The sequence below is a fragment of the Castor canadensis genome, chromosome 12 (assembly GCF_047511655.1).
Source record: "Castor canadensis chromosome 12, mCasCan1.hap1v2, whole genome shotgun sequence".
In the NCBI taxonomy this organism is placed as follows: Eukaryota; Metazoa; Chordata; class Mammalia; order Rodentia; family Castoridae; genus Castor; species Castor canadensis.
Window position 1 is genome coordinate 56344133 of NC_133397.1, and position 71876 is coordinate 56416008.

The 71876-nt window shown below is 41.9% G+C and overlaps 2 protein-coding genes across 2 annotated transcripts; one reads left to right on the forward strand and one right to left on the reverse strand.

The window, feature by feature from the left end:
* Positions 1 to 1631: 1631 nt before the first annotated feature.
* On the forward strand, positions 1632 to 32339 carry Cep68 (centrosomal protein 68). The gene is made up of 7 exons (XM_020161684.2): positions 1632 to 1787; positions 13336 to 13732; positions 15309 to 16832; positions 18075 to 18197; positions 20439 to 20535; positions 26860 to 27030; positions 27846 to 32339. The coding sequence occupies exons 2-6, from the start codon at positions 13379 to 13381 to the stop codon at positions 27024 to 27026; spliced, it is 2265 nt and encodes a 754-aa protein (XP_020017273.2). The 5' UTR covers positions 1632 to 1787; positions 13336 to 13378; the 3' UTR covers positions 27027 to 27030; positions 27846 to 32339.
* Rab1a (RAB1A, member RAS oncogene family) lies at positions 31540 to 59808 on the reverse strand. Its single transcript, XM_020161685.2, has 6 exons — positions 59555 to 59808; positions 46901 to 46973; positions 40224 to 40319; positions 34954 to 35049; positions 32599 to 32730; positions 31540 to 32350 (listed from the first exon to the last, which is right to left on the reverse strand). The coding sequence occupies exons 1-6, from the start codon at positions 59575 to 59577 to the stop codon at positions 32153 to 32155; spliced, it is 618 nt and encodes a 205-aa protein (XP_020017274.1). The 5' UTR covers positions 59578 to 59808; the 3' UTR covers positions 31540 to 32152.
* Positions 59809 to 71876: the final 12068 nt, after the last annotated feature.

Here is a 71876-nt window from a genome sequence, read left to right on the forward strand (position 1 = left end):
AATTCTTCAAATGTTGCAGCTAAACAGAGCAAACACTACTAGGAGTGTAGCTCAGTGGTAGAGTGTGTGCTTAGTATGTCTAAGGCCCTGGGTTCAATCCTCTACACCTAAGTAAATAACTTTACAGTTAACTTTAAATTTTAGTCTACACATTCTATTTTATTTATTTTGGTGGGACTGGGGTTTGAACTTAGGGCTTCACTCTTGCAAAGCAAACACTCCAGTCCATTTTTCTCTGGTTACTTTGAAGATGGCTTACTTTGCCTGGGCTGGCCTCAAACCTTGAGCCTCCCAATCTCGGCCTCTTAAGTAGCTAGGATTACAGGTGTGAGCTCCCAGCGCTGGGCTCCAAGTCTACACATTCTAACACTGAGAGGAGATAGTTACTGCAGGGCTGAGGGGGTTTCCACAGATTCCCAGTTTCCATGCAAAAATCATTAGGTACCTGAGAGCCACACACAAAAAACATTTCAAGATGTCTCACAAGGTGGAAGTTTTAGCAAGGATTTATTTAACAGGATAAAGTAGGGAGAAGTGGATGGGTGGGGGGGAAGGGAGAAACCTTTTCTGCTTCCCACACAGGAAATAGGAGTGAAAACTTTATACTTCCGGAGGTGGGGGTAGCTCATTAACATCTCAAGGAGAAAGGCAGATTGCAGATAGCCCCTTTTAAGTCTCTCCGTTCTTACAACTTAACCTCCAAAAGGATCTGTCAAGATACCTGGCAAATTAATGCTGCCGCAATTGGTGTAACCTTTGAATTTATAGTTATTCAATAAATTCTGACACTGGAAAGACACAGCGTGACCCTGTGTTTCTGATACAGCTTGCTCACAACACTAGCCCACAGCCAGGGTCCTGACATCAAGACTGCTTTGTGAACTAGTGGGACACCCTCTGGAAGGGAGAGAGCTGGACGACCTGCAGAGAAAAAATCCTAAGGGAGGGTCTGGGCAAGGATTAGCTATGACCGCTTCCCCACGCCGCAGGGCACTGCTTCCTCTAACAGGGTTAGGCTCCCAGGCTTGCTGCTGGCTGGGGAGGTGTGCGTCATGGCTCCCACCTCCCATCGCAACCGGCTGCTCAGAGAACGGCCACAGCGCTATGATTCATTTACCCACACCCCTGCCTTCTTTTCCGAGCCTGTCCCCAACCGCCCGCCTGGGGAGCTCACCTCGCCCACCCACAGCACCTGCTGGGGCCTTAGTCGGTCACGCCGCAGGGCTGTTCAGACGCGAGTATAAACAAACGCAGGACAAGATGGGGACCGCCTCCCTCACCATGGTTCGCCAAACGCAACACCTGCGCAAACCCAAGGAATGCATGACTCACTCGCCATGAGGAGCGCGCGCCCCACAAACCCAGCCACCCCGCGCTGTCCCTCCTCGCCAGCCGCAGGACAACGCACCCTCCTACGAACCAGCTCCCCGAAAAAAGGAAAACTCCACTCGCGAGTGCCGGAGGCAAAGAAGGCCGGCTGCGAAAAAGCTCCAGCTCCCATAGGCCCGGACGACGCAAAGGGCGGGACCTACTCGCAGAAGTTGGCTATGTATTGGCGGAGCCTCTTCACTGAGGGCTGTAATTGGCTACTCTGTTCGCAGGCGCGCTCCGTGCGGAGAGAGAGGGCGGGCTAAAGGGCGTGGCCGGCGCTCGGTCCCGCCCCAAGCGTTCTATACGCCGGAGGGAGGGCCACGGTCACGGCTTGGGACCCCCTCCCCACCTCGCTTGGGCCACCGCATGGGGTTCTTGTGGCCGCTGCGGACGTGCGAAGGCTCGAAATGCGATAGGTAAGCAGGGACTAGCACACATATGTCGGGGCGCTGGGGCTCTGATAGCCGCTTCCCGACTCCCCGCGCGCGCGGCTCGTTCCCCTCCTCCCCACTGTTTCTCCCGAGAGGTCTGCGAGGCCCGGGTCCATGCTTGCGGTGAGGGCACAAAGGCCTCCTGTGGGTGGGGGCGCATCGTGCCTTCGCCTCCATCTTGCTGGCAGAATGGGGCCGAGGCGCGGAGCGGGAGGCGGGCCGGGAACCTCCGGTGCGGATCCGCGGAGCGAGCGCGTGGCCACGCAGCTGGTGACCGCGCAGCTGCGGCGCGCGTCGGGTCGGCTCTGCTGCGGGGAACTCAGTCCGCCCACGGCTTCTCCTGGGCGTGTGCCGTTAGCCTGCTGTCCGATCTGGGTGCAGGCTGCCCAGGGTCGTTCCCACCGAAGGGATCGCGGCGAGCGATCTTCCTAGCTTCGCGAACGGCGGAGAGGCAAAGCAAGATGTCTTACTTTTTTTGCTTGGAAAAGCTGCCGTTTCCAACTGTCATCGCCAGAACCCTCAGCAGCTCAGGGGCGCGTGCCCAAAACCTGTCCGAGGCCCTTTCTAATTATTAGGTTGGGTTCATTGTATTGTTTGTAATAAAATGAGCGGAAACCTGCTAGTGGCCGGGCTCATTGGATCTCACTGGGAATTCATGGGGTCGGGGCACCTCCACAGTTCTCACATCTAGACTTTGAAGGGTGGTGTTAAAGTGCGTGACAACAGGTGTTGGGGTCAGTTTGCCTTGGGCTTGGTTAAAAGAAATAGAAGTCTCCATTTCTCACCTTGTACCCTCCATCCCTTTTCTCACCATCTGGCTAAAATTCTGAGCCACTCATTACAGAAAAAAGCAAGGAACTCGGTTTTACCGCTCTGGAAAGCTTTTTAGTGTTTCCGCACCCTACAGTCCCTGATTTCATTGGCCTTTGGACTGCTTTCTATGGCCTCTTGTCTTTACTCATGTTTGGTGGTTTCCCCAGTTCCTAGCAGGATGAAGACTCAGTGAGGGAAGGAAACCAAAATTAAAAACAGCATTGTAGCCAAAAGTTGACAAAACAGGAACTTTTATGCTTTCAACTTGTTGGGCCAGTTATTCTTACAGGTTAGGAAGTTAGCTGAGGCTCAGGCTCCTTAAATCAGACTTGAGCTCTGCTGTGTTACTAACTCTGGTTAAGTAACTTCTTTGTGCCTTAGTTTCCTCATTTGTAAAATGGCGTGGTTCAATCCCACCACTGCAAATAAAAGGGGGAAGGAGTTCCCGGCGCCAATGGCTCCCGCCTGTAATCCTAGTTACTTGGGAAGCTGAGATTGGGAGGATTGGAGTTTCAGGCCAGCTTGACAAATAGTTCTCCAGACCCCATCTCCAAAATAACCAGAGCAAAAGTTCTGGAGGAGTGGCTCAAGCTGTAGAGCACTTACTTGGTAGTGCCTGCTTTGCAAGGGTGAAGCCCTGAGTTCAAACCCCAGTTCTACCAAAAATAAAGGTGGGGGGAACACTACCTACACCAGGGGTTATGAGGATTATATAAGATACTGATACAAAATGTCCAGGATAAAAATAGTGAAAAGGCTCCCCAAATACTACATACCTGTGTAGCATGTGACTCTTCAGGGTCTCTGCTCTTTGGACCTTACATGATACCTTAATCCTTTCCTGATTTTCTGCCCACAGTAAGAAGATTCATAGATCATCTGTTCATCCTTCTAGAATCTTACCACTCCTTTAGAAGTTAGATGCCAAATAACAATTTGGCCAAGTTTTTCACTATTAGTATGGTTTTTTGTTGGTGGTGGTTGGTTGGGTTTTGTTGTTTGCTTTTGAGACAGGGTCTCCCTGTGTAGCACATTCTGGCCTCAATCTCACAGTCTTTCTGTCTCAGCCTCCCAAGTTGCTGGTATGCACTACTCACCCCTTTCTTGAGCTCTCAATGTGATCTGTCACTCGAATGGTCATGTAACAGCAAAGGAGTGAAATAGATGGGGCCTGTCAAGACTGACAGAAGTCTTTATATGAGAGGCAGAAAAAAATCTGTAGAGTGAGGTTACAGCTTGTGGGGGTGGGGGTGAGCTTTGCCTGGCTCCCCTTTCTGGAGAAACTGTCTCCTACCTTTAAAGTTCCTCACAGATATTGTGAAAGTGGAAGAGGTCTTCTTCATGTTGGCTTTAGACCTGCTTGCTAGACCTACAGGTGTGAGATACCTGCTGGCCCTCCCTCTCCAGAGGGGGGTTGCCTCACTTGTTTTCTGGTGCCACTTTCTGGTCACAGGAAACAGACTGAAGTGTGTATTTCCTTCCAGCTGTAAGTCCCCTTGGCGTGTCACTTTCTCTTTAAATTATTTGGAGTCTCCAAAACAAATACCTTTTCTCCTCCTCACGTGTAATTCACAGGAGAAACTCAGCTATTCCATTATCTTTGTTAGCATTTCCACAATTAGACTCCCTGGAATCTTTTTCTAGGGAATACTGTTCTTCTGGGGACTTCCTTTCAAATGTGATAGGCTGTAATTAGCCATTAGAAACCTGCTGCCAACAAAAAAAAACTGTCACAAGATGTGAGTTTTTTCAGGCTTTTGTTTGTTTTTGTGGTACTAGGGGGTTGAACTTGGGGCCTTGACCTTGCTAGGCAGGCCTCTACCATTTGGGTAAAGCCTCTACCACTGGAGCCTTACCCTCAGACTTCTGAGTTAGTATTTTTGAGTTAGGGTCTTGTTTATGCCTAGCCTGGCCTGGACCAGATCCTGCTTTGAGCTTTCCTGTGTTGTGGGGATGATGCCCAGCCATTAGTTGAGATGGGGATCTCTTAAACTTTCCCCCCAGGATTATTTGCCCAGGTTGGCCTTAAACCACCATCCTCTCTTTTTCTGCCTCTCAAGTAGTTAGAATTATAGATTTGAGCCGCTGTGTCTGGCTTCAGGTGTCTTTTGCAAAGGACATGAGTTTCATTCTGTGTACATAGTGTGTGATAGGAGCTCAGTGAATGGTTGTAAAGCCATATAATCATTCATTATTAGAATGAAACAGTAGAACTGTGTCAGCAACCTAATTAAAAAAAAGGGTTTTTTTTTTGTTGTAGTGGTGTTGGGATTTGAACTCAGGGCCTCATACTTGATGCACAGACCCTCTACCACTTGACTGATGCTCCTAGCCCTCAAGCCAGGTGTTTTTGAAACATTCATGGACTTATTAGCATGACATCTGGACATACTGCTGAAATGCAAATTCTGGTTCCAAGGCTCTGAGTGGGCCTGAGAATCTGCATTCCCAAGAAGCTCTGCATGCTGTGGATGTTGCTGCTCCTAGATCACACTTTCTTTGTTTTTGCTTTTGGTGGTCCTGGGGTTTGCCAGGCACCTGCTCTGTTGCTTGAGTCACACCTCCAGCCCTTTTTTCGTTTTCTGAGACAGGGTCTTAACATGTAGCTTGCTGGTCTAGAACTCAGTATGTAATCCAGGCTGGCCTTGAACTTGCAGTCCTCCTGCCTCAGCTTCTTGAGTGCTAGAATTATGGGTGTGGGGTATGCACCATCCCGCCAAGCTTAGAGCACACTTTTGAACATTAAAGTACTAACCTAAGTGTCTGCTTTTGCTTTTGTTTAAAGGCATTGATTGACTTTGTTTTGCAGTTCTAAAATGGAGCCACACTTGACTCCATAACAGCATGTGTTCTTTCTGTTTACTGTTTAGAAGTACTGGTAAATGGGTTTTATCATCATCATTTTTGGTGCTGGAGATTAAACCCAGAGCCTGTGTATGCTACCACTGAGTTGTATCTCTAACCGGTAAAGTTTTATTTTCTTATAGAATTGAAATAAAATCTTAAGCTTAGGAAATTTTTTCCACTTATTTTAGTCTATTTTTAGCAAGTCCTTTATCTTGTTCCTAAAAATGATGAAAAATAGAAAGGACTTTTTTTTGAGACATTCTGGCTTCAACATCCCAAATGCTGGGGTTACAGGTATGGACTACCACACCTGCCTGGCTTCTGTAAGATACATTTATTGTAACAAGATTTTTGATAAAAAGCAATTGAGGCAGGTAGTTTGAAAGTAAGAGGAAGTCAAGGAAGAGATTAGCACCAAAATGGAATGCCTCTCTGTCCTACACATTTTCTTTAGGTGGTTCTGCATATTTAACTCTGAGCTTCCTAGCAGTGAAAGCAAATAGGAAAGTTTTTTTTTTTAAATTGGTTTTGCTAATATCTATAAAGTAAGAACAAATTTGCTGCTTAGTAGAAACAGCTGTTTCTGTTATTGAAACAAAATTCATCTCCCATGGGTTCTCCAAAAAGGATGCTGTGGTATAGTAAGTGCAATTTTTAATCTCTTAAGAAAATTGATGATTCTTATGTGTGTAGCCTGATGGCTTCCCAGGAAACTGTTAATCCAATGAGGCAGTGACCTGTGGAACTGTATGTAACCCTGTGGTCGGTACAGCTTCCTCTGACAGAAGGAACCACTTGGGTTACAGGAGACCTGTATTCTGCTTTTGCTGTTGATTGTGGGAATAATCACCAGCAAGATGTTCATTCCTCAGCATCCTTATTCTTAGAACTTTGTTAGGCATGGACGGACAGTCTGTTGGCTGCTGAGGAGGCCGGAGATCTTAGGGCTGAGGGAAGGGGTGACTGGGAACTCAGTCCAGCTCCTTTTTTAGATGTGACATTTGCATGTCCTAAAGCCTACTACAGACTACTAACAGCAAGGTAGAAGATTGTCTTTGCAGCTAAGCCATTTGATTGTTCTAATCAAGTAGCCAACAGGTCAGTAGATGAAAAGGGAACAGACAAGGAACTGTACAAGCCTGGCCCATGGCCCTCCCCACCAAAGATCTACACAGACCTCCTGGCTTCTCTCAGGGCCCTGGGGACTCCTCTGTCCTGTGGACTGTAAGCAAAACTTAAGCATAGGACTGCATCAAACTAAAGAGCTTCTGCACAGCAAAGGAAACAGTCACCAGACTCAAGAGACAGCCCACAAAACAGGAGAAAATCTTTGCCTCTGCTAATATCCAGAACCTAAAGGGAACTCAAAAAACTCAGCCCCCAAAGAATCAACACCCCAGTGAAGAAATGGGTACATGAATTAAACAGGAAATTCTCAAAAGAAAAGGTACACATGGCCAGTAAATACATGAAAAAACATTCAACTTCCCTGGTTATAAAAGAGATGCAAATCAAAACAACACTTAGATTTCATACCACCCCAATTTAAATGACCGTAATTAAGGGTAATAACAATAACAAATGCTGGCAAGGGTGTGGTGAAACAGGAACCATTATAAGCTGCTAGTGGGAATGCAAGTTAGTACAAACACTGTGGAAAGCAGTGTGGAGATTCCTCAAAAAACTAGAGAGAAAACTGCCATATGATCCAGGGATACTGCTCCTGGCCATCTACCCAAAGGAACGTAAGACAGGATCTACAGCAGAGACACCTGTACACTGATGTTCATCACAGCACTATTCACAATAGCCAAGCTCTGGAAACAACCCAGGTACCCTACAACTGATAAATAAATCAAGAAATGGTGGTATATTTGCACAATGGAATATTACTCAGCCATAAGGAATAATGACATGGGGTTTGAAGGTAAATGGATGCAATTGGAGGACATCATGTTAAGTGAAGTAAGCCAGGATCAGAAACACAAAAGCTGCGTGTTTTCTCTCATACGTGGAAGATAGAGCCAAAGACAAACATACACACAAAAGCAAGCATGATCACATATAAACTTAGATGTAGAACGTGTTTGTAACAGTGGAACTACTCTATGAAACTTGGGGAAAAAGGGAAAAGAAAAGAGAATGGTAAAGCATCAGTAATATTACATAACATAAGATATGAAGGTAGAGGATACAGGGATGTGTATTGAAAGATGTTGGAAAATGGGGGTTGGGAAGTAAAGGGTTAAAGGAGAGTAACGGAAAGTGTTGAATGGACCAAGTAAAGCACACCCACAGTGGGCATACATTGAGACACCCCTTTGAACATCAACTTAAATATTAATAACGAAAACCAGGACTGTCAAATAGGTACAGTAAAAAAAAAAAATAAATAAAAACTTAAAAGAAGTAGCCCAAGGGAGGAAAGGATGGGGACACTGGTGTCTGAGGGTCCTGGGGAGGCCTTGGCCCACTGCTGAGCTATGTAGCTTTGAGTGTGCCTTCCTTTTTACTGTGCTTTGATTTCACCTGCAGAGAGGGTGGTGGGCCCCACAGGGAAAGGTGGTTAGTCTGGATGCCTGAGAGGCTTCAAGGTCCTTTTGCAGCCAGGGAAGAAGCAGGGGAAAGTAGTTCCTGTTAGCCATTGAACTCCAGTCTCAAATCTGGGGCCACAGTTTTCCTGGCACCCACCCTGCTCTGAGACCAACCTTAGAGTCTCTTGTGCCTGCCCCTGTGTTGGCATCCCCCACGTGTATCTTTACCCACTGGCCTGGCCTCTGCTTTAACACTCCTTTCTCCCATAAATCTAGTTTCTCCAGAAACTTTACAGCCACCTACCCTGCTGCATCCCACCTGTCCCCTTGCCTGGCCACCAGGTTTGTGCTTTTAGAGGATGAGCAGTATGCAAAGCCACTTTGTCTGGGTTGGTCACATTTTGCTGCTGTGTGTTCATGGCATTTATATACCTGTGCTTCCTGTGAGGGCAGTTTTCATGGTTTGGGCCCCAAACTGTTAGGGCTTGCACTGTGTAGTAATACCTGACCTCATCAACACCCCCACATAGCCATCCATGGCCTGGGGTATAGGGGCAGCCCATGCCAGAATTGAACCTCTAGAGCACGGTTGGGATAAATAAGATAATTTCATCATTTAAAGAATCCTGGGGAAAATCCTTTATTGTGCTAAGAATTGCTCCCTAGTTGATATTTGAATGATTTGAAGGGAGCACCACCCTTCCCCAATTCTCAGTTCTCTTATCTTCCCCCTGGACAGGAGTGAGTGGGAAGAAGCTGAGCTGTGGTGACAGGACTGGGTGAGGATGATGCAGCAGATACCAAGAAGGGACATACGTTCAGTGGTGCTACCACATGGGTGGTACTGAGCATATTTTTACTGTGGGTCAAGATCAGTCTCTACAGGTCCTGGAAACTAGTGGAGGAGTTCACTAGCAAAGTCCAGTTGGTCCCTAAAGTATGCTGAAATGCATGTGGCTTGTCTCTTGGTTTAGACAAGGACAGGGCATTTTTGGTGTCTGCAGACCTTTCTTCCAGGGGAAGGTGGGCTTATTGTTCGTTGTTTGTGCTCTGATGTCTCCTGTCACTCCATCCAGCCTCTTGGTATTCTTATGAGGCCTCTGCCCTGTCACGATGCTGCTGGCATCCAGGAACACTGGAAGGTGTGACCTGAGTGAGTGCACAGAACCCCACATTGCCAGCTGGGTTAAAGCAGGTGCCCTGGAGATGGCACTGGTCTGGCCCAGTAGGTCGTGCTCATCAGTGTGGGCAGTCTGTTGGGCTGTTCTGAGAGGGGCCTGCTATCTCTCATAGAAGGGTCCAGGCAGAACCCCAACTCACCCTGCCCCCCACAGGGTTTGAGGAGTAAGATCTAGAACCCATAGAAAGGACCAAATGCCCGCGTAGCAATTGCAGAGTTGAGCCCCAGAAACCCAAAACATGCATTTACCATAGCCGGGGGCAGTACATTTCTCAACACAGTTGATGTTTTAAGTCTGCCACAGTTGTTACTTCAAGGACTTTTCCAATTATCTCTAGTCCCATTGTTTTCTTCCTTTCTTTGCATTTGGTAGCATTTTACATACAGTGTGAAAGGCATTAGCACAGACTTTTCTTTACCTATGTCTCTCTTAGTTCTCATAAATAAATTGTGCTGTGGGGGTGGGCATGAGTTATCAGGCAGATTAGTAAGATTGTGAAGGGCCTGCTTATCCAGACTGGGACAATAACCATCTGTACTCTGTCTTACCGGAAGTGCCATTCCCCCAAAGCTCACTGAATTTCAGACCCTACCTGGATGTTGAAGGGCCTCTGACCCCACAGTTAACCTAGCTTAGGTTTATGTGTGACCTTGTGACTTAGGAGTGTCTCCTGAGCAGCTTACCGTAGCTGCTCTTCACACCCCCTCTGTAGGATAAGTAGATAAGCTTTTTAAAACAAGGAGGTCCAGACAGAAAAAAAAAAAAAAAAAGTGTCATCAAAACAAAGTGTTTGCTCCCTTGTATTGCCCTAGCTTCATCTTATTCCAGCACCATGACTAAAGACCCTAGCAGTAGTGATTGGGAATTGGGGCTAGATTCAGCCGGCTCATGGACCCAACTTATTGCCATGTTGTGAAAACACAACTTGCTAGTAAATGTCTTTGTGTGCAGTTTCTTAAAGAGCCACAAGGTGTGGATGTGGCTCCGTGAAAATCCCTCTTTCAGTAGGACATCATCACTCTTCTCTTTACCCCTCCACCAATCTTCTCCCTCTTTTACTTCATGTGCTTTTTCTCTTTTGTCACTTGGTCCCTGTTTGATTAGTAAAGAGCTTGGCTTCTGGAGTTACCCAGCTCTGGACTTGACCAGGGTGATGGTTTTCCCATCACTGATGTGAGGATGAGAGACTCTGCCTCTGGTAGGATGCTGGTCCTTGCAAGTGCTGGTGGGAGTGCAGACTGATACCACCCAGAGGCTACTGGCTGTGTATGTCAAAAGCACGTGCAGGTCCCCTTCACCTCAGCAATTGTGCTTCTGACTGGTTATGCTGTGGGTGTGCCAGCACACTTGCAAATGACATGCTGGTCATCACAACAGTAGCAAAAGATTAGGAATCACCCAAATATCCATTAGTAAGTGACTGATGAAATAAACTAGAGTACTTCCTTACTTCACTGGGCAGTGATGAGAAAGAAAGTGGATGCTTAGCCTGGTAGGTGGTGCACTTTATACTCCCAGCACTTGGGAGGATGAGGCAAAAGATTGCAAATTTGAGGTCAGCCTGGGCTGACTCTCATAAAGAAGCAAAAAAGAAAGAAGACATTCTCTGTGTTCGCTAAGGAATGATTTCCAAGATATTTTGTTTTAAAAAAAGAAAAAGGGGGCTGTAGGCCTGGCTCAGAAGTAGAGTGCCTGCCTAGCAAGGTCATAGGCTCTGAGTTCAAACCCCAGTACTGCCCCCAAATAAATAAATAAAGGGTTTGAACAGTGTGTCCTGTTCTGTTTGCCACCTTTAAGTAAAAGGAGGGAAGGATAAAAACAGATACTTGTTTTCATGTCCCTCATGAGACAAGAGTCATCCACAAAAATTAGTAAGCCTACTTACCTATGTGTGTGGGGTATCTACTAGTAAATCTTTTGATTTATGTGAGAGCTTGGGTCCTGCGTCCCCTTCTTTGTGGCTCCTTTCTTCCTTCCTGGTAGGATGATGACCTGTTAACATTGATCCTGTCAGTGCCCCCATGACACTAATGATAACAGCTATTATGTACTGTACCAAGCACTGTCGTAAATGCTCTGCATACACCAGCTCATTTTAATAGAGAAAGGGAACAAGGACAAAGGGAGACTTGGTTCTGTAGTGTGTTTTATATTTGAGCCATATACTTATCAATAAAATTGTTTTTCTAAACAGGCACCGGTGGCTTCCACCTGTAAGCCTAACTTTTTGGGAGGCTGAGACCAAGAGGATTACAGTTTGAGGCCAGACTGGGCAAATAGTTCACAAGACCCCATCTCCAAAATAACCCGAGCAAAATGGACTGGAGGTGTGGCTCAAGTGGCAGAGTGCCTATTTTACATCTGTGAAGCCCTGAGTTCAAGCCCCAGTTTTACTGAGTAGTTCCTGCCCTCCTGTAGTTTTGAGGTAAAGTGGGGGTACAAGTAAAGTGAATGCTCTTCTCTAGAGCCATCTCAGAAGCAGCTAGTAGGGGAGGACTGACATGGGGTTGTCCCTGTATATGCAGGCCCCACCCAGGTGGAATTTCCTGGCATTGGTGCCAAACAGGAAGCAGGATGAGTCTGCAGCTGCTGCCTCCTTCCCCTTGGCAGATTCCCCCACTGCCATCAGCACCTCCTCTTCCATGCCTGGCCTCTGGTCTCTGAGGAAACAAGGCTATTTCTGTCCGAGTTTGAGGTTTAAGGTTGGGCAGAGTGCACTTAAGGTGGCTGCTGACATCCTGGGTGCTCATGGCTCCCTCACCTCCCCTTCTAAGTCCTCTTGCAGCTGGTCATCCTACTGTCAGCTTGTTGGCTCAGCCTCCACCTGCCAGTGTCCCTGCAGCAGCCCTAGCTGGCCTGCTTAAGCTGAGAGTGAGCTCCTCTGTTGCCCTGGAACTCTTCATTTGTAGACCAGCTCCAGTTTTTTTCCTGAGTGTTCACCCTGTGCTCCCTGCCTGCCTGCCTGCCCACTCAGTTCACTCTCTCCTATGGACTCACTCTGTGGAACTCACCTGGCTTTCCATGGCTTCCCTCAGCTACTAAGGGCAACATAAATGAAACTAGCCTGAGGAAGGGGACTGATCTTTTTGGTCACTGGCCATCTCTGAAATGAGAACCCCATCTGGTCCACAGCCTGAGTGTGGTTCCATGCTCTGGGTCCTGCCTCCTCCTCTAGGCAAAATTAAGCATAATGAGAAGCATCCTTTCTGGGCCCAGTGGAGGACCAGGCATGACCTGACTTGCAGTCTTCTAGAGTAGAGAAGGATCAGAGCCAGCCATCAGGCTATTGCCACAACAGAACCACTGCAGGTGTGCTTCACAGGGATGGCCCAGATGGACCCTCTTACACAGTGGAGTTGGGCCCACGGTAAGAGGTTACTTAGGTAGGATCCAAGCCTTGACTCTGAATTGGAACTGACCTGTGAAGTGGGCATTGAGGCTGCAGACTTGCCAACTTCCTATTTCACCTCTTCTAATTTTTGTCTTCACAATAATCACATGAAATGTGTTTTCTCTCTTTAACATGATTTTGATCAGCAAGAGGGCCCCTCCAGCCTTTGCATTGGGCAGTGTCAGGAGCTGCATCTGCAAATGGGCAAACACATCAGTGACAAGAAGAGCCTGAGGAAACAGTGATCTTAGTTCCTGCAGAACTAACTGAACAGCACCCAGTAACTAGGTGATGAGGATCATCAGTGTGTATCAGTTAGCCACAGATCTTCACCTGTGAGAAGGCGCCCACAGTCTGCAATCACTGTCTTATATATATACTGCCTCGAAGCCAGCCTCCCAGAGAGATAGCCCTTTAGATCAGCTAGCTTATAAAAATAGTTGTCTACCACTCCCTTGCTTCTAGACCAGTTGCTTCTGTTGTGCGGCAGGCTGGCCAAGCCTTTTGGGTGGTAACACTTCTACTGACCCTACTGTGGGACCACGCAGCCAGTAGAAAAGCAGAGGACAAAATAAATAATTCCCGTCCTCCTTAGAAGGGCCTGGGGCTGAGGAGAAGCTAGACCTGAAAACTTCTTCAAGGAAGTAGACACACACACACACACACACCTCGGCCCCAAATTATTTGTCTTCATCATTAAAAAAACAAGGTTTCCTGGGCATACATGTAGAAAATCTGTTTTTCCCTCCCCTTTGCCTATTCTACAGGGAGCTGAAGACTTCAGGGAAGCTCTGACTTAAGGACAACTCGATGGCCCTAGGTGAGGAAGAGGCAGAGGTGGAAGCATCTGTGAGCACAAAGGCCCAATCCTGCAGGAGGCAGAGCTGCCAGGATCGAGAGCTGCCTCCCCAGGGCCCTGAGCCAGAGCAGCCCCCATGTCTGGAAGCTAAAAGAAGCACTGTCTCTTCTGAATGGGAGGCAGAGGGGCTACCCGCCCCTGCCTGCTGGCCTGAGGCTGACCCTGGAAGTGCCTCTGGAGCTTACCTGGCATGTGCCATTACTTCCAGAGAGCCAATAGTGGATGGGTATAAGACTGCCTTCTGTGGCCCGCTTCCACCTGCCAGCATGGGGACTAGAGATCTTTTGCCCTCTGCAGAAAGCCAGGTAGGTATTAAGGCAGATGACACTGGGTTGGCCCAGTGCTATCCTTGCATTGTGTATGCCAGCATTTCTTTGCCATCTTCCCAGTCACTGTGCAGGGTGGAGAGTTGGGGGAGCCTGGGTATGAGGTTCTTGTTTTCAGGTTTGCCTGGAGAGCTGGCCTTGGGGCCAGCGGGTGGCTCTTTGCTCTGTTGCTCAAGAGTGTCACTGGAGACCATTTGAGAATTAGAGATAGTATGGTCAGGAGCCTGGCACCCAGAGGGCTAGGTCAGAAGGCTCTGACAAAGGAAGCCTCATCCTGTTTCTGACTTGGTGATCTGAAGGCTTCAGGCAGACCCTCAGGAGACTTGGGAAAGGAGGGCTCTAGGCTCCTGAGAGCTCTGAATCAGAATCCTCTTGGGACCAAGGGATCTGTCAGAACACTGACCCTGGCTGAGGAGAATTTCTTGGGCCTACCCTCTTCCCCCAAGTGGGAATCATGGGACAGTGAATCTTCCCATCACCAACTCTTTTAAACCCTCATCATAATTGGAGGTGACCTAAATGATCTGTCCCTTCTTGCTCTTACATCCTATTATGTTTTGTGTGCCAAGGCCTTTCCTGGGAACGATTTTGATCTTCTCAATGTCACCGTGGCCTTAGCTGTGCTTGCTTCCTCCATAGAGCTCCATACTGTGAGGAGACTGTGAGTGGGACTGCAAGAGAAGGACAACTAGGCCCCATGTGGATAGGTGGGTGGGGGTCTGGCACCTGTGAGTCAGATTGGATTGGGCAGAAAGCAAATCAGCAAGCCCGGAAATGGACTGTCTCACAGAAGTGAGCTTACCGTCCTGCCTGTTGGTGTTGGGCTTTTACTATGCTTTGCTGTGAATCCTGTCCTGAGGAGGCAGTGCTGTTGGTTTCCACTCTACAGAGCAGAGAAGCAAGGTCCGCAAGTCCTACCTCTGGAAGGTGGCAGAGTTAGGAGAGGATATCAGGTCTGGTCTGGTAAAGCCGATCCCTAATCACTCTGCTGCCCTTCTCCCTTTGGGGGTGAGCTCTTCACTGAGCAGCATTAAAAATTCAGAACCTAAGGACTGGCAGAGTGGCTCAAGTTACAGGGCGCTGTCTAGTGAGTGTGAGACCCTGAGTTCAAACCCCAGTACCACCAAAGAAAAAAAATTCAAGGTGACTCATGGGAGCTGAACAGGGTGTGGCCTGGTGAGGCCTGCTGGATCTCCTGTCAGTGACAGTGATTGAGGGTTTTGCCTGCCTGGCACGTGCTTCTCAGAGGAGAGGCAATGATTCCCAGCTTCAGCATAACAGAGCTGTCTATGTTCCTTCAAACTGGGTATCTGTGGAGGAAGAACTTTCGAAAGGCCTAGAGGTGGGGATCAGGTGGAGACTTCCAGGGGCAGGATGAGTCTGGAGCCAGCCACTAGCAGTACCACTCTGATCCTTACCTCAGACAAGCTTTTTATTTGGAGATCTTCCCTGAATACCATTGGGGCCCACAAGGAAAACTTCTGGGTTGTCATTTAAGAAGAAATTTGGTTTGGTTATTTTCAGTTGAGTACCTTTTTCCCACTTATTATTGCAGATGGAGGAGACCAAGCTTTCTGTCTCCGAGGAGCTATCTCAGAGTGTTAGTGTCCCCAGAACTACGGCTCTTTGCTCAGGACATGATGCTGATACCGAAGATAACCCATCCTCAGGTGATTCGCCTCTGGGGCTGGGCCTCAGCCAGCAGCCTCACCTCTCAAGTTTCCCTTTCTTATCACGGTGGAAGCCCATGGTGAGCCCAGGTGCTCCTCCACTCTCCAGCAAAAGCATCTCTGTCTCTTCCATGGCCAGTAGTCTCCAGGGTCACCAAGAGAAGGTGGAACCTCAAAATAACTCCTTTGCCAAGGTTTCCTCTCTGGAACTGGTTATACCCCAGGGGCTCCCCTCTGTTATGGGGCCAGGGCCTCGACTCCAAGGGTCATCACGGCCTTTGGTCTCGGGGGGTGATGCTACTGGTCAGGGCAGGAGGCATCTTTCCTTCCAGGCTGAGTACTGGGCTTGTGTACTGCCAGATTCTCTGCCTCCTTCCCCTGACCGCCACTCCCCACTGTGGAACCCAAATAAAGAGTACGAAGACCTGCTAGACTATACTTATCCACTGAGGCCTGGGCCCCACATCCCAAAGCAACTTGACAGCCACATGCTAGCTGACCCTGTCCTGCAAGATTCAGGTATAGACCTGGATAGTTTCTCTGTCTCCCCAGCAAGCACCCTCAAGTCACCCACTAATGTCTCCCCTAATTGCTCACCAGCAGAGGTGCCTGCTCTGCCATTTTCTGAATCCAGAGAGCCAAGCCTTAAGCCATGGCCCTCTAGAGTACCCCAGAAGCAAGATAGCATGAGCCTGGCATCTTGGAGCCAGCTCACATCCACCCCTAGACCCCCAGGCAATAGGGATGCTCCTTGGAAGAGCAGAGAGGCAGCCCTGAGGAACACAAGGGACTGGCTTCCCGTGGGCAAACACCTGGATGTAGACTCTTCCCAGCTGAAGACAACAAGGGACGGAGGACGGCCCTCACCCAGGCCAGAGAGAGAGAAGAGGGTGAGCCAGAGTGTCCAGCATCCTTCCTGTATGGAGTCTAAATGGAAATCAGAAGAGGAGGTAGAAAGTGATGACGAGTATCTTGCCTTACCCACTCGGCTGACGCAGGTTTCTAGTCTGGTTTCCTACCTAGGTGCCATTCCCACCTTGGTGACCCTGCCCACTAGGGCTACCAAGGGGCAAAGATCCTTGGAAGTGTGGGACAACAATGGAACAGCTTCCCCCGCTTCAGACTCCAGTCAAAGCCAGCTTCTTTCTGGGGCTGCCTTCCAAGGGTCTGCCTGCCCTGAGGGCCAGAGTCCCTGCTTCCTGAACTCCTTTGTTCGTGCCCAAAACTCTACAGAGGAAGGCAGTCAAGTGAGCAGCCAGGCCCTTGGGGTCTCTTCTGGACTGCTGAAGACACGCCCCTCCTTGTCAGCTGTGTCCGACAGGTGGCCATTCTCAGACCTGGATGCTGGAGGGTATTTTCCCAGGAAGGCTGGCGAGCAGGGGAAAGCCTCACTGGTGCAGTGTGTGCAGGTAAAGACGCTTAGCATGGGGAGAGGCTTTACCTGATTCTTCCTCCTCCTGCCTCTCACAGGGTGCTAGACTTGCTGACCAAGCACTTTTCATGTGCCAGGCACTGTGCTATTCCTTACATTGCTTGGTCCTCACTACTCTGACCAGATAGGCACTGTTCTCTTTCACTGTTGGGAGAAAAAGGCAGGGATTAGACCCACTTCAACTAGCAAGGCCAGAGCCCGGAGTCAAACCCAGGGAGATTCTGCAGAACCTGAGCTCTTAACCATCTTTGAGATATTCTAGTAAAAGGGTGTCTGGTGCAGATAGCTTCAGGAAACATTGGGCTATGTAAAAGTGCTCTCTCTACTACACATGGCTCCAGAGCTCCATTGCCACAGTGGGGTAACTGCAAAGTTAGGGGTATTAGATGTCCTGGGTCCTAGACTTCTTAGCCACTGAACTTTCTTTTGTGGGTCTAATAGTACCTGGAGGTGTAATTCTGTGTAGAAGGGGGTTGTCATAGTTGGGCAGATCTGGATTTGAATCATGCCTCTGGACTTTTGGTTCAGTCTCCCAAGTTAGCTTGTAAAGATGGAGCTCTGCCTTTTAGGGATGTTGTGTAGAGTAAGTAAAATAATTGACATCAGGACTTTGCACCCTGACAAGGATGAGGGTTCAAATATGTGCCTGCCCCCTCTCTGGATGTCCCATTGCCCTGCCTCTCACTGAGCTGGAAGAGTGAGTGCTGTTAAGTCCTCACTGCACTAACATTTTTCCCTATCAAGGCGTCCTAGCACATAAGGAGGGCTTTAGCCTGTCTGGAAGTCACATGGGTGGTTTTATTTGTCCTGTGCAACAGGTGGGACCAATGTTCTTTTGTGATAAAAGATTAAGACACCATGAAGGAAAGTTTCAAGTTAGTCATGATTTAGCCATTTAGTTTGTGTTCACTTTTTCCTGCAAAAGTTTGGTGGCTGGTAATGGTGCTGATTCAGTTGGTTTCCATGTGAGGGCTGCCTCTTCTGGACTGTTTCTGTCTCTGTTCCTTTGCAGGTAAGGTCCACTCTTAACCTGCAAGACTGAGTTTTCTCAGCTTGTTGTTTGGGGTGTTACATCTGGCTGAGGGGAAGTCTGGAGTTATGAGGTGTGAAGGTTGGGGGACAGACTAATGTCTTTGAGGGAAAGGAAAATCCTGTTATTTTAGCCTTTTGATAACATAAACAATAGTTGGGTTGTAACACCATGTATTTGTCTCTGCAGACGTTTTGCTGTCAGCTAGAAGAGCTGATCCACTGGCTATATAATGTCACAGATGTTACTGACCTTGGGACTGCACCCAGGTCCAGTCTTACCGGTCTGAAGTCTTCTCTGCAGCTCTATCGGGTAATATGTGGTCCTGGCTTCTGGCTTGTTCACTCAAGAATGGTGGCTAAATTACTTAATTACAAAATAAAATCTGAAATAACTGATGCCTGGTATGTTGTAGCTCAATTAATTGTTTTCCTGAAGTCTTACCAGAGGCTCTTCCCTGAGTGCTGAAAACTACAAAATGCGAGAATTAACTCCTAGGCCAAATAGGGTTTAAAGAATACGCATTATATTTATCTTAAATCAAAAATACTTTACCTATTATAAGTTTCCAAACATCCACAGATTATAATTATTGACCTGTGCTATCACACTAGTCACATACATCCATTTAAATACGAATTCAGATCTTTCAGTTGCTCAGTTGCCACATCTGTCTAATGGCTGCCACACTGAGCAGTGCAAATACATTGTTCAGTGCTGACGTTTGAAGATCTGAACTGGGCTCAGAAATCCTAACTGGCTCCAGAATGTACACTGGACATATTGATGGAGCAAATTTAAACCAAAATCTGACATCAATTTGCTTTCTGTTTTGGGGCCTGGATTTTGTTTTGTTTCACCTTCTTTTCCTTAAGGTTTTATTAAGATACCTCTTTGTGAGTTTTAGTTAACTTAATCCTAGATTAGTTGATCAGAGGCTAAATTGTATAGTTGTCATCCATGAGGATACAGTTACAGTTAATCTGCTTCTGGAAGGTCTGGTAGGACAAGCCTTTGTAACCTCTTAATGAGGATCAGAGGCAGTTTTAGGGATTTCTACCTTACAACATGACTTTCTTCAGAAAAGGGTATGGTTTACAAGTGCTTAAGCCAGGGCTGCACCTCCCTACCCCAAATCCCAGCTGATTCAGAGCCTCTCTGGGATCATACCCTGGCCTGTTTGCAATCTTAGAGCCAACTACAATCTTGCCTGGGCTTGGGACAGCTGCTCCACCCTAGTCAGAATATTGTTTGCCGTATTTGGAGAGAGGTGTTGAGTTTCTCATCTAGAATGAGTTTGTGGAGGGAGAGGAAGGCAGAGTGTGAGAATCCTCTGTGCAGACCCTAGTGTGTGTACAGGCACACACATAAACATATTGTCTGTGCAGCATCCTCCTGAGGAGCCTAAGGGCCAGCACCACTGTAGGGAAAGAAATTGACTGAGGTAAGTTACCTCAGTCACTTTTCTGGCCTTTGACAGATACAAATAGACTTGACTCTAGTTATTCCATTTTATCCCTCATACCTGTGACTCAATTCCAGATCAGCCAGAAGCAACCATCTTGCTTTGTGGGTAGAGCTGACCCAAGGGTTACTTCTCCACAAAGAATCATGCATAGCTTATTCATATGTATGAGCTACTTTGTCTCTGCTTAGATCAAGACCTAGTATAGTCAAGTGTGTGCTAATAGATACTAACATTTTAATTGCCACTTGTTTTTCATATGCTTGTATTTAGTATCTTAATAGTGGGGTTGAGGCAGCATCTAAACTACAGAGTATAGGAGTATCATAAGTCTAGGTATCAGGATAAGGGAAGACTGCAGACAGGAAAACAAGAACTGAGTTCTGCATCATAGGTTAAAGGTGGTCATGGGTTTGGCTTTCACTTCTTAGTAGCAAAAGGAAGAACAAATGGTACAAGGGCTGAGGGTGTGGCTCAAGTGATAGAGCACCTGTCTAGCAAGCTTGAGCCATCCCCCCACCCTTTTCTTTTTTTCTCCACTACAGAAAAAAAAAAAAAAGAAAAGAAAAAGTGGCTGGTGGCTGTGAGGGAAAAACAGTTTGATGAACTGCTTGGGAAACCACTGTCTCTGATGCACCCTGGAAGTGTGCAGAAAGAGAGAATGCTGAGGTAGAGATTGGGAGGTTGCAGCTCCCTGTGGTCACTATAAGAGCAGATCGCTTGTGGTTCTCATCTGTTAGGTTCATTTGAAAAGGATGTATTTTGGCAATTCTAAAGAAAACCCCAAGAAGGAATCCCCAACTCCAAGCTATTTATGAGTCAGCCTTTCCTGTGGTTAAAAAAAAAAAAAAAAAACTGTTGTCAAACTAAACAGAATTAAAAAACAAAAAAGCCACTGGTTCTTTTTCCCCTGGGCTTAACACAACTAAAATTAAAGCAGTGCGCTGTTTTGCTTGAGGAATTCTGCAGACTGGGTAGTGTATCCTTATTCCACATGGGGGAATGAGGTATTAGGTGCAGTGTTCATTTTGAACAACTTTACAAAACAATAGTAACGAAGGTTTTTTCTTTCCTTGATACATCTTAAGCAATTTAAGAAAGATATAGATGAACATCAGTCCCTGACGGAGAGCGTCTTAGAGAAGGGGGAGATTCTTCTTCAGTGCCTGTTGGATAACACCCCAGGTGAGATGCCTAAAAGCTTTTTGTCTTTTTTTTTTATATTTATGGGGTACAATGTGTTGGTTTTTTTTTTATTCGTATATGCATACGATGTTTGGGTCATTTCCACCCCCTTCCCCCCTTCCCTTCCCCCCCTTCCCTTCCCCCTCCCTTCTCCTTCGCTACCCAGCAGAAACTATTCTGCCCTTATCTCTAATTTTGTTGAAGAGAGAGTATAAGCAATAATAGGAAGGAACAAGGGTTTTTTCTGGTTGAGATAAGGATAGCTATACAGGGAGTTAACTCGCATTGATTTCCTGTGCATGTGTGTTACCTTCTAGGTTAATTCTTCTTGATCTAACCTTTTCTCTAGTTCCTGGTCCCCTTTTCCTATTGGCCTCTGTCGCTTTAAAGTATCTGCTTTAGTTTCTCTGCGTTAAGGGCAACAAATGCTAGCTAATTTTTTAGGTGTCTTACCTATCCTCATATCTCCCTTGCGTGCTCTCCCCTTTAACATGTCCCCTTGTTGTGTTTGCCCTTGATCTAATGTCCACATATGAGGGAGAACATACAATTTTTGGTCTTTTGGGCCAGGCTAACCTCACTCAGAATGATGTTCTCCAATTCCATCCATTTACCAGCGAATGATAACATTTCGTTCTTCTTCATGGCTGAGTAAAATTCCATTGTGTATAAATACCACATTTTCTTAATCCATTTGTCAGTGGTGGGGCATCTTGGCTGTTTCCATAACTTGGCTATTGTGAATAGTGCCGAAATAAACATGGGTGTGCAGGTGTACAGTGTGGTATCTTAATGCATGTGTGTAGTGTGTGTGGTGATCAGGTCAAGGTACAAACACAAACATCATTGTCATTTCTTTGTGTAGGGAGCATTCACAATCATTTCTACTTGCTATTTTGAAATACACAAATAATTGTTGCCAACCATAGTTCACCTTCTAGGCTATAGAACATTAGAAGTGGCACTAGAGATACAGCTCAGTGGCTACACAAGGCCCTAGGTTTGAGCCGTGGCACCAACAATAACAAAAAAAGGTTTTCCCACCTATCCAGCTGCACTCCTGTACCCATTAACCAGCCTCTCCATTACTGCCCCACCCTTCTACAAGATCAACTTTTTAGCCTTCCAGAAGTGATAATATGTTGTGTGTGTCTTTCTGTGCCTGATTTATTTCATTTACTATAATGGCTTTCAGCTGGTGGAATGGCCCAACTGGTAGAGCTCCTGCCTAGCAAGTCAGTTCAAACATCAGTACCAAAAAAAAAAAAAAAAATGTGTCTTTCAGGTCTGTTCATGTTGTTGCAAATGCAGAATTTGATTCTTTTATGACTAAATAATATCCCATTGTGTATATATGCCGCATTTCTTTACCCACTGGTCAGTGGACACCTAGGTTTATTCCGTATCTTGGCTATTGTGAGTAGTACTGCAAGAAACATGGCAGTGCAGACATCTCTGACATACTGATATACCCAGTAGTGGGGTTGCTGGATCATACGGCAGTTTTATTTCTACTTTTGAGGAACCTCCATACTGTTTTCCATAATGGCTATACTAGTTTACATTCCTACCAGCAATGTATAAAGTTCCCCTTTCTCTAAATCTTCATCATCCCTTTTGTTTTTGTCTTTCACACTAGCCATCCTAACTAGAATGAGATTGTATCTCTATGGTTTTGACATGCATTTTTTTTTTTCCATGGCTGTTTGTATATCTTCTTTTGAAAAATACCTATTGAAGTCATTTACCCTTTTTTTTTTTTGGTGGTACTGGGGCTTGAACTTAGTGTCTACACCTTGAGGCACTCCACTAGCCTTGTTTTGTGATGAGATTTTTCAAGGTAGGGTCTTGTGAAGTATTTGCCTAGGCTGGCTTGGAACCATGATCCTTCTGATCTCTCTCTGCCTCCTGAGTAGCTAGGATTATAGGCGTGAGCCACCAGCGCCCAGCCCATTTTGTAATAGATTTTTTTGGTTTTGTTTTTTGCCGTTATTTGAATTCCTTATATATTCTGGGATTTAATCCTGTCAGATGAAGATTGCAAATACTCCCCCCATTTTGTAGGTTGTCTCTTTTCTCTGTTGTTTCATTTTCTGTGCAGAAGTTTTTAATTCAATGTAATCCTATTTGTCAGTTTTTGCTTTTGTTGCCTATGCATTTGGGGTCATATCCAAAACATCTTTACCCAGACCAATGGCCCCCTATGTTTTTCTCTAGTAGTTTCAGTTTCTGGTTGTATACATATATTTTATAGTTTTAATCTTCTGCACATGGATGTCCAATTTTCCTAGAGCCATTTATTGAAGAGATTTTCCTTGCTCTAGCGTGTGGTTCTTACTGCCTTTGTCAGAAATCAGGTGGCTATAGACTGTGGATTTCTGGGTTCTCTATTCTGTTCCATGATTATGTGCTTGGGGATTTGTTTTTCACCCCAGTGCTGGGGTTGAGTCAGGGCCTGTGCATGCCAGGCAGGAGCTTTACGTCGTCGTCGTCGGTCCCCCCCTGCACTCCCTGCTGCCCCGTGCTTTATACCTCCAGGGACCCTTACTCTACCTGGTAAAGGAGCCAGTATTGCCAGAACCCCCCACACCCACTTGTGCCCACTGGCTGGCGTCCCGTGATTACCATCTGCCAGCTCTGCACATTATCACTGACCCTGCAAACCCACAGTGGTACAGCTGCAGGCCTAAAATTTTAAGCCCAGCAGTTTAGGCACCAGGCCTGTGACAACACTACACTTCTGCTTCTGCATTTCCTTAGTGTTTTTTCTGATGGAATGCTGGTTTTAATCCAGCAGCCCTTACTTGTGGCTGGGATACTCAGTGGGTAGCCCTCAGGGTTCCTCCTTTACTCAGTTCAGATTGAACTGTCTTGCATATCTGCTTTGTGTTTTTCTGTGTTCCAGAAAACCACCGTGTTGATTGAAAAGGACTTAAAAACGATCTGTTTTCAAGTAGACTGATGAAAGGGTGCAAGGTGGCAGTGGCACACAAACCAAGCTCAAGCCCATTTGCAGGATAGGTTCTCAATTTAAGAAAGTGTGAAAATGTTCATCGTGATCCTTACAGGGGAAGATACGCTATGGAGGATGAGTGAGAATGTTAGGTTAAAGCCTTGAATGATGGACCCCAAAAAGCAGCTCCAAATTTCCTGTAAGGCTCTATAAGCAAGTACTTAAAGAGCTCAGCTATGTTGTACCCTATTTGTGGAGTGAGGTGGGATTTACAGTGGAATCAAACAGCATAAGCATTGCTGGCCAGGACCCCAGGGCTTGAGAGGCAGTGAGAAGGCACTTAACAAGAGTAGTGGTCAGGCACGTCCGGGGAGGGGTCAGAGTTTCTCTGCCTGACACATGCTCATTGCTGTTTGAGGAAGTTTCCTGTGCATACCTATCCCCACTAGATGCCAGTAAGAAGCTCCCACACCCCTGCAGTTGTGTGCAAACACTGGGTTTGCACACATTACTACTTGTGCCCTGAGAAGAGCTGTGAACATGCAGAAGGGTTGAGGGAAAGCCACCCCTGAAGAAGGGTTTTCAGCAGGGAAGTGACTGTCCAGTGTGAATTATAGGAGCCCTTTGCTCTCTGAAGGCTCTTTCTTTGGCTCTTTCTGTGTTCCTCGTACTCTGAATTTTTATGTTCGTGTTGGGGCAGAAAGTCAGTATGCCAGGCTTCTTTGCTGCTTATAATCACACCAGCATTTTACTCAACACTTAGCATGGGCTGAAGAAGTAGGCGTTATCAGTGTGTTTCATTTAATTGCAGTTCTGTGAGATAATGTTCTTACCCTTATTTTACAGCTGTGAATTTGCCTCAGGCAGCCAGTGTGCTGGCTCTCTCCTGCTATCAGTGTTCAGAGGTGCCAAGGCCTGAGCAGGAAGAAAGAGGGCTCAAATGCACCAACCCGTGTTCACAGAGATCACATGTAATAGGAGGCCTCGTCAAAGTTACCATTTTGACTTTCACTTAATCAGTCCAGGAATACTTTTTAGTGTCTTACTTGTAATAAGAACATCCCACTTGTGTTGCTCTCAAAAGGGATTGAGTAGTATTTTACTGGCCAGAAAAGGCTTTTGGCTTTCTGTGGTTCTCAGATAAAAATCCAGGCTCTTTCACATTGGTACAATGCCCCTCCTTGTCCTCTGCCTGGAATAATTGGAATACTTGGCTGCTGTGTGCAAAATTACAAGTTCCTCTTGATCCTTCACCCTTCTTTCTCCAGGAGCACCCTGTTGGCGTGGAGCTAGTACACACACTCTACAAGCTTCTTCAGAGCCTGCTTTCTTATTTGTCTACAAGAATAACGTTAGAGCTGGGTGCTGGTGGCTCACATCTGTAATCCTAGCTCAGGAAGCAGAGTTCAGGAGGATTGCATTCAAAGCCAGCCTGGGCAAATAGTTTGTGAAATCCTATCTCGAAAAAACCCAAAAAAGGGCTGGTGGAGTGGCTCAAGATGTAAGCCCTGAGTTCAAACCCTAGTGCCACAAAACAAAAACAAACAAACAAACAAAAAAGATACCTGCTCCAAGAAATCTGTATCAGCCTCCTGCCAAAGGCCTCCATTATTTCTTCACTACATTTTGACCCACTTACTAGTGCAGGTCCACAGTTCTGTCTTGACTCCAGCTCAGTATTACATGAATCAAGTGACTGGAGCCGGTTGACATTAGGTCAAAACAAGGGGTGTGTTTGTACAGTTAAAACACAAAAGTCACACTGGGAAAAGAGATCTATCATTCCCCTTCCTAGCCTCTCTTTTCCTTGGCCCTTACAGCTTAAAAGAAAAGTTCAAACGAAAAGGTCCCCTGAATTCCATTGGCAACACGCCAGAGCCCACATCAGTCACCCCAGCAGCCAAGCTTCACTATGCACTTGGGCTACACTCTTCTGCCAGGCCACCTCAAGAGGTGTCGGGGCAGCACTTTGTCCTGATGGCATCCGTGGTGATGCCGCTTCCTGATGACTGATCTCAACACAGCCATCCTGTGTTCCTTCTTTTCCGCCATCCAGTCAGCATTGTCTGCAGATTCGCAGCTTCCCCTATCCCTTCCTCTGCTGACAAAGTTACAGCCACAGCAGGAAACTGGGGAGCATGTTAGCACAGGCTGATAAAGGCACAGGAAGCTAAGGTGGCCTTTGTGCTTAACAAAAGAAACTTTTTTTTTTTTTTTTTTTTTGTGGGACTGGGGTTTGAACTCAGGGCTTCACACTTGTAAAACAGGCATTCTACCACTTGAGCCACTCCTCCAGTCCAAGAAAAAAACTTTTAAAAACAAGCCTACTACCTGAGATCCCAGCCCATCCCTACTGCTCATGAACACTGATCTAATCGTCATTCCTTAGGCTCTCTCACATCTTTTTCTTTCTTTTCTCTCAGCACTGGGGTTTGAACTGGCCTCATGCTTACTAGGCAGGTAGGTGCTCTTACCACTTGGGCCACTCCACCAGCCCTTCTTTGTGTTGGGTATTTTTTGTGTGTGTGTGTGTGTAGAGTATTTTCAAGATAGGATCTCATGAATTATTTGCCCAGGCCAGCCTCAAACCATGATCCTCCTGATCTCTGTCTCCTGAGTAGCTAGGATTACAGGTGTAAGCCATGGGCACCCGGCCATCATTTTCTAAGTTTAGCCACATAGGACCCACAAAAGGTTCACTGGCATCTCCCAGTACATTACCAAAATACTCTGATGAAATGTCAGTTTCCCCAGCCAACAGAAGTTCATAGGAGCTGGTAGCAGGGCCCAGCATCCTAAACCTGGTATATTGTTTTATTTCATTTAAGCCTTATCTCTGACAGGATGTGTGTGCTCTACCTTATCTCTAAAGTCAAGATTAATACCAGTCTCCAGAAGACCATGTATGTGTACACTACAGAAGTTCAAACAAGCCAGATGTGGTGGCACATGTCTATAATCCCAGCTACTTGGGAGGCAAAGATTGGGAGGATTATAGTTCAAGGCTAGATTGGGCAAAGGTAGACCCACCCTATCCCCTGCCCCGTCTCAATAAATAAGCTGGATATGGTGGTGCATTCCAGGAATCCCAACTGTTGAGGAGACATGGATGGGAAAAGCACAAGACCCTATCTGGAAAAAAAAAAAGCAAGCAAAGCAAAAAGGACTACGGGCATGGTTTAAGTGGTAGGGCATCTGGTTGAGGCCCTGAGTTCACATCTCAGTACCAGCAAAACTTCACAAAATAGATTCTCCAGTGCAACTGGAGCCCCTGGAACAACACTGTTAAATGTTAATATAAACATTGTGAAACTATTACCAATGTCCTGTTTTGAGTAGAATGCTAAGCCTTTTTATAACCTCATTGTTAGTTTTAAAGGATGTTCTTGGGAGGATTGAAAAGCAGTCTGGGGAGCTGGAGAGCCATGCAGATCGCCTTTATGACTCTGTCTTAGCCTCTCTGGACATGCTGGCTGGCTGCACCCTCTTCCCTGACAAGCCAGTGACTGCAAAAGAACGCCCATGTGAGGGGGTTTAATGTGGTAAGTAGAGGAACCCAAAGCAAGTCTGCCCTCCTGCCCCGCGCTGACGAGGGCAAAGTACCTGCTGCAACAGGCAGTTACTGTAGAAGCATGGTGGACTAAGCATGTTGAGACAAAAGATGTGCTGGAGAAAGGCTGCCCATGGTACTGAAAAGTGAGTCCCCACCATTGACAGAAGAGGGTTTCCCGTGGTGATGAACACTCACCTTGGCGCCTTCCATTATTTGTTTTCAACCCTGCTGCCTGCTGAGGACAAGAGCACCCCATGCTTTCATTATCTGTGCTGCATTGTTTTCACAACTACCACCACCCAGGCAACAGCAGCAACACTTTCTCTACTTTGTGTCTGACTTCTCCAGTGTGGGACTGCGATCAGAGTGCCCCTGTCCTTCAGGCTCTTGTCGCCCAGCTTATTTGTTTGATGCTTCCAAGTGTCTGACAGCACAAATGCCCACTGAAACCCCAAGTTACTGCCCACACCTCCTTCCCCAAAGGGCTGGAGAAGACCACAGCTTTCTTCTTATCCCACAGAAAGTCAACCAGGAAATGGTAGAAAAAGGGAGGAAAGGGGTGAGGTTCCACCACCCAACACTTCCTAATTCCACAACTCTACTGCACTTTCCTACAACAAAATGTTTGTAGTACTCAGATTTTTTTTTAGGTGAGAATTCACTGTATCTATGTCAAAAGCAGGGATTCCCTGTATTTGCATAAAGCAATTAAAGTAGTCATCTTAATTCTGAAGTGGATGCAGGTGATTGTTGTTTTCATTTCTTCCTCTGAAGCATTGCCTATAACAAATGTTTTTCTTTCAGGTGTCTTCTCAGGCAGGGAGGACTCTTGGAAAGAATTTTCAACAAGTCCTTGCAAGAGCCATTTAACAGTTAAGTCAAGGGGGAAGCTATAATGTGCTAGCTTTAAAATCCCTTTCTCTTTGAAATAATCTCTTTGAAATAAGGGCTGTTGACTTTATTTATAATGAATCCTTCCAAATTAAGGCTTTCCTTTTGGTGCTTCTCTACAAAAAGCATGTGGCTTTGCTCCTTTTGATAAAGTAGTTAAAACTTACAGGCGGGTCTTGCCTTCCCCTCTCTGGTTTTTGAAGGAAAAAAAAAAAAAAAACAAGACAAAGTTAAACTGTTACATCTGTTGAAATCATTAAATGAAGGCTGCTTTGAGAAAGGAGATTCCAAATACTTGATATTCTCAGGCATAGAAGGAGATCCAAGAGAGTGAAAAAAAAAAAAAAAAAGACTGGCCTGAAACCTTGAGTCTTTTCATAAAGTGACACTGAAGTTTGTAAATTCTACTTTGAAGAATTTTAGGTAGAAAAGACTATCCCTTAGTCTGTAGAAGAAAGGGGGTAAAAAAACAGAACCACTACAAACTACTTTGGGCATTATGATATCGTTTGCCATTCGGGGCTTAGTTCTTCATCTTCCTGCCTGACTGACAGATATTGTAAAAAAAAAAAAACATGTCAGGAAGTTGAAGACCTGCCTCTGCTTCAGCATGGCTGTGGACTACTTTTCAAGCTTAAAGCTACCTCTGGGAAGACTTACCCTTCATTGCTTTTCTGACTTGGAAAACTAGTCCAAGGTTAGGGAAGGGTATGGATACAGTAACACAGCCTTGTTCTCTTAAGGGAAAAAAATTTTGTTGTTGGGAACCTTATAGAAAAAAGAAAAAAACATTTATGGATCAAGCATTTAAAGCATCCATTCTATAGCTTTTTGAAACAAAGCTGTCAGTTATTTGTAGTACCATTTTGGGACTTTAAGAGACAGTAGCAATAGAATCTAAAGTTCTGTTGTGATTTTTATGCTTCAGAATTTCTCAGACTTTATAGGCAGTGGAAAACAGCAAATTCTAATATTTAAAAACAAGCCATTCAATAGTAGCATCATACAGAATATGGTATTTTGTGTATCTTGCTATCGTGGTGTGATTTACTACAGTATTTAAGGGTGTGCTCGGAATTGAACTGTCTCATGATTGGGCCATCTTCATATTATCTTAACTCCACATGAGTTTTCAAAAGACAAAACACCTCCCTAGCAAATGATCATCTAAAGTAACAATATATGTAAAACATTTCTAAAAACCTAGAATTGGCTTTTTAAAATGATACATTTCACCTTTGATGTGACTACAAAATGAAGCATGCCTTTCCACTGAGTATATTAAAATGAAACCCATTCAGTTTCATCAATATAAAAATTGAAAGTGACCTTACAGAAAAAAAAAAAAAACTGGCCAATATTGCACCAGTCGAACATAGAATGTGGCATTCGTATTCCTGCTCAATGTCTAGTTGTGTGATTAGCTTCAACTGACAGGAAAGCAAGGAAGTACTTTGCTTTCTCAAAATTATGGTACCTGGAGATGGCCTAGGATACTTTTGATCATCCTCATTGGAATAAAAAGGATGTGACTTTTTGTGGCTAAAGGGGACTAACTCTGAACCTAGCTGTGAATACCACTTAGGAGTATCAACACAACCAAAGAATATTTCTTTAGCTGCGTGTGAAGAAATTTGAGTTGAAATTGTTTCAACCTAGGAAGATGCTGCCAGAAGCATTTCCATGGGCCAACACGGCCAGGTTAGATTTAAGTGGCCAGACTGGTTGGCACGTTGTGGTGCCAACACTAGAATAAAACTTGTTAGTAGTCCACAGCAGAGTGGCAAAACCAAAGTCTAAAATGGCAGTTTCAAGATTGGGTTTTTGTAGAGTCATGGCTAAGCATGACCATGGACACTATTGCAATATAGGGTGGTTTTGAAACTTAAATCGCAAAAAGGTTGATGCAAGATAATGCTGAAACAGCAATTATATATTCCATTCTAAAGGGAATTTCTCTCCAAGGCCAGAGCATAGAAGGTTACTGGTCATACCATAACCATAGCAGCTGCCATTCTGTAAGAATTTCCCAGAACTTGCCACTGCTAACAACACTCATTAGGTGAGCTAACTTATGGCAGCCACTTAAAACATGACAAGTGGTAAGTAAGTTCCCCTTAATGTGAACAGGTTACACAGTATCCTTGAAATGTTTGGTGTACTTGAAGATAGGGTTAGAAATGGAAATACATTATGTTCCAAAACTGCATTTATTGTCATACACATAAAAGCAAATAGTGAAGCATGCTAAAATAAATATGTGGTGGTAAGTCCTAACCTTGACTGCCATGGAAGGAAGAACACTAGAATTTCCCAAATTAAGTCTGTAAATATGCTCACACATAAAACTCACATAGTGTTTTGTGCTAACCTGCCAAGAATAAGCCAACAGCTGTTGCTATATAAAACTAAAGTGCACAGCAGCATCACGTTGTATAATGCTTGTTTTGTATCATTTAGCTATGTTTAGCTATGTTCTGAACTCTTTCCCCCTTGATACCATATTAAAAAGAAAAAAAAAAACATTAAAAAAGATAAGTAACTTGTTATCTTCAGGTTTTTCAGTTGCCTTATGTAAGGATGAATAGATCCAAGAAGCACGTCTATAATACAAAGTAAACTATGATTTTATTGTGAAATTCTCATAGGTGGAAAATTAAATTGAATATTTATTCTGTCCATTTCATTTTACAGTAATCTTACCACTTATTTTTGTACCATGTATTTCAATTGCCTGTTTAATGAAAAATAAAGTAACCTATAATTTTTGGCTTTTTTTTTGCGCTTAAATTTTACATTACAGACCCCACAGTAAAATGTGTTGCCAACACATCTGAGCTCTCATTGAAGAATGTTTGGCCATTACTTATATCTAATGGAACAAACTTTGATCTCTGTCACCTTAAAATGCTTATGTCGGCAAATGATTTTGTTTCTCACGATAAAATAAAAACCCTAGATCGTAGAGGTTCTAACAAAATTTATGCACAGGCAAAAATTTCACAGAAATAAATATATTTCTCATTTATCATTCCCATCTAGAATTCATGTTTTCAGTTAATTAAATTTAGGGATAATTCCTAAAATTAGGGCAATCAAGTTTCTTGCTTTCTACTTTAATGCTTAAACTCTCCTCCAACATGACTTACACAACTGTGAAGGATAAAACAGTCGGCACCTGACTCAGTGTGGAACAAATAACAGCACACATTACCTGATCATTTGCCTGTTAGGGAGGGTGTGCTTCTCTCCACCTCTACCACAGATGAATTAAAGAAATGTTGATCAGGGAAGACATTTCGAATGGTTTTAGAAGGATCAGAGATGATGGGCTAAGATAGAATACGTTCTAAACTTTTTTTCCATACAATTTGAGCTCCTTGGACCACTAAATTTGGTTAAGTCCTACTCAGCACAGAAGCCTACTGATAAATGCAGGTCATTTATCAGAGCTATTTGTCTAGAAAGCAAATACTGGATGCTGTGCTATACAGGTCTACAAATGCCCTGGCTGCACACACAAATGGCTGTTTTGAGTATAATGCAAGGCTCTATTTCCCTTTTACCATAAGAATTAAAACAATACTTATCACCATACAGTTCGATATTACTTCCAATAAGTACAATATTTATTAAACATATCTTCAGTTGTTTTGTTACATAGTGTGCAACAAATTACAATATTCTGCAGCCACAAATTATATGCAGAGTATGAAGAAACTATTAATCAGATAGTGTAATCTTTCCATTTATAACTCTACAAGGAAGAACTAGCAAATCAGATCTTACATATAACATCTCACTAAACTTTATGCATGGAAAGTGACAGACACTGGTTGTGCTGTTTGATACAAAATGGCTGAACTTCATCTTCAGAAGACTAAACCTGACATCTAAACATGCCAATATAAACATCAAAACAAAATATATTCTAACCAACCACGGGAAACAGTCTGGTATCAGGAAAGCAACAAGGATTACACACATTATTTTATAAACCAGCACACACAAGGTTTAAAACAGTTCTGAAAATGAAGTTAGCTGTCTTGAGTCAAGGGAATAAAAAAAGTCAGTGTTGACCATTTACGACCTCTGACCTTTGTGGAGACGGTAAGAATCTGTTGTAGTGCAGCTACATACAGTACAATTCAGGCAATTTTGTTTTTCACTTGGGTTCAGATTGCGAATTCATTGCTGTGAGAAAAGGGCGGAGGCAAATTTTAGCAGCAACCTCCACCTGACTGCTTCACTGGGGTGCTCTGAATTTTAACATTGGACTTCTCTGCACCACCAGCTGTTGCTCCAGGGCCCATTCGCTTTTTAATCTCAGCTGCCATCGTCATAAAAGACTGTTCTACATTCGTTGCGTTCTTAGCACTGGTTTCCAAAAATGGAATTCCAAGGGAATCAGCAAATTCCTAAGGGAATAATAAAGTACAATGAACACTGGAAAATTGTTTTCACTTAATCTATTTCTGCCATCTGAAATGGGAGCGAGGAAGGACTAAATTTACCAGATCCAAACACACTACATGAATTGTTGTCAGAGTATTCTACTGTACATATTTTTAAAAGTTAGGGTGGTTGTAGCCATGAAATTATTCCATACCCACAACCAAAATTCAACACCTTCAAATTCAACTTGAAAATCAAACTTTAAACATACCTTTGCTGTTGTATAGTCTACTACTTTCTTTGTGGTCAGATCACATTTGTTCCCTACCAACAACTTGTTGACATTTTCACTGGCATAACGATCTATTTCCTGCAGCCACTGTTTAACATTATTGAAGGACTCCTAAAAAGACAGATATTTTTAAGAATGATAATACAGTTCTGGACACAACTGCTCTAAGGATTAACTAATAAATAATAAGTACAAGTATCCAAAAAGCTAGTAAGACAAATCTAGCTACAAAATAACTATAGTGCAAGGAAAGGAGTACACTAATACACTATATACCAGTGACTCATGCCTATAATCCTATAATCTCAGGCAGAGATGAGGACAACAGCAGCTGGAAACCAGTTCCTCGAGACCCTATCTTGCAAAATGCTTCACAAAAATAGGGCTGGTGGAGTGGCTCAAGGTAAGCCCCTAAGTTCAAACCCCAGCATCTCAAAAAAAAAAAAAAAAAAACTCACTATATCATGACAACACATACCTTTTTCCTTTTTTTTTTTAATTCTTTACTCTGAATTAGCATACATTAATAATGAGGGAATTTCACTGTGATAATTTCAAACATGCGTAGTGTTGCACCCTGAACAAGTTTATCCTTCTCCGTTGTATTTCCATTCTCTTCCTATCTTCCCCCAACAATACTTACCTAAATGAATGACAAACTAGAATTGCAAGGTTTGAAGATGAAAATACCTTAATTCTGAGGAAATTAACAGTTTAATACTACTGCTGGCAAGCCCAACTGATTTCAGAATATGCAATTTAAATATACTATAAAACCTAGTTTTTGAAATTTGACAAAATTTTATGAATAACAGTGTAAGTGTTACTATTAGATATGTCAATGCCATTTGGGCTGAGTGTAGCTCAATGGTAAAGTGATTGTCTAGCATGGAGAAGGCCCTGGATTTAATCCTCAGCAACCTCCCCACCCCGCCCCCAAAAAAGGGCTATTAAATATACTTGTTTCCTTTTTCAGTTATATATATTTAGGGAGGAAACTTCTCTCATTTAAAAAAATTTCATGGCAATACGACTAGACATTTTTGAAAATAACTTTTTTTTTTTTTTTTTTGAGATGAGGTCTTGCTGTGTTACCCATGCTGATCTCAGATTGCTGGGTTCAAGAGGTTTGCCTGCTTCAGCCTCCCAAGTAGTTGGGACTACAGGCACACACCACCATGCCCAGCTATCATTTTTCTACCCTGTTTATTGATTGATAATCACCCATCCAGTGCTTCTGATGGTACTGAATATAAGTACACGGAAGTTATCTTGTTTAATAGATGAGATTTAACATCTGCGACTAGTAAAGTAAAATAACCTTGAAATCTTGTTTCTGATCAAACAGTTAAAGTCACTGGACTACATTCCCCTCCAGCCTATATTCTTTACATTCCCCTACCTTCACTCAACAGCTTTACCATCCTTCTATTATCCTGTAGCGCATACTATTCAAATCCTTTACTTCTGAATCATATCCTCCAAAAGGCAGAGTCCCCTAATCCCTAATCTCACTTTTGGCAGTTTTTTTTTTTTTGTGGTGATACTGAGGTTTAAACTCAGGGCCTCACACTTGCTAGGCAGGCGCACTTAGTGCTTGAGCCACTCCATGAGCCCTTTTTTGTGATGGGTTTTTTTTTGAGATTAGGGTCTCATGAACCATTTGCCCGGGGCTGGCTTCAAACTGCGATCCTCCTGATCTCTGCCCTCCTAAATAGCTAGGATTACAGGTGTGAGCCATATGCACCCAGCTTCACTTTTGGCAATTCTAATGGGAAAATTCTAATCACCAGGCAAATTCCTATTGATACTTAAACCGAGAACACAGTATAGGCAACCAAACAACCTACAGTTCCTTATAAGCTCTTGCCTATGTGTTAATCTAGCCTATGGGATGTTATTTAATTGATAATGAAGATAACCAGAAGTCCCTGAAAGTACATGTAAAACAAACTGCTAAATTTTCTATTTACTAAAGAAATAAAATTTTTAGCTGGGCACCAGTGGCTTACGCCTGTAATCCTAGCTACTCTGGAGGCAAAGATCAGGAGGATCATGGTCTGAAGCCAGCCCAGGAAAATAGTTCCCAAGACCTTTTCTCAAAAAAAAAAAAAAAAATCAAAGAAAAGGGCTGGTGGAGTGGCTCAAGGTATAGGCCCTCAGTTCAAGCCCCAGTACAGAAAAAAATTTTTCACATATTTGTGGGTGGACAAAGTTTTTTTTTTTTTGACCATAAAATATTAGTGGTGGCTTATATGAAAGTAAAAGAATGATACTTATCAAATAGTAACTTTCTGTGTTGTCACTATAATACAATCTTCTTTAGTAACTTACCTGATCTGTCACATCATACACAACTATGATGCCGTGGGCTCCTCTGTAATAACTGGAGGTGATTGTTCGAAATCTTTCTTGGCCTGCTGTGTCCCACTATTACAAAAAAAAATGAAGAAAGCCAAACAATTCTATTAAAATAAATTTGGGTGAAAGTGCAGAAGGAGGAAAAATAGTTTTGATAGTTGTAATTATCGGGACTGGATGTGGAAACAGTAACTCTTAATGCTCACATTACTGAATTGCATAAATGGCCAAAGTTTGGAAAAGACAATGCCTACAATTTAGCCAATGGTAGTCATACCAAAATTACAAGCTCTTAGAGAACAGAAACTATGTCATACTTTTCATATTCCCTACAGATGTTAACATCCTGCTAACCATTTACTATGAATGCAGAGGCAGGTTGACTTGGTTAGGGAGTGACCCAAAGCTCATGAATACAGTATACTCCCACACAAGACAAACTTGTTGGTTAGCAAAGTTCATAACCACAGAAAGGAATGGAAGTTGTTCTATTCAAGTAGCTAGCAGTCATGACAACACTTTAACCACTTCAGGCAAGTATTACCTTAATCAAGGAAGATGATTCTAAGATAAAGGAGTCCTTCCTTTGTAAAACTCATTTTAGAACTTACCTTAGGCTCCAACACCAATAAATAAATAAATAAAATGCTTACATCACTATATTAATGAACTGGGTTAAAAAAAAAAAAGCCAAACAGGGCGCGGTGGGGGTGAGTATACTGCAGGGAGTGTGGCTCAAGTGGTGGAGTGTAGTCCTGGGTTTAATACCCAGCAACACAAAAAAGAAAAAGCTACAATTTGGGAAAACTTTGAAAACTACATTAAGGCATTAGTATTTATCTTTCTACATGTGAGAATAAAATAGTAACAATAAAATATAAATTAAAGCACTGTGGAATATAAAAATTATAATATACTGTAATTTAACATACTCTATTCACAAAAAAAAGACCACATAATGAAACAAATAAAAGTAACAATTTATCTAAATACAAAAATACAAGTAACCACAGGCTTCATTTCTGTTTTTGCCCATATTACTAAACCTGAGAATTAAGAAGACTATTTAAATCTGTTTTCAGCAAAAAGCCTCAGTCATTCATTATATCCTTGCAGAAGTATGACCTCTGTAGTGTCCAAACTGCCTTCAAAACATCAAATCCAGATTTGTAGTTCCTGGCTATTTAACACCAGGGAATCACCTACCCACTTTTTTTAGATGCAAATCCTAGGTACTACACACCTTAAATAGCTGCTGAATTAACTAATATTTATTAAATGCCTAGCATAGTGCCTGACTACAGAAACTGTTTAATAAATATTAGTTTCCTTCTCTTTACCATTGTAGAACTCCTTTCACAAAGATAGCACAAGAAACAAAAAAATGTTTGACTAAAAATTAACATGGAATTGTGGCTAACAAAACTAAGCAATAGCATCCAAAGAGTAAAATTTCTGATGTCTCTGCCACTCTGATAACTTTCCTGACTCAATATCCCAACAGGACTAATAGCATACTCCTTTGAAACTGGATCATACTTTGCATATAATTCCCATTACCACTCATAATCACAGGTTAACTGATTTTTCCATGTTTGTCTCTTCCATTGAAATGGGATCTAACAGCTGTCTGGGTGCCTGATATAATGTAGGGATTTTCACAAATTTGTCAGGACTGAAATGAACATCAACCACAGAAAGGCTAACCTCCATACCTGCCCTATCCTGCCGAATGTTTTGTAATCACAAACTCTGATAGAGATCTAATGTCAAGCTAGGTGCTGGTGGCTCATGCCTGTAATCCTAGCTACTCAAGAGGCAGCAATCAGAAGGATCGTGGTTGGAAGCCAGCCTGGGCAAATAGTTCATGAGATCCTATCTCGAAAAACCCTTCACAAAAAGGCTGGTGGAGTGGCTCAAGGTGCAGATCCTGAGTTCAAGCCCGAGCACTAAAATAAAAAAAAATTAGAAAAGCTGAAAGGAAAAGATAATTATAATTATATAAATCAACATAGTCAACACTGTGAAAGACCTAGACTACTAGGGAAGATAAGTGAAGTCAAGATGAAATGTAATAGGGTTAAAGGTAAAGTATTACATTTAAATTCTAAAACATCACTTACAGAAGTATAAGATAACCCCTCTTTTTTTAAATTAATAAGCAAGCCAAAATCATAAGACCCAGAGAACCAGGTAATATCGCTATCAAGACACCAAGTGTCAACTCACACTTTCTTTTTATATCTTTCAATGGATCACAATGAGAAGGAGCATGATCCCTGAAGTTCGAGAGAAATTTTTAAAAAATCAATTCAGAGTCCAAATCAAGAGGATTTATTTTCACGTAATATAGCTCATATTTACCTCATATATTTTATCTTATTTTAGGAATCACATTTTAACAAAAAGTACTTAAAAGAGTGACTCAAGTTGCAAAAAGCTTTAAAAATGTATGTCCAGAAGGAGTAATCAACTGACTTCGGAGGTAGAAGAAAGGGTGTGATAACATCAGTGTAAAGGGCAATAGAAGAGGAGTTAATTTAATTCAAGCAGCTTCAAAAGGCAGAGGAATATGAGACAGAAATTAGAGGAAAACTGGCTTCAGCACAACATAAGGAATTAATAACTAGAGACGATTTATAAGTGGAAGCATCTGCTTTTATAAATCATGAATTTTGCAAAAAATGTTTAAAAAAAGGGCATCAGATTTGGAAAACAAATTCCTACTGAAGGTAGAGGACAGAGTGATCTGTAAGATTCCTTCCAGTGATACGAAAGTAACAAAATATGAATGTTTCACATTATGAAGAACAATGACTGCACATCAGTACTTAAGGTTATAAGCTGAGTGGCTCTTTGTGCAATTTTTAAAATTTTTATTTTACATTTTAATTAGCATACAGTGATAGTGTTGAGGAGGTCTTGTTGTGATAAACCCACAGACACATACATTGTACTTTAAATAAGCTCACTCCCTTCCTTCCTCCTTTCCTTCCCCTTGCAATATTCTTTATGATGCCAAGAATAAAGGTGACACTCTAGAGATAAAATGGAATAAAGTCAATATGGAAGGTAACCTGTCCACTACTTCAAAGTAGTTCAAGTTATTTCTGATAACTATATCCTTTCAAGTCCTAACTTTGGTGTATCAAGTATATTAACTTGTATTAAAATCAACATCTTCTGTCATATATCTTTCTTTCCTCATCAGACTCATAAGAAAGGAAGCAACTAAAAAATATACATTCCTATCTAACATACATTCCCCTGGACATGTCATATCACCAGTAACATCGATATACTACCCAAAAATTCACAAATGACTTTCACATACACAATCATATATATACATGCACTGAGCTACTGTGTTTGGTTCTCACAGCCATCATCACACTCATTTCAGACAGGAAACTGAGCCTCACAGAAAAGGGTGAAGTAGGTAAAACACATGATTCTCTTACAAAGAATCAAAACAATAAATCTAATTTTTTTGACTACAAGTTCAGGACTCCTTTCAGTTCAGTGTAGTATCAGTTTCATGAAAAGAGCAGTTAGTTTTATGTGTTATTTCATACTAACAGCCCACTCTAAAAAACACAAATTTATTTTCTTAAACACTGGCAGTACTCAGGCCCACATTAAAGAGATATAAGGCTGAAAGTGTGACTCACACGGCAGAGCTCCTGTCTAAAGTATTACAATTGCTTATTTTTAATTCGGGGGTGGGAATGTAAGGAGGGCTAAAATGGCACAGGGATACATGTAAAAGACAGAGAGCTACAAATTACTTTGTTCTGTCACTAACTTTATCCAAATCATTAAATCTCTCATCCATTTGCTGAGAGTAAAATGAACATGTTAATGAAGCTAAATTCCCTTTCAACAAAAACAAAAATCTGTGTTTCCATACTTAGAACATGCCAACCAAAAAAAAAAAACCAACAACAAAAAAAAACACTTCAACTAAACCACCACACATGAAAGGCTTCTCTTAAGATTGTTTTTTTGGTGGGCTGGCAGAGTGGCTCAAGTGGTAGAGCACCTGCCTTGCAAGCATAACACCTTGAGTTCAAACCCTAGTCCCAGCAAAAAAAAAGATTGCTTTTTGGTGGGACTAAGATTTGAACTCAGACTTCGCACTTGCAAAGCAGGCACTCTACCATTTGAGCCACACATCCAGTCCATTTTGCAGATAGGTTCTCAAGAACTATTTGTCCTAAAACTGCAATCCTCCTAATCTCAGCCTCCCAAACAGCTGGGACTACAGATGTAAACACCAGGGTTGGACTCTTAGGTTTCTTTTAATGTTCCACAGCACTTAGCAAAGTAAAAGACATATAAAAATGCACTTTCTTTGTAAGACAAGGTAAACTTGAACTTAAGACCTCCACTGACATTAGATCAAGGGTAAACACAACAAGGGGATTGGACTATGAGCACATGATAAAAGCGAGAGCACACAAGGGAGGGGTGAGGATAGGTAAGACACCTAAAAAACTAGCTAGCATTTGTTGCCCTTAACGCAGAGAAACTAAAGCAGATACCTTAAAGCAACTGAGGCCAATAGGAAAAGGGGACCAGGAACTAGAGAAAAGGTTAGATCAAAAGGAATTAACCTAGAAGGTAACACCCACACACAGGAAATCAATGTGAGTCAATGCCCTGTATAGCTATCCTTATCTCAACCAGCAAAACCCCTTGTTCCTTCCTATTATTACTTATACTCTCTCTACAACAAAATTAGAGATAAGGGCAAAATAGTTTCTGCTGGGTATTGAGGGGGGGAGCAGGAAGGGGTGGAGTGGGTGGTAAGGGAGGGGGTGGGGGCAGGGGGGAGAAATGAACCAAGCCTTGTATACACATATGAATAATAAAAAAAAAAAAAAAAAAAAGACCTCCACTGATAAAAGAGACCAGGACCAAGTTTGACTTAAAACATGAACATCTCTGATTTATGAATAAAAATTTCAATGAGGAGGGCTGGGGTGTAGCTCAGTGATAGAATACATGCCTAGCATTCAAGAGGCCCTAGGTTCAATCCCCAGCACAGAAGAAAAAGTGAAAGTGAAGGAAGGAATTCCAATGACAAAAGCAATCCTGGGAACTATCTTTAGCCTACATAATTATTCTACCACTTTATCACAGATGCATGACTCATAAAGTAATTTATATTCAATTTTGTTAGCATATTAAATAATGCATTCTAAATATACCAAAACAATTTCCAACCAAAAACCACTTACTATTTGAAGCTTGATTGTTTTCCCATCTAACTCTATAGTTCTTATTTTGAAATCCACACCAATTGTGCTGATGTAGCTTTCTGTATATGTATCATCCTGAAAAGGAAAAAAGTTAACAATGAAAACTAGTGATCAGTAGAATAAGTTAAAAAGCTTTTATCTTTAGTCAGTTTATTAAAAAATAGCTTACAAAATGTTGACAAGTCACTCTGTCCTGCTCCAGTGCTTCATGTTCTGATTTCAAAGCACTAATTATTTTGTCCGTGAAATTTTTTCAATAGCTATTCTTTAATTTTTTTATGTACATATATTGGCAAATTCTTTATATGTATCATATAGAAAAAGACTAAAATTTTCAGTGATTTTATTTTTTAATTTATTTTTGAGGCTTGTCTCCAACTCCTGGGCTCAAGTAATCCTCTTGTGGGCTGGAGGTGTAGCTCAAGCAATAGAGTGCCTGCCTAGCAATAGTGAAGCTGTAAGTTCAAACTCCAGTCCCACCAAAAAAAAAAAAAAAAAAATCACCCTTTTAGTGTACAAGTCAGTGGGTTTTAGTATATACATAAGGTTGCACAACTGTAACTCCTATTTAGTTCCAAAATATTCCATCACCAAAGGAATCCTGTACTCATTTCCAGGTACCACCCACTTCCCATTCTCCCTCAGACTACAGTAACCATTAATCTACTTTGTGTCTCTATGGATTTTCCTATTGTGGACATTTCATAACAATGGAATCATACAATCTGTGGCCTTTTATGTCTAGTTTCTTTCACTTAGCACACTGAACACTCATCCATATTGTAACATGTATGTAATTTTTCTTCAGACAGGGTCTCATTATGTAGCACAAGCTGACCTTGAACCTGCTATGTATCCCAGGTGAGCAGCAAACACAAGCTCCTCCTACTTCAGCTTCCTGAGTACTTGGATTACAGATGTGTACCACCAATCCTGGCTTAGTATTTCATACTTTTATGGATATACTACATTATATCCATTAGTTAAAACATCTGGGTTATGTCCACTTTTTGGCTCTTAGGAATAATTCTATGAACATGTGTACAAGTTTTCATATGAACATGTTTCCTGTCAATTTTTTAACCCAATATTTTAAAATTACACCTGTTTCTCAAGTATCCATGACATTTTACTCAGAATGGAAACAAAACTCTTCCTTTTCTTTAAATGAAACTCTTATCTTGTGAAAAAGCTACAGGAACGGCAACCAACCTATCCATGTGAACCACGAAGCACCACACAGGAAGTACTCTGCCAACAAAGATGGACCTAAATACTCAAGTCAGAATCTACTAAGAATAGTACTGTCACACTGAAATTTTCTGTGATGAAGAAAAGGTTCCATAACCATGCAAGTCAATATGGTAGCCACTCAGCTCATGTAACAAAATTTTTTTTTCAATTTCTATTAATTTAAATTTAAATAGCCACAGAGCCAGGACAATTATAGAGCTTACTTCCAATTACAGAGTTAAGGGACACAAAGAAACAAAATGACGAACCCAGACTGTTGGGACAATTTATAAGACAACAGCTCTAGTATCTCCAGTCAATGACATGAAAAAATATATAAATAAAATAAAAGGGAAAAGTGTAAAATTTAAAAGACTAAACAGGAAAACAACCAAATGGACTATGTGAACCATGTTGAAATCCTGATTCAAACCAAGCAATACAACATGCATTCATTTATTCAATCATTACTACAGTGTTGGGGTTCAAATACACACAGAGCTGTAACCTCAGCCACAATACAGCACTTCTGAGATCAGCACTTCTAAAATACTCAGGGAAACATTTATTTTGTAGGCTGACAATGGTATTGTCATTTTATAGGAAAATGTCCAGCTGGGTGTGGTGGTAACGCATGTACTTCCAGTTACTTGGAAAGCTGAGGTGGGAGAATCACTTGAACTCACAATACAAAACCCCATCTTGGAAAAAAAAAAATTTAAAAAGAGTGCTGGTGGAGTAACAGTGCCTGCCTAGCAAGCATGAGGCCCTGAGTTCAAATCCTCATGCTATCAAAAAAAAAAAAGACATACTGAAGTACATACTGGGAAAATGACACTTTTGGGATCTGTGTTACAACACTCCAGCAAAGAGCAAGGGAAACCAAGTCTTGATAAAGCTAAATCTGATCTGTGCATAAGATTAAAAGAAAGAGTATCTCTAAAGAAAACTAAGATGTGATTGGAGAGTTTAAGTGGCTAGTTGCTATACTGAATCCTCATTCAGGTTTATGGTCTAGATTCTCTGAATCAAAAGATACACACTTTAAGGCAATGAGTGCAATCTGACAAAATACTCCTCTCATCTTTACTAGGTACTCATTTTGCAAAAGTTATTTCTTTTGAGTGGCTAATATGGATCAGGTACAGTAGAAAGTGGATGAAGAACAAAATAAAAGGCCCCTTATTGTGGCAACGCACTTGTGACCGCATCTACAAGGGAGGAGAAATAAGAGGATCAGTCTGACACTGGACATGCAAACGCTTCAGACCTTATCTGAAAAACCACTAAAGCAAAAAGGGCTATGATGTGGCAAAAAGTTAGTGAGAATCCATTTCAACAAAAAAGTTGAGCTCAGGGGCATGCACCTGTCATCTCCAGCTATGCGGGAGGCTTAATTAGGAAAACTGAGGTTCCACCTGGCTCAGGCAAAAACCAAAAAAAAAAAACCACGTAAGACCCTACTGAAAAATAACTACAGCTACAAGAGCTGGAAAGAACAAGGTCCTGAGTACAAACCCCAGTCCTGCTCAAAAAACAGAAAAGTACTGACTTCTTATAAATCCCTAAATGACCCTGATGCCCCTGCCTCTGAACCTTTCCTATACTATCCCATCTGTTTAAAATTCTCAGTTATCTTTGTCTACCACTACTCTCCAGTCTGGGTCACATGGCAATTTTTCATTCATTCTTTAATTTTCTTTTTTTGATGGTACTGGGGTTTGAACTCTAGACCTCTCACTTGTTAGGCAGGTTCTCTACCACGTGAGCCATTCTACCAGCTCATTCTTTAATTTTTGAGCTCAGTCAATAGTGATTATCCAAAAAACTTCAACTCCTCAACCAACAGGTGATTCTGTATTATCTTAGCCTATTATACATTCTTTATTATCACTCACTATTGTCACAAATGTCTCTACTGTGGGATGAGGGTGTACTGGCATCAGTATTTTAAAAATACCCCTTAAGTGGTTGTACTGTGTATATAGAAAATACTAAAAACCTCTGATTTACATTAATGGGCATAACCTCTAGTCATAGGAAGATTCAAGATGCCAGTTTTTCTACATACTTAGAATGGCTGCTTTAAACTTGGAACTTTTTTTTTTTTTTAGGAATTATTCTTAATTTTAATTATTACCCAATTTAATAAAAATTAAGTGACAAATTTAACTTAACTCCCTTTATTGGTTACTGTTGTTTTGGTTTTTTTTTTTCCAACTTAAAGTTCTTTCATTACAAACAAAATAGAATTTTTTCCCACATTTATTGACAACATGTTATTTCTTCTCTCCTGAACTTCCTGATCATATTATCTGCCCATATCCTTTTCTAATCTAACATTCTTTTCTAATCAATCTACATATGTGCTTTACAAGCCAGGTGTCAATGGCTCATGCATATAATCCTAGCTACTCAGGAGAAAGAGATCAGGAGAGTATCGGTTCCAAGCCAGCCAGGGCAAATAGTTCTTGAGACCCTGTCCTGAAATATACCTAACACAAAAAAGGGCTGGCAGAGTTGCTCAAGAGGTTAGAGTGCCTGCCTGGCAAGTGTGAAGTGTTGAGTTCAAACCCCGGCAGCAATTTTTTTTTGTTTTTTTGGGGAGAGGCTTTTTTTTTGTCTTTTCATTTTTGGTGCTGGGATCGAACCCAGGGCCTCTCGCATGCTAGGCAAGCGCTGTACCACCGAGCTACATCCCAGCCCTTTTTTGTTTTTTTTGGTAGTAGTACTGGGGTTTGAACTCAGGACTTTGCATTTGCAAGGCAAGAGCTCTACCTCTAGAGCCATGCCCCCAGCACTTTTTGGCTTATAGTTATTTTTCAGGTAGGGCTCATATATTTGCCTGGGGCAAGTCTCTCAGACCAAAATCCTCCTATTTATAGCCTCCCTCATAACCCGGGATCACAGGCTCCTGCCACCATGCCCCACTGGTTCCCAAATATTTTAATGCATTTCACAAACTAATTATAATGCAAGAAAATGTGGTATTTGCAGCCAGGTGCTGGTGGCTCACATCTGTAATCCTAGCTACTTTAGTAGGGTGAGAATGGGTGAATTGCTGTGAGAGGCCAGCCTGGACAAATAGTTCTTGAGACTCCATCTCCAAAATAACCAGAGCAAAATGGACTAGAGGTGTGGCTCAAGTGGTAGGGCACCTGACTACAAACCTGATGCTCTGAGTTCAAGACCCAGTCCCACAAAAAACTAGTAAATACCTTCACACACCAAGATTAAAATCTCCCTATGTTTTACTAGTACTTCAATTATTTTATTTTTAATTGCTACATAAAATGAAATTATATAATTTGTAAAATGACTTTCATTAATACTGCCACTCATCAAAGTCATGCAAGTGTTTGGGATACTGCCAAGTTCACAGTAATGAATTATAAGTTCCATAAACTTCCAATTCTCTTGTGAAAACTTGAGTTTTTGTTTGCTCCCGGCTCACACAGAATCTCCTTGTGGCAAGGTCTGGCTATGTAACCCAGGATGAATCTGACTCATGATCCTCCTGCCCCACTCTCCTGAGTGCTGGGATTATAGATGTGAGCCACCATATCTGGCTTAAGGCTTAAATGCTATCTTGGGTTTTGGGGAGATTTTCTTTTTCTTTTTTTTGCTGTGTTGGGTATGAAACCCAGAACCTTTGCATGCTAGGCAAGCGCTCTACCACTGAGCTACATTCCCAGCCCATACACTATTTTTAAAAGAACAATCAAAGATCAAAATTTTATTAAGGTAATAATTTTTACTGTTCTAGGAATATATATATATATATATTTTTTTTTTTTTTTTTTTTTTGGGGCAGCACTAGGGTTTGAACTAAGGGCCTCACACTTGCTAGACATGTGTTCTAACCACCTGAGCCACTCTGCCAGCCCTGTGAAGGATATTCTTAAATAAAAATGCTTTGTTTGTTGTTGTTGTTTAATGGAGTGCACAGAGGTGAAAATATCATGACTGTGAATACAGTTTGGGTCTCAGCACTGCCTTGATAAACTATCAAAGCATCAGCAATTTTGTCCACCATTGCTTTTGCAATGGTAGAGCAAATAGCAACACAATGGAAAAGGCAAATAGTTAGTTCTACTTAATCTTTACTTGTGGGCTGTGGTACATACAGCTCAGTGACAGAGCACTTGCCTAGCATGCATGAGGCCTACAATTCATCTCTAGCACCACAGGAAAAAAATGTTTACTAATATCCTATTATTAAGATAATACATTTGCCCTAACAAATCCCTTGAGAGGGTCTTGTTAGCCCCCCAGGAGTCTGATCTATACTCAGAACAAATGATCCAGTAGAATGAGAAAAGAAACAAGGTAAATTTGAAGACAAGTAGTAAAGACTGTATGAAGAAGCCTACATTATGCTATGCCAAGTCATGTATATTTCAGCACACAGAACATTATGCCACTATCCAACAAAGTTTGTACCAGGCTCTAACTTTTCTCTTCATTCTAGTAAAATTTAACCTGAAGATTTCTTTTCATGTTACTTTCAACCCAGGCTTACTATTTCCCCTTTCGATAGTAGAATAAACTATTTAACATCTATAAAGAGTATTAAAAGTTGGACTCTGATGGCTCAAGCCTGTAATCCTAGCTAGGATAGGGAGGCTGAGATTGGGAGGAAGGTGGTTCAAGGCCAGCCTAGGCAAATAGTCCACAAGACCCCATCTCCAAAATAACCAAGCAAAATGGACTGGAAGAGTGGCAGGTGCTTTGCAAGTGTGAAGCCCTGAATTCAAACTGCAGTCCCACAAAAAAAAAAAAAAAAAGGGGGGGGGGGAGGGGGAGGGGGGCGGAGTGGGTGGTAAGGGAGGGGGTGGGGGCAGGGGGGAGAAATGAACCGAGCCTTGTATGCACATTTTATATGAATAATAAAAGAAAAAGGAAAAAAAAATCCCAGAGTATTAGATTTTATAACCACATTTCGGGGATTTTTTTTCCCAGAGGGTCTCACTGCATAGCACAGACTAGTCTTGAACTTGAGATCCTTCTACCTCACCTCCTGCGTTTGTTTGTTTTGTTTGTGGTTCTGTGCCTTGAACTGCAAGCTTCACAACCCGCTACACATTGGCAGGCTACTATTTGAGGGAGTCTCCCACCCTTTTTGTTCTAGTTATTTTTAAGATAGGGTCATGCTTTTTGCCTGGGTTGGCCTGGACTGTGATCCTCCTATTTATGTTTCTCACAGTAGCTAGGATGAGATGTGCAAGCCGCCATACACAGCCTGAATTTCTTTTAAAAGCAAATTTTATTTAAAGTCCCAAGATACCAGTAGGGATGTATAAATTCTGGAATAATTTATTCTGAATAAAATTGTTTAATTTTTGCCTACCTAAAAAAACCACAGTACTAATTATATCATTAAGCATGCCATTAACTTTAAAAGCATTTCAATTTCAACTTACTGCAAACCTAAGAAGGAGGCAAGACTTTCCAACACCAGAGTCACCAATCAGAAGTAACTTGAATAAATAATCACTGCAAAAAAGACAAAGAAAATTGTGTTAATAAAAAGTATACTGCATTATAAGTTCTATAAAAACAAATACACAGCTAAAAGTTATAGCTCACTGTGAAAACTTAACAGCTCCTGAAAAGTCCATGCCATGGCTTACAGAGGTGAAAACTAGAACTTACAGCAGCCTGTTTGATGGATCACTGAACATGACAGAATTACCTCTTCTTCAAATTCCAAGGGGTTTTTATGATCTTTTCCTAGCATCTAGCTAGAATTTTCCCTTCAAAAAAAAAATCACTTAACTTACAAAAGCATGGATTATAAATGTAGTACACTAGAAATACATTAAATCAAAGGCATAACTTAACCAACATTCTAAGCTTGCATTAAAGTATTCTCAGAAACACTGAAAACTAGACCCTGGTTATGTACCTTATGGCCAGGCCTAACTCAAAAAACATCCCAAGGATTCCTTCATGGAATCTGAAGACCTGAAAACAGTAAAGATCATTCTCAGCCCTGACCAGTTCTTTTAAGCACTGTCAAAAGGTTAAAAAAAAAAAAATCAAGAACTTTTACATTGTCTTTTTAGAAGGCATATATGATTTTCAATTTCGTGATTTAGTTTCAAAAAATGCTATTTACTTAAAAATGAACTCAAAACGTGCCACAACTTAAATTTAGATTACAATTTACAATTAGTATTATTTACATGAGCAAAATGTAAAATTTTAAGACTTAAAATAATAGTAATAATTTTTTTAAAAAGTCATTTATCAACTACCACATTAAATTTTATAAGCATAGATAATAACATATGTTCAATTTTAAAACATTATTTATGAGTTTCTAGTATTTTGAGATTCAAAGCCATTATAGAGCTCAACATGGTGGTACACATCTATTAGAATCCCAGCACTCAGGAGGCTGAGACAGGAGGATCAGAGTTCCAGACCAGTCTAAGTTACATAGTGAGACTCTGAAAAAAAAAAAAAGCCAACTAGGTGCCAGTGGCTCACACCTGTGACCCTAGCTATTTGGGAGACTGAGATCAGGAAGATCTATGTTTGATCTGAGTAAACAGTTCACAAGACCTCAACTCCAAAATAACCAGAGAAAAATTGACCAAAAGTGTGGCTCAAGCAGTAGAGCGCCTGCTTTGCAACTTCAAAAGCCTGAGTTCAAACACCAGGCCCACCAAAAAAAAAAAAAAAAGAAAGCCATTATAGATAATATAAAGAGCTGATTACTTTGAGAATAGAACAAGCTTTGCAAAAGTAGACTATTCTCTCCATCACCTTTATAACATAACATTTAACATGAAGGAGAAGGAGAAAGGCAAACAAAATCAAATTCATAAACTTCACCTCCCTTTACTGAGCACACACACCTGGATAGTGTGATTAATCAACAGCACTTACTTGCATTAAACATTTTTAATTACCTACTCCCACAATAGCTTATTTCTAAACTATTAATACTAGATACTGAATGCTCAAGAAAACTCAGAGATCTGAGTTTGCCTAAAGATTTTCTGTGACTATAATTGCCAAACAGAACATGGATAGAAAACATGGAAATTAAAATTACCAAGCATGAAGGAAGAATTTTGTTACAAAAGTTAAGACTTATTTAGCAAAGCATTTAGGTGCACTACTGTGTTTTTTGAGACAGGATCTCTTATGTAGTGCAGACTGGCCTTGAACTTGTAATTCTCTTACTTCCATCTCTTAAATGCTAGGATTACAGACATACACCACCATACCCAGCAAGTGTAGTTATTCTTTTAACTAGTTAAAAAAAATGTATTTATGCCATATTCCTCAATGGGGGAAAAAAGTAGAAAGGAAATGGCATATTGAAAGAAACAGGAGCCAACCATAAGAGTTCTCTCAGTGGCCAAGCTAGAATAATTTGAGCAACAAAGCAAATAACCATGTCTTATAACTCAAAGAATCAATATCCCTGAGTCCATACCAGTATAAATGATTTAAATAAATAAGTTGAAAAGAGATAAATCTTCTTATAGGAAAGATTGCCACATACAAGAAATATAGAAGAAATGACAGAAATAGAAAATAAGCAGATCACCCCATTAATAACTACTGTGGAGGTGATCTACTGATGAATGCTAAAATTAATAGGTAGGACTTAAAGGAGAAATATTTGCAAAGCCTCAAATTATACTGCCCAAATATTTATTACTTTAGTGGTTTCAACATACTCCCAATAACTTCTTTGTATACACCTTCCTCTAGGAGATGGAGATTAACTCCCTACCCCTCTTTGAGTGTGGGCTGCACAGTATATGGTGAACAGTTTCTAATATAGTGTGGAAAGGGTAAAATGGTGACTTTACAGCACAGAAACCTGACAGATAATACCTTAAGTATGTAGTCAAAGTTATTACTAGTAATGGCCCTATAATAAGGTTATCAGCAGTATGGCCAGTAATAAGTACAGCAATTACATTTCAGTAACAAGAACACCACCAGTATGACTAGCAGTGTATCACATTACTATCATGTACTTTCTGATAGCGAAATAAAGCACTAACTTCTGTGATTTCTGTGGTATTTTCCCCCAAATCTATAACCCTAGGCTAATCATGAGAGAATATCAAACAAGCTGGGAGCCAGTGGCTCACACCTATAATCCTAGCTACTCAGAGATCAGGAAGATTGAAGTGCAAAGCCAGGAACAGGCAAATAGACTTTATCTTGAAAAAACCCAACACAGAAAAGGGCTGGTGGTCTGAGTCAAGTGGTAGAGTACCTGCCTAGCAAACATGAGGCCCTAAATTCAAACTCCAGTGCTGCCAAAAAAAATTTTAAAAATCACAAAAAAGGGCTGGCAGAGTAGTTCAAAGTGTTAATAGTGCCTGCCTAGCAAGAGTGAGGCCCTGAGTTCAAATCCCTGAAAAAAAAGTTTGGAGATCATGAAAAGGGAGAGAATGAGAAACTCAGATTGACGGTAGCTAATAAGATACAACTACATAACAAGATATACCGGATTAGATCCTAGAACAGAAAAAGACAGTGGAGAAGGAAATAAAGTCTACATTTAAGGTAACAGCATACCAATGTTAATTTCTTAATTTGATATATGTGCCATGAATGTAAGATGTAATTCATGGATGTTAGATGAAGAGTATACAGCAACACTACAATGATGTTCCAACTCTTCAGTAAATCTTGATTTGGGTCAAAATAACAAGGTTAAAAAAAAAAAAAAACTCCTAACCATCAGGAAATTAGCAAAATAGGCACAAACAACAATCCCTTCAAAAAGCTAGCTACTGGCTGGATATGGTGGTACACGAGTAATCCCAGCACCAGGAGGCTGAGGCAGGAGGATCAAGAGTTTGAGGCCAATCTGGACTACATAAGGAGACAGGATGGAGCTGGGCACTGGTGACTCAGGTCTGTAATGGTCTATTTGGGAGGCTGAGATCAGGAAGAACTCAGTTTGAGGCCAGCCTAGGCAAATAGTTTACAAGACTCCCTCTCCAAAATAACCAGAGCAAAACTGGAATGGAGGTGTGGTTCAAGTGGCCCACTCTGCAAGAGCAAAGCACTGATTTCAAACTCCAGTGCCACAGGAAAAAAAACCAGGACAGAGCTAGAGACATACCTCAGCAAAGTGTCCACTTAGCACACCTGAGCCTTAGTTTTAACCCTAGCACAGCAAAAAATAAATAGATCACTTAGTGGAAAGCTAAAACAGTTAAAAGAATGGCACAGACTGGGGCTGAAGGCACAGCACAAGTGGTAGAGCACCAGCCTTTTGGAAGTACAAAGCCCCGAGTTCAAATCCCAGTCCCACAAAAAAAAAAAACCAACTTTGCTATCAGTGCCTCTTGTATTGACTCATGGTCTACTTTAGCAATATGGGAGATTCCAACAATAAAACAAAAGTAATGGTGTTTGGTAAGGATGAATTTTATTTACCCAGTTTTCATGAAGTTGAATAATCCACATTCTATTCGAAATCAGTGAGAGGCCATCTAAGAATGCTTGTTTCAACTTTAGCTTAGAGCTCAGTGGCCATCATTTATGATCTGAACATAATCTTGATGTTCACTGATGTACATACATATGTGTACTTATATCACTTTTACATGCAAGTACTATTTCTATATCTTTAAAAAAGTCAATATTGTGAAATCATGGAATATTAAGCAGAAGATGAATCATCTTAAAATGCTTAAGAGATGGAAACACTAATTACCCTTATTTGATCATTGCACACTGTAAAAAAGTGCCAAGTTATCACACTGTATCACATAAGTACGTACAATCCCAACTCACAACATACTGATGATAAAGAGCTATTTTCTTTAACAAGCTTTCTTCCACACATGTTTCCTGTGTAGTCACAGGAAGATTTTAATTTTTGTATTGAAAAATTTTGGATGGAACAATTTTTTCGAGGAAAGAGATAAAAAGGACCTAGATTATCAAATTAAAATCATGTTCATCAAAATCAACATTTTAAAATATGAATGAGAATTGGGAAAGCAACTGCCTAGCATGCACAAGCCCTAGAATGGATATCCAGCACTAAATACATACATACAGATAGACAAATAGATAGATATAGATATCGAGAGGGAGAGAGATCTGTTGTTTAAAGTCTAGAGAATACATGAGTATAAATGGGTTAATATTAACTGTCCTAAATCAAGAAAGCAGAAAATATCTATAGGCAGAATAGAAAGGACAACAAATAATTCTACTTAAGTACTATTGTTATATAAATGAAATTCACTCAGAAGTTAAATCCATCATTGTTCTTGGCTAACTTCAATTACATACTTCAAATTGTTTTTTGGTGGTTATGGTTTGAACTCAGAGTCTTGCACTTCTTAGGGAGGAGCTCTAACACTTGAGCTATGCCTCCAGCCTTTTTTGCTTTAGCTATTTTCAAGTAGGATCTCTTCCTTTTTGCCCCACAATCCTGAATAGATACTCCAACTTATGCCTCTTATATAGCTGGGATGACAGGCTCATACCACCATGCCCAGCTTTTTTTGCTGAAATGGGGTCCTGTAACTTTTTGCCCTGGCTGGCCTAGAACCTTGGTCCTTCTGAACTCTGCCTCTGGAGTAGCTGGATTATAAATGTGAGCCATTGTGCCCAGACTACTAAATTTCATTTTTAAAGCTCACTAATGTGAGCTGCGGACTGCACAAACTGTCCTGTGTAAGACCCTACCAAGTGGCTGGCACATATTGTAGGCACTTGTTAAACAGTGGCTATTATTATTAAACAGTGATGCTTCCCCTTGTGAGCAAAGGCATGCACACTTCAAACGACTTGTCAGATTAGGAATCTCCAAACAGAACATAATAAACTTAATTGGAACCTACCACAATCTTGGATTTAATAAAGCACGATATTCTGACCAACTGAATCCAACACTAAAGTAACAACAAAAACTTCATTTCCTACTTCTTCTAACAGTACTAGGGATTGAACACAGGGCCTCACGCTTGCTAGGTAAGTGCACAGGGCTTGAGCCATGTCTCCAGCTCTTTTGTTTTTATTTCATTTTTGAGACAGGATCTCACTGCTGAATAGCTGGGATAGCAGGTGTGGTCCGCCAAGCCTAGTTCCTACTTCTTCTGTACCATATTTCTCACATATTTAAGTCAGTCAACCATCCAGCAAACAGCCTTTCTGGGTCAGTCCTCAGGGAATTTGTTGTTGTTTTAGTCCCCTGCCTCTGCCAAAAAAACAAAAAACAAAAAAAACCCAGAAACATTCCTGGGATGGTTCCAAAGAAAAACCAAGACCTAGATAGTAGAGTGGCTCAAGTGGTAAGAGTGCCTGCCTACCAAGGGTGAGGCCCTGAGTTCAAACCCCAGTGCCATTGGGGGGGGGGAGCAAAAAAAAAAAGAGTTCTTGCTTAAGAATGAATAGATTTTCTTCCCCAACTTCTATTCTAGATATCAAAGCAGCAATTTCAGTCCCACCTTCTACAGGAAAAGAGAAACAATCTGACCACTCCCTTCTTCCTCTCAAGAGAGGGGGAAAAAAACTGGGCATTCTGCCTATATCTCTTACTAGAACTCCAAAGTGAAGTTTGGGACAAAGAATAGTAAAAACCCAGATATGTCATACATCTAAAATAATGTATCAGGCACTGGTAACCTACACCCATTTTTTTCATCTTAAGATTTTAAAAAGTTGATTTAGCAAATCTTTTTAAAAATCTCAAAACCTTAAAAAGCATTTTATTTATTTCATATATTTGAAGAGGCCAAAGTATATTATCTTTATCGTCAAAAATAAAACCACCATTAAAACTACACATAGTGAAATCAACACACAGGTAGAGTCAAACTGCCCAGGATAGTAAACACACACATATATACAGCCAAAACACTAATCGGATGTGAACATAATAAAATGTTAGCACACAGGTACATTAACATTCCAGCTCAGTGGTAGAATGCTCTATACCCTAGGCTAAACTCTCAGCACTATCACTAATAATTACAATAATAATGGGCTGGTGGGGTGGTTCAAGCAATAGAGTGCTTGCCTAGCAAGAGTGAGGCTCTGAGTTCAAACCCCAATGTCGCCAAAAATAGTAATAACAATGTGGCTGGGAGCACAGCTCAAGTGGTAGAGTGCTTGCCTAACATTCGAGGCCGTGGGGTTCAATCCCCAGTACAAAAAAAAAAATGTTAATTTGATGGTAACAAATTGTCAATGTTCCTAATTTAATTATGGTGAAAAGGAAAGGAAATTTTAAAATGCAAAATTTCAGTTATTTTAAATGACCTTATGACATCATCACATTCACATTAAAAAAAACTCCAGATATACTTTGTGGAGATTGTATACAGCTGCTGGAAACTTAAATTACCCAAAGAATTACAGAAAACCATAATCTACACCATGAAAATAACAGTGATTTTTTCTTGTTTAGGCTTTTTTGGTGGGTTGGGGTGTGGAACACTCCACCATGATTGACATGTATGAGCCCTCGGTTTGATCTGGGCAGCACTGTGAAAAATTAAAATTAAAAACTCTAATGAAAAAACTATATGAATGCCAGGGATATTAATAAAATTAATGAAATTACACTGTCAGATAACTAATCTTTTACTTTCAAACACTTTAAGAAAAAAATTTGAGGAAAGTTGTAATCTCTCCTCATTGCATCTTTAGCATTCAAATACCATGGACTCTAGGTTTCTCTGTAGTTTAAAAGGAAATCAGGCCTAAATTTTTAGGTTGCCTTATTTCACCACCATTTATTGGAGTTCAGAGTTTTAGGCTTTTTCAGAACTACATTTTTTTTTCTTGCCTATTCTGAAGTAATTTTTCCTCAGCACAACACCAATGGAGCCCTCGCAAACGTTTAACTCAACCTTGACCCCAGAATCTTTTCAGATGGCCTATGAAAACAATTCCCCAAGAGATTCAGCAGGCTCTCATCCAGAAACCTTCATAAGGGACATTCATAACTTGACCCTCAACCCTCCTCCCAGGTTCCCTTTCCCTCCACCAGAAGGTCCAGCCCAAGTGCCAAACAGAAGTGAAAGGGTCCTACAGGAGTCCAGAGGTGACACTCCCTGTAGGCAGAGAGGGGTCCAGACCTTGTTATCCGAAAGGAGAGAACACCTGGCCAAGAGATATTCCTGGGTTCAAAGAGAAAAGCTAAGAGATGGGATTAAAGAAGTTCAGAGTGAACCATTCAGTATGCTGTTCAGATGCACCTGCCTGTACCATAGTTGGGATCCTTCTGAGAATGCTAGACTAGGGAGTGAGTATGACAGAGTAGAGTCAATTTAGGCTTAAATCTTCTCTCTCTCCTCTCTTCCTCTCTCTCCTCTTCTCTCCTTCTTTTCTCTCTCTCTCTCTTTCAGTGGGACTTGGGAGTTTGAATTTAGGCATAAATCTAGTGCTGTTTTCCTGCTGGTAAGTTAATGCAGCATGTTGAAAGCTACATACCACTAATTTTGAATAACTGATGTATATGATATGACCTTGTTATCTTGTATCTTTCATTTTCACTTTTTTTGGTGCTGGGGCTCTTCCTCCCTCTATGATTAATTTATAAGGGCATTGTGTAATTTATATATGAATGACTTTAAAATACTTTAGTTCTACATTTTTATTTGAACCAAGAAGCACCAATAGGTCTCAAGTCTTTGTTTTAGAAGTCTAAAGTCTGTGAAATGAAATATAACCTGAAGGGGTGCGAGGAGAATATGGGATAGTCTGGTTAGAATGTAGTAATTTGGGTAGGTAACTATATTTTCACATTTTCAAATATTCGGGTTGCCATAAAAGGAATTCTGATGTTATTTTAATTTTCAGTACCAAATAAATATGTATACAAAGGAACTTGTTAAAATTGAAAAAAAAATTAAAAAATCTGAAAATGAACTATGATGTATTGTAAGAACTTTCATAAAGGTCACAATGTAATCCCAGTACAATAATAATATAATTTTTTAAAAAAAGAAAAAAATTCAAACACTGTACTGGCAAGGAAAAAAAGTCAAATGTTCCTTCAATCTACCATAACAGAAGTGCAAAGTTTGAAAGACTCTGGAGCCATATTTTTAAAACAGAGGAGAGAAAAAGTAAAAAACAATGTAATTACTTAAAAGCCTTATTGCACTAGGGCTGGGGGCATGGCTCAAGTTCAAACCTCAGTACCAATAATAAACAAGGAAAAAAATACTCTTTCTGTACTGAAGAACTACAGTAGATCCAAGTACACTACTGTATTACTTTCTACTGTAGTTCACTGGTACATCCAAGATAGGTATACATGCTTTGTTTTTAACAGATTCCTTATAGGCCAAAGTAGCAAAGATGATTTGCTACTCAAAAAAAAAAAAGATCCACCAACCAGCAGCGGTGGCTAACGTATGTAATCTTAGCTACTCAGGAAGCAGAGATCAGGAGTATCAAGGCTCGAAGCCAGTTCACCTTGAAAAATACCCAACACAAAAAAGGGCTGGCAGAGGACTCAAGAGATACAGTGCCTGCCTGGCAAATGAGGCCCTGAGTTCAAGCGCCAGTACCACCATTAAAAAAAAAAAAAAAAGTCCAATAGAAGCCAATGAATTATAGAAAATGATTCTGATACGAGAATAATGTTAAGTACTTATTAACCAATGTGCTAGAGTAATCACTGCCTGCTTTACCACCTAGCTCAGAGAATCTAATCTTCAGATCTCCAGAAAAAAGAAAGCTTTGACCCTTTCCATCTAGTTTTCCACAGTTAAGATTACAATTCCAATTGTTTTGTTTATAGTTGAAATCCAAATGAGTCTGTTATTAACCTTAATTTCTACCTTAAAAATAGCCCTGGGTAGTCATTCCTCCCAAATCAGTCTAATAACATAGAAAGTAACCAGAAAAACAAATTAAAATTCAATCATTATTTATCACCATTAAACCAAAAACTAACAACTTAAAGATTATAAAGTAAAAGCATTTAGTAGTAAAGCTACCAACAGGTTATCTTATGCCAATCAATATAAACCTTCTAAGATCTTTTCTTTTGTCAAGATCCCATTTTCATTACCAAATTTAGCAGCACTACAAGGGAGACTTTTAGGTTTCTACAAGGAATAATACAAATTTTTAATAGATGACAAACAAAGCAAGGACATCTTACTTTTACTTGTAAAAGTAAAAGATGACAAGCCAAAGCAAGTAAAGCAAGTAAACAAGTAAGCATTAACTAATAAACCATTCATTAGTTATTAAAACAACACTCGGGCAGACGGAGTGGTTCAAATGGTAGAGCACCTGCCTAACAAGCATGAGGCTGAGTTCAAATTCCAATACCACAAAAAAGTAAATAAATAAAAAGCAGGAATCAGAAAAAGCACCCTATTAAAAATTTTAATTTAAGAGAAAGCTTAAGATTTAAATGTTTAGAGCCGGGCACCGGTGGCTCACGCCTGGAATCCTCAGGAAGCAGAGATCAGGAGGATCGAGGTGTGAAGCCAGCAGGGGCAAACAGTTCGTGAAACCCTATCTTGAAGAACTCCATCACAAAAAGAGGGCTGGTGAAGTGGCTAAAGGTTCAGGCCCTGAGTTCAAACCCCAGAACCACACACACACACACACACACACAAATTAAATTTTAAATGTTTAGAACAAGATGTTAAAGGAAATGGACTTTTATCTGGGTGATAAAATTCTGAAAAACAACTCCCCCCCCCCCCACTTTCCAGATTTCTAATTACTTTTACAATGGTAACAAACTTCATTAAAGACAAGAAGAAACTGATGAGGTCAAACTGCTAAAAACCTGGTGGTCAGCCAGTGAGCTCACACCTGTAATCCTAGCTTCTTGGGAGGCTGAGATTGGGAGGATCTCAGTTTAGGGCATTCTGGGTAAATAGCTGCTAAAACCCCAGCTCCAAAATAACCAGAGCAAAATGAACTGAAGGTGCGGCTCAAGTGCTAGAGCAGCCTGCCTAGCAAGCATGAAGCCCTGAGTTCAAATCTCAGTACACCAAAAAAAAAAAAAAACAAACAAAAAGACCAACAGCAAACCACACTCCTTTGAAATGTTATTGCTCTGATCCACAATGAACATCTGGTTTTTTGAGGGTGGGACTGAGGTTTGAACTCAGGGCAAACCTGTCTCTCTACTGCTTGAGCCACACCTCCAGTCCCACACCAAACATCTGGGGCATGCAATATCTGGTATTTGACATGTACAAAATCTGTTTTCTGTATTTCATTACAGCTTCTTGAGTTGGGCATAGTGATAAACATCTGTAATCTCTTCCACTCAGCAAACTGAGGCAGGAGGATTGCAAGTTTGAAGCCAGAGTAGGCTACAGAGACAAAATAGTTCTTTGAGGTTAAAGCTTACTTTCCTAAGTCCTAGCACTACTAGAATGCGTTACTTGAAAATAACTTATATGCCTAAAGAGTGTTATTAATAGTTTTCCCAATTTGTTTACATAGTTGAACCTCCACCACTCCCTTAGTAGGAATGACTCCTACAATACTATTTTACAAAATGAGAAACAAAATCTGAGGTTAAGCAACTTATTGAATTTCTGTTCAACTAACTAATCTTCAAGATCTTTTTATAGTATTAAAATATATGTAGCAAATATAGGAAATTCCCTAAACAGCAGCAGTGCTTTCTGCTGTCAGGAAAACTACTAATTAGGAAACTCAAGTTCAACTCTGTTAACTATGCAAAACCAACTTTGTCCTTGAAGTCCTTGATAAAAGAAACAAAAAACTGCCAACACAGCAAATATGTGTACGAACACTAGCCTCAACTTCTTAAAGTATACAAAATTCTAACAGAAGACCACGGTTTCTGTTTAGTGCAAGAGGAGACATTTCAGCATCAAACCACAGTTATTACAAAACTTATAATCAGACAGAATGCATTTTTGCAAAAGCCATGTGACATGCACATGACAATCAGCTAAACTAATGGATGAACCTATTAAGGGAAATGTTTAGCAGCAAATAAACTTAACTTTTAGGACAAATACTGATCTCTGCTTTTAAAAAAATTCCTCTTCTTCCCTTGACACCAAAGAGGACTATCAATTAAAACTCCTCTAGTTATTCATTAATTTATATATAGATATATGGAACCTGCAGGAGGATTTTTTAAAGTGCCTTCAGAAAGTCTTCCCGAGAACACCATTCTCATGAAAGGTGCCAGGTGTGTCACATCTGCTGAGATGACTTCTTGAGTAAGCAAGAAAAAGGAATGCATTAACTTTTCATGACACGTCATGGAACCTCATTCCCTATCTGCAAACATTCAAGTAGGTAATCCAAAACCTGCAGACCTATCATAGGTCCCATTACTTTTCTCTTTCGACCTGACAGCAAACTCTTTAATTTGGTAGTATCACAAAGATATTCCTTGGTTTTAATCCTGTTTTTTTTGGTTGCTGTTGTTATTGGCCTATAGAAGACAAAATTACTTAGATGTCCTTATTTAAAAAAAAAAAAAAAAAAAAAAACCTCACAAATGGTCAGGTTTTTAGAAGGGCAATCAGTAGACCGGCGAGTTCTTAAACAACTCTCCAGGAGACTACACAGAAAAATTAGAAAACTGCAATCACTGCTCCCCATCTACTTATCGCCCTCAATCCCACGCAGTCCAAGATGCATCCGTATTACCCGAAACCCGGCAGGGAGGTGGGAGAGGGAGGCCGCGGGCTGGGATTCACCAGTGAGGCTGGGATCCACCCCACGACCCTGACAGCTCCGCAGCGCCGGCGTAGGTCTGGCAGTGCCCTCCGGGAGGGCTCCCCCGGCAGCCTCCTCAAGTCACTCACTGCCTCGGGCCAGCCGACCCCGCCGCCCTCCACAACCCCGGACCCAGCCCCTTCCACTGCTCCTCCGCGCCGCTCAGCATTCGGCCTCCGCCTGACCCCGCCGGGCCTGGGCGCCTCACCCTCAGCCCGGCCCGGCCGACCCGGCCCCTCCCCCAGGACGCCCCTCCACCGCCAGACAATGGGGCCCGACGCCCGGCCGCCAGCCTCACCCAGGTTCCCACGGCCGCCCGTCTCCCTCGCCCCCAGCTGGCCCACAGACCCAGCCGACGACCCGGCCTCTCCTGCACTCACTATTCGGGATTCATGCTGGACATGTCACTGCAGCTGCCGCCGCCGCCACCGCCGCCCTTGCTGCCGCAGCCGCCGCCCTGACTCTCCGCGCCACGGGTAATCGAAGGAAAGGAATGAGATAGGCTGTTCCGGTAAAGCAAACGTCTTCCCCTACTCCGACCCTTTTAGAACACAATCAGCAGCCGCCGCCAGTCAGCGATCGCTTCCACCCAAAATGGCCGCCAGCGAACCAGGAAATAGGGAAGCCTTCGACCAAGGGGCCTTTACACAGCCCAAAGGGCGGCCGCACCGTGTGGCACGCCGGGAAAGAGAGGCGCGAGCGCCGCGGTGCGCTCTTAGCACCCACGGTACGGCCCGGCGGCCAGCACTCAGTTTCCCGCCAAGCCCCGCGCCACTGGCGCATGCGCACTTGACGGCTTGTTGCCCGCCCCATTCTCCACCCCCTCACCCCCCACACTCCGCCCCTCCCTGCTCCCCTCCTGGTTGACTCGCTGGCTAGGACTTCGCTCGGACTCCCCCTAGCGGATTGGCCAAGGCCGAGCGACCCTGGTGATGTCATCAGTGAGACGTGGCAGCCGGGCAAGTCAGCGCCCCACGAGGGAGGGGGTAGAAAGGGGTTTAGGGAGGGGCGGAGGGCGGTGCCGCAGCTACAGAGGATGGGAGTGGGGGATGGGGAATCGGGGAACTGGAGGGGAGAGGAGGAAAGGGTCGGAACTGGAATGCTGGTGCGGGGAGGAAGGGGGCACCGGGACTCGCCGGGCGGGTCCTGCCTCCCGTGTAGCTTCTGCTGGCTAGACCAGTTTGAGGCCTGCATCTTCCCGCTGCTGCGTGGACGTTCGCACTGAGAGTTAGGACGCAAGGAAAGTCAAGGGACCTCTGCCAAAAACGCTGGGTTCCCTGGACAGCACTGAGCCGATCTTTCTATTGTCCCTCACTCACCCACCCTCTCTGGGTTGGATCATTGTCCAGTGCAGGCCGCACGCATTACTGTTTTCTCTCTTGATTTCTTACCATTCCTATTTCAGCACCTGGTTACCGCAGTAGCCTACAAACTGACACTGCTTCCTCTCGCTTCTCTGCCCCAGCCCATTGACACACAGCCAGATTTATCTTCCTGAAACAGCACCTCCAACGTGACACCACAACCTTCCTTAGTGGGCTCCACATTTTGTGGATGGGACACAGTCCATAGCCTAAACCAGACTTCCTGCCCTGGTCCTAGCCTTCAATTTGAATTGTGCTGTCTTTTTATTAGTTATTACTTAATTCTGAGTCGTTCTGCAAGACTGGAAAGTAATAAGTGATTTTTAAAAACATGCAATTCATCACTAATGCAATGCTGACACATTCTAAGAGTAAAATTAACACATTTTTAAACCTTATGATCAGCTCAGTAATTTGAATCTCTACTAAGCTTTAACACATTATCTTGGGTTGTTTAGTTACAAAGGGCATAGTATCATATATTGTGCAAAGTTTATCTTCCAACTTGTTCTAAGAACCAAGAAAATAATCTCCTGAGGCTGATTGCAAAATCACTTAAAATACCTATGACACCAAAATATATATAAAAAAAAAAAAGCTGTTTTAATTTCTACCCCTATACTCACTAACCCCCAAATTCCTCCATGCACCTTAATTGACAACCTCATCAAACAGGACATAAGAGTTGACTTCTGAAACAAACACGGTCGTCACCCTAGAAGAAGGACCCTGAGTGGAGAAATAAATGAACACTAAAACTGTTTATTCTGAATTCCAAAGCCCAGGACACTTCCTACTTAAGTGATTTCACAGAATAAAAACTCAGAAAAGTGCCCACGAACTCGCCCTTGAAAGTATATGCCCAACTTCCTTTAACTTTTTCCTTTCCCAACAAATTATCTCCTAAATAACCTTTAACCTAAGTGAGGGAATAAATTGTGAGAATTAAATAAAACAAAGTATACAGTACAGTGACTTTGAGGCACTTGGTAAAGTTAACTACTTTCCGTAGTTGCTCAACTTTGCTGAAAATTGGAAGTGTACCCACTGTGTACCAGGTTCAGAAAGCTCCATATCTTAGTGATGATGTTGCAATGTACAAGAATATCAGCTGCAGCTTAGCCTGGGAGTGACCAGGGGATGTTTCCTATCCCTCACTGCAATTTGAGTCATTTTCTTTAAGACTTTCTTCCCAAACTTAAAAGTATCTTAAAGTCATACTTTTTTTTTTTTTTTTTTTTTGGTGGTAGTACTGGGGTTTAAAAGAACTCAGGGCCTCACATTAGGCAGGTGCTCTACCACTTCAGCTACTCTGCTAGCCCTAAAACCATACTTTTCACAAGTTTTTCTGTCTAATATGTTTCATGTTTAGGTGTTTAAGAATGACTACTTTTTATAGTTCAGATTAACAATGCAGAATAACTCATTAAAAAACCCACCTCTCCTAAGACTGTTTAGCCATTTATTTGCTCTTTTTTTCTTTTTCCCCTCTTTCCTTTTCCTTTTCCTCCTCCTTTCAAGTATTATGACCTGACACTTAGGAGCTTGCCATCCAGTAGCAAAGAGCTGAGAACACAGACAAGGCCTACAAGGAAAAATGCAAAAATAGATTTAAGTGATATGAGCAGTATAAGTGAGGCAGGCTAAATTAGGGACTCATAGAAAAATATTACATCTTAGATTAATCAAGCTTTGTCTAAGGAACTGCTCTTGCCTGGCTGGGAACTGCCCTGGCCCCTTCCCAATCGCTAATTATTGGGTGGGAATCTCCTTGTTCTCCCTTCCCATAGGTTATCGTAGGTTTTAAAAGCACCTGAAAAGCAGAAACATGCTTTCTCTATGCTTCTGGCTTCCACCTGGGCTTCGCCATGCTTCCCTTTGTATTTCCGGTCCCTAACTTTTAATAAATTCCATTTACACCCACCATGGATTCTTCTCCGAAGGACAAGAATTTGGTAGTCTGATCACAGACTGAACCAGCACTGTTAACATAAGGGCTGAAATCAGATCAGTGAGGTTTAAAGGAACTTTTGATTTGATGGAAATAGCCTATATCTTCATTTTGATGATGGCTACTCAACTGTATACGCTTGTCAAAACTCATAATATTGAGGTTCAATTCCCAGCAGTACTAAAAACTTCACAATATAAGTGTAATTACACCTCACAAATATAAGTGTAATTTAGAGGCAGGCATGGTGGTTCACTTCTGTAATCCTAGCACTCAGGAGGCTAAGACAGAAAGATTTTGAGTTCAAAGCCAGCCTGGGTTACATAGTGAGCTCCAGGCCAGCCTGACTACATAGCGAGACCCTGTCTCAAGACATTTGAAAAATAAACAATTTTAAAATCAAAAGGGTAATTCTCAGGCAGGAGAGATAGATGAGGACACAGGGAAATTATATTATTTTAATAAATGTTTAAAGGGCCAGATTCAAACACTGGAGCAAGGAAGTAAAGGCTGGAGAGCCAGAGCAGCTGCCCCCTCCCTTCTCCTTTTAGATGGTAAGTTACAGGAACTGAGAGACATAGAGGAACTACCTATTTCTGCTTTCCTCTGAAATATTAAGCTACAAGGATCCTTGAATCCATAGAGGAAAAGACTTGTCTGGCAAAAGGAAGTCCTAAAGCTCACTTATTGTTCCTGTGTTTTTGGTGGGTTTAGGTAAACCTCCATATTTTACAATAATAAACAGCACCCATCTCAGGCACTCAAAACCATCATCTAATGGTTAGGGTTACTAGACTTCTGGTGACAAGGATTCTCCCATCCCAGGAGAGTGTAAGACCACAGACACCAAACCACCACTTGGAGTCTTCACTCCTGCATGGGGAACAGGAAATGTTTCTATTTTTTCTCTCCCCTCCTCTCCCTTGTTTATACTGAAATAAATCCTTGCTAAAACTTCCACCTTGTGAGACTCTTGTTGTGAGACACCTAGAAATGCTTTTCATGTTTGTGGATCTCAAGGACCTGAGACTTTTTGTAGAAACTGGAAAGCTGTGGGAGCCCCTTAGCCATCCTCTGGTGACAATTTGACTGTATATAAATTGTATCTCAATTATGAGCAAGACATTTTTAACATGGCATGAGAAGGAGACACTTTCAACTCAACAACTAGGTTGCTTTTATGAAGGAGTTAGGCCCTGACAGAGATTTAAAAATTTTCTTTTTCTCTTTGGAGTTTGAACTCAGGGCCTCATGCTTGCTAGGCAGGCACTCTACCACTTGATTTACTCCACCAGCCCTTTTTTAGTTGGGTATTTTTTGAGATAGGGCCTCGAGAACTATTTGCCCAGGCTGGCCTCGAACCGAGATCCTCCTGATCTCAGTCTCCCAAGTAGCTAGGATTACAGGCATGAGCCACTGGCGCCCAGCTAAAATTTTTATCACTGGCAGAAATGGAAGGGAGAAAGGGAGTCTTATCCTAGAACATGTGCACAGGTTTAAGGAATAGTGAGCCCAGGTTCCAGGGCAGGAGAGGTGTGAGAAGTTTAGGTTAAGATGAGACCATGGGGAACCCCCAAATGCCTGCTAAAAATTTTAGACTACTAAATAGGCAGTTGATAGCCAAGAAAAGGAATGGAAAGGAATGTGAAGTGATCACCTTATTGTTTAGGAACACTTTGGAGCTATGTGGAACCTGGAGGAAGGGAAATTAAAAGGTAATTTAGATTCATTCTGGCAAGACCCAGTGTGTCCAGACCTAGGGCGATTGCATCAAGAATGGAAAGGAGGGGACGCCATCTCTTGGGACCCCTCCCCCCAACCCTGGGGGCTCTACTCTCCCACTTTACACTTTTCTATTAAGAATAGAAAGGAGGACAGATTATAGAAAGAAGATAGAACCTGAAGGCATGGAGGGAGGAGAGGAGCTAAAGATAACATATAAGATATTCAGTTTACCTGTCAGCAGGGAACCTAGGCCCCAGCAAAGTCAGAGAACTGGAAGAAAAGGAGGAAGACAGACACTTTATGTGGGTTGAGGTCAGACTAAAAGCTGTTCTTAGACATTGTTCTCCTGAACTGGCATAAAAACCAGAAGTCTGCCGGGCACTGGTAGCTCACATCTGTAATCTTACCTACTCAGGAGGCAGAGATCAGGAGGATTGTGGTTGAAGGCCAACCTAGGCAAATAGTTCTCCAGACTCTATCTTGTAAAAAATCCATCCAAAAAATAGGGCTGGTGGGGTGGCTCAAGGTGTAGACCCTGAATTCAAACCTTAGAACCAGAAGAAAAAAAACCCTGTAGTCTGTCAAAGATGAGCAAAGCCAGACACTAATTAAAGTGGTAAGTAGAGACTGATTTATTCAGGAATAAACTTTGCAGTAGACTGGGGGCATGACTCTGTGGAAGCTGAAGTCACCTTTTGGGAAACCAGAGGCAGGAGATTTTAAAGGCTGATTTTGAGGAAAGTTGAGGGTTGGTTCATGTGATTAGATCATCTGGTTTGTTCACTGGTGTTTATCTGGAGAAGAAACAAAGGTTTTGCATAGTTAGGTGCCCATGGAACTGGGAGTAAGAGCAAGAGAAATCTCCTTGAAACTTTGTATTTCAAAGACAGGCTTCAGGTCTTAGAAGAAACCATTCCCGGTAAGATTTACATCTGAAAGGGCAGAAAAAGGATTTAGACTCACATACTTTCTAAAGTGTGCTTAGCTTGGGAGTGGTCAGTGACTATCACCAGGGTTTGGCTGGAACAAACAGTAAATTCTCCCAGCAGTATTGAGCTTTCTAATGCAGGTACTTTATGGAGGGTGGGTTTTCCTAAGGGTGTAGCCTTGAGCTACAAGGCATAGCATAGCTAGAAACTATGGTAGTGTTTTGGTTAGACAAGGTGGCTCAGTCCTATAATCTCAACTACTTGGAGGAGGAAGAGATCAGGTCAGGAGGTTTGAGACCAGTAGAGAGGGGGGTGGGAGTTAATGAGACCCCATCTTAATCAATAAGCTGGGTTTGGAGGTACACACCTGTCATCCCAGATAAATGGGAGACATAGACTAGCAGACTAGCAGAAGAAGCACCTATATGAAAAACAGCTAAAGCAAAAAGGGACTGGGGGCATGGCTCAAGTGGTAGAGCACTTGCCTAGCAAGTAAGTGCAAGGCCCTGAGTTCAAACCTCCTGACCAACAAAAAAGGAAAAGAAACTATGCTAGTGCTTGTTCAAGTCTATTAGTGTATGTGTTTTGGGGAGAGGGCTCGGGGAACAAATCCTTTGCGCTGAGGCTACAGATTTTAGAGGCCAAACTTGAGGCCTTGAGAAGAGGGCTTAAACATGCCTGACTAGAATTGGATCAAGAGGAGAATCTTTGTCAAGATAGAACCCTTGAACTCCTGTAATCTAAGCTGCTAGGGATACTAAGGCCTTGTGGTCATGAGGGTGTTTGTTTTTTTTTTAATTTTGGTTTGCTTTGGGGTTTTTTGGGGCGGTACTGGGATTTGAACTCAGAGCCTCACACTTGCTAGGCAGGCACTCTACCACCAGCCCTTTTTGTGACAGTTTTTTTTGAAATAGGGTCTCATGAGCTATTTGCCTAGACTGGCTTTGACCAGAGATCCTCCTGATTTCTCCTGCCTGAGTAGCTAGGATTACAGGTGTTAGCCACGGGCGCCTGGCTTCCAATCATCTTTTTAACACAATAGATGAAATGAAATCCAAAAGGGGATTCCAGGACAGTGCTCTAAAAATTCCCAGAAGCTAGAGCCATCTTCTAATTATTCTCCTATCAGAATTCTGTATATTCCTAAGGACGCAGTTTTAATCACATCCCTTCTTGTAAGCCTTCCCTGCCCACGTCAACCTGAAGTAAGTGACCTTCATCTTTTCTGATCTACCTGCCTCAGCTCTTGTTTTCAGTGCTCATGGAGTACCTCTTAATAGGCTGATTCAGAAGCTGTGAGCCATATGTAGCTAAATTTTTTTCTTAATTTTTAATTTTTTTGGTGGTACTGAGTTTGAACTTAGGGCCTCACACTTGCTAGGCAGGCCCTCTATCACATGAGCCACTCCACCAGCCTTTTTTGTGATGGATTTTTTCAAGATAGGGTCTTGTGAACTATTTGCCCAGACTGGCTTCGAGCCTTGCTCGTCCTGATCTCTGCTGCCTGAGTAGCTAGGATTACAGATATGAGCCACTGGCACCCAGCTGAGTTTATATATATATATTTTTTTTTTTTTGAGGCATCCTTCTTGGCATCCACTTGCACAAACATTAGCTTCATTTCATCATTTCAAAAATCATTGCTGCCGATGAGTGCTCTGTCCTTGAGGGTCTAAATCTTACACTTACAACAATTAGAAAGCAACAGAAGGCATTAGGTAACAAGACAGCAGACTGAATACAAGGATTTGTGGGTGAGCTCTTGCTTGCTAATGGATTTCTGGGAGAGGTTAGGTTCCAAGAACTGAGTCCAGAAACCCTCCTGATTGATGAGATCAGGTGGGTGGGTGAGAACTGGTATAAGGATGTACATATGCTCAACCTTAGGCTAAAACAGCTCCAGGTTGACTACTGGGCCATATGTTGCTCTGAGCTAAGGGTAGCTGAAATGGTTCTGAGACCTATTTCAGAAATTTCAATCTGATTTTATCCAACACACTTGTGGCTCAACTTATGTCCCCTGCAGGCTGAGGAATCATGAAGACTCTGACTTTATGAATGGATCAGTCCCTTGATGAATTCCTACTTTGATGTATCATTGGGAGGTGATGGAAACATTAGGAAGTAGGTCAGTGGGGGTGTGGTTTTGAAGGATGTTTCCTGTCCCCTTCTCTTTGGTCTCCTTCTGTCTGTCTGCTTCCAGTCTGCCATTAGGTGAGCTCCTCTTCTCTACCACATGCTCTGCCATGGTGGAAGTAGCAGCACCCTAGCCTCTCAAGAATATGTCAAATTGGGGAAAACTCCATGGGAGGTTGGAATCAGTGAACTAAACATCTAGAACTTCTATCTAGAAGTTCTTTTCAGAGGATTGAAGGCTTGGGGTTTGAATGATAGGCCTAGTACTCTTTAGCTCACTACTTCTTCAGCCCTTTCTTCTTGCTAGCCACACTGGATGGACAAGAGTTTCTTATCTGTTAGTTTTCAACACATTGTTCTTCTTATTGGGTGAAGAAAAATTTAAAAAATTTATGCTACCTTTAGATCATTTTTTTTTCTTTTTCGGTGGGAGTGGAGTTTGAACTCAGGACTTCACCCTTGCAAGGCAAGTATTCTACCACTTGAGTCAAGTCTCCAATCCATTTTCTCTGGTTATTTTGGGGATGGGGTCTCTCAAACTATTTTCCCAGGCTGGGCTCAAATTGAAATCCTCCCAATCTCAGCTTCCCAAGTAGCTAGGATTACAGGCGTGAACCACCAGTGCCACCCTAGAGCTTATTAATATGACAGTTCTTTCCTAATGAGCCTCTCAATGAATATGTTGGATTCCTGTTAAGTATAAACACTGAGCTAAGTGATGGTTGTAAATGGTATAGGCTTAATGAGGTATGCTTCCTGTCCTTAAGGAACTTACCATCTAGCAAGAAAAATAAGACATACATATGTAAATTGTAACTAGTGCCAGGTGCCAGTGGTTCATGCCTGTAATCCTCACTACTCAGGAGGCAGAGATCAGGAGAATCGTGGCTTGAAGCCAGCCTGGGGAAATAGTTCATGAGACCCTATCTTGAAAAACGCTTCTCAAAAATAGGGCTGGTAGAGTGGCTCAAGATAAAGGTCCTGAGTTCAAGCCCCAGTACCACAGAAAAAGGAAAAAAAAAATGTAACTCGTAACACTCAGTGCTATCCAATAGAAATGATGAAAATGTCCTATACATCTGCATTGTCTTATATGGTAGCCACACATGGCTATTGATCACTTGAAATGAGAACAGTGCAACTTAGGAACCAAACTGAATTTGAAACTTAATTTAAAATAATTTAATGTCAGGTGCCTGTGGCTCATGCCATTGCATGCTTTTTTTTGCACTGCTGGGCTTTGAACTCAGGGCTCACACCTCCAGCCACTCCACCAGCCCTTTTTTGTGAAGGGTTTTTTCAAGATAGGGTCTCATGAACTCTTTGCCCTGGCTGGCTTTGAACTTCATCTTCTGATCTCTGCCTCCTAAGTAGCTAGGATTACAGGTGTGAGCATCAGTGCCTGGCTCCTTGCATGCTTTTTAAGAATTTTATGCTATCATCCAAACACGTTTGATTTGTTTGTAAAATCAACAAAACACATTTTTTTTTTTCGGTGGTACTGGAGTTTGAATTCATGCTTGCTAGGCAGGCACTGAACCACCTGATCCACTTCACCAGCCCTTTTTCATGCTGGGTATAAATAGGTCTTGCATATAGGATTTGCCTAGGCTGGCTTTGAACTGCAATCCTACTGATCTCTGCCTCCCAAGTAGCCAGGATTACATGCATGAGTCACCAGCGCCCAACAAAAAACGCATTTTAATATTTAATTATGTTGAACACATAGGCATTGGTTATCTTTCTCCATAATAGAATATATTCAGGATACAGGCTCTTAAAGTACTTTTTTTTTTTAATACAGGGCTTCAAATTTGCAAAGCAGGCACTCTGTGGCTCAAGCCACACCTCCAGTCCATTTTGCTCTGATTATTTTGAAGACGAGAGTCTCATGAACTATTTCCCTAGGCTGGCCTCAAAACATGATCCTCCCAATCTCAGCTTCTCAAGTAGCTAGAATTACAGGTGTGAATCAGCGGCGCCCGCTTAAAGTGATTTTAAAATATCCATATATTCCAAAGCACTTTACACAGTGACCAAGATGTGCTAAAGGCTGAGTAAATGTTGAATGAAGTTTCTACACAAACTTTATTAATTAAAAAGGCAGAAACAAGTCAACTGGATACTGGTGACACACACCTGTAGTCCTAACTTCTCAGGAAGAAAAGACGAGGAGGATTGAGCTTCAAAGCCACCCTGGGCAAATAGTTCGAGAGACCCTACCTTGAAAAATCCTTCACAAAAAAAGGGCTGGTGGAATGGCTCAAGGGGTAGGCCCTGAGTTCAAGCCCTAGCATTGCAAAAAAAAAAAAAAAAAAAAAAAAGAGAGAGAGACTTAGCCAGGAAGTCTTATCATGAAGAGCTGCTTTGCACACTCCATGAAATCCATCTTGGTCTTTCATCTATTCATTGATCCACTCATTCATTATTCATAATTATGTATTAAGTATCTATTCTTTTTAGACATACAGCGATCAAAGCTGACCAGGTCCATGCCCTTGTGGAGATTGTAAATTCTCCTGAGAGAAATCTGTCAATCAATGACTATAACTTCCTCAACTTTAAGGCCTCATTGATTTCATCATGAGTTTAATAACAGTTTTTCAGGGAAGGGAGAAAAAGACATTGACCAGGTGTTAGTATCAAAAGTGCCTCCCCAAAAGATCACCAAAGCAACACATGTTGCTAAGATACAGTTCAGCTTATTGCTTGTGTGACAAGACAAAGCACTGTCTAAATGCTCTTCGCAGCATCTCAAGTGGGTACAGGCAAGACTGGGCTATTCATTGAACTTCAAAAGTCAGGTTTAAGGTGGGTCTTTTTTTTTTTTTTCTTTTTTGGTGGTGGTGGTATTGAGGTTTTGAAATATAGGCTTCACGCTTCCTAGATAGGTGTTCTACCACTTGAACTACTCCAACAGCCCTTTTTTTATTAGTTATTTTCAAGATAGGATCTTGGGAAATATTTATCCAGGCTTGCTTTGAACCATGATCCTCCTGATCTCATGTGTGAGCCACTGGTGCCCAGCTCTAAGGTGGGTTTTTTTTAATAAGGAAGGAGAGAGAAGTCTTGGTTAGCATTCGACAAGGATCACACATAATCTAGGATTGGTAGACAGTAATTTCAGTCAGGGGTTCAAAGAATCTTGAGATATAAAATTGTCAGTTGATGCTTTATCTTGAAGAGTTGACAGGTCTTCCTAGAAGTTCCTGGAATCAACAGTAAAGTTATTTACAACTTTTATCTTTGTGGATAGGTTTCCTGGAATAGTAATAATCTGGAATGAAAGCAGTAAGATAAAAGAGTTATGTCAGGGATAGTGAAGTGGCTCAGGTAGAAGAACATGGGGCTCTGAGTTCAAACCCCTGTCCCACCAAAAAAAAAGAAGAGTTATGTTAAATGTATCTAGTAAGCCTTGTAGACAGTCTCATGAGTGTATGAAAAACATGTACCTTAGGAGAAATGAAGTAATTGCACAATTAAGGGTACGTAATTATGATTACAAAATATGCTGTGGAGACATATAGGGTGCTATGGAGCATCTCATGTTGCAGAGGTTGGTGAAAGCATCTTTGAGGAGCTTATGTTAGAACTGAGGCAAAATGATGTTTAGTTAGATGAAGGAATGAAGAAGTGGGAGTGGAAAGATGAGAACACAAGTGCAAAGATCCTGTGGCAGAAAGAAACATGGTATGTTTGAGGGCTTGTTGAAAGATCAGCAACAGTAGAGCACAGGGAAGAGAGGGCAGAGGCACACTATGAAGTTTGATGAAGGGGAAGAGCATCGCTACCCACTGCTATGCTTCACAATGACCTTTTTTTGAGATCAGAAAGCCAATTTATGCTCTGAAATCTGAAGATTTTTTTTCTCAGAATCATGATCAACATTCTCAAACCCATAAGCATGGTGATGAGTATGCCTCTGTGCTGAGCTAACTTAATAACACCAGATTCAAATTGTTGCCTAACTACAACAAAACCAGTTCCAGAATATCCTCCTACAAGAGCCCAAGCTTGTGGTCAAACAGGTTGTCTAGATTCTGGTCTGCAGATCTGGCTGTGGCCAAGAGGAAGAAAGAAAAAGAAGCCAGATAAATTTAAATGAAGGAAGTTACTTCCATGTGTTTGATTTGAAAGTAAGCAAAACAACTTTCTTTTTAAATTTGGGCTTAAGTCATACTTTACAGCGAATTTAGTTTTATGTATAGTCATTCATTAACTCATAAAAACAATTAAATAATGCCTAGTAGCTACAAGTCACCATGCTGGATAATGAGTGAATCTTGGGTCAAAGGTCACAATTAAAATTCAGTTTAAAGATCTTAGTTGGCTTTATTTTCTATTCTAGAATTGAGCAACACTTCATCTTATAAAATAGAGTGAGTACTCCAAAGAGTAGAGCAGTTTGATTCTTTAGACAGAATAGGGTCAAGGAAGGCAGAAATAGGAAGGGCAGGGTCCCTGAATGATACAGAAATAACTGATTGGTTAGCCCCAGGTTATTTCAGGTTACTATTTTTGTGAAAGCAATAAGGCAAAGAGAACTTCATTATCATGCCAATCCAGCTTATTTGGCAAATTTGGCTCTCCAATCCTG

What these genes read in the sequence shown, in the direction of transcription:
- Cep68 (XM_020161684.2), top strand. Translation starts at nt 13,379, where the DNA reads ATGGCCCTAGGTGAGGAAGAGGCAGAGGTGGAAGCATCTGTGAGCACA. An exon ending in CACTGGTGCAGTGTGTGCAG is followed by an intron (nt 16,833 to 18,074) that starts GTAAAGACGCTT and finishes TTGTCTCTGCAG; the next exon opens with ACGTTTTGCTGTCAGCTAGA. An exon ending in CCTGTTGGATAACACCCCAG is followed by an intron (nt 20,536 to 26,859) that starts GTGAGATGCCTA and finishes CCTCATTGTTAG; the next exon opens with TTTTAAAGGATGTTCTTGGG.
- Rab1a (XM_020161685.2), bottom strand. Translation starts at nt 59,577, where the DNA reads ATGTCCAGCATGAATCCCGAATA. An exon ending in TGTATGATGTGACAGATCAG is followed by an intron (nt 32,731 to 34,953) that starts GTAAGTTACTAA and finishes CTGTCTTTTTAG; the next exon opens with GAGTCCTTCAATAATGTTAA. An exon ending in TAGACTATACAACAGCAAAG is followed by an intron (nt 32,351 to 32,598) that starts GTATGTTTAAAG and finishes TTATTCCCTTAG; the next exon opens with GAATTTGCTGATTCCCTTGG.